This window comes from Anarhichas minor, unplaced genomic scaffold (assembly GCF_050575085.1).
Source record: "Anarhichas minor isolate MPS153535 unplaced genomic scaffold, ASM5057508v1 ptg000043l, whole genome shotgun sequence".
NCBI lineage: Eukaryota > Metazoa > Chordata > Actinopteri > Perciformes > Anarhichadidae > Anarhichas > Anarhichas minor.
Genome location: NW_027466489.1, coordinates 7,527,923 through 7,600,011, shown reverse-complemented (window position 1 = coordinate 7,600,011; position 72,089 = coordinate 7,527,923). Strand labels below are relative to the sequence as shown.

At 41.9% G+C, this 72,089-nt stretch overlaps 3 protein-coding genes across 7 annotated transcripts; all 3 read right to left on the bottom strand.

Moving 5' to 3' along the window:
* Positions 1–39,212: 39,212 nt before the first annotated feature.
* Positions 39,213–58,577, bottom strand: LOC142970266 (ras-related protein Rap-1A-like). Of its 5 annotated transcripts, none has more exons than XM_076110380.1 (8): positions 58,464–58,577; positions 52,076–52,164; positions 51,312–51,380; positions 50,956–51,012; positions 50,248–50,388; positions 45,956–46,099; positions 45,474–45,610; positions 39,213–40,287 (listed from the first exon to the last, which is right to left on the bottom strand). In XM_076110380.1, exons 2-7 carry the CDS (start codon positions 52,130–52,132, stop codon positions 45,521–45,523), a joined length of 558 nt encoding a protein of 185 aa, XP_075966495.1. In that variant the 5' UTR covers positions 52,133–52,164; positions 58,464–58,577; the 3' UTR covers positions 39,213–40,287; positions 45,474–45,520. The 5 variants fall into 5 exon arrangements, with proteins under 5 accessions (XP_075966495.1, XP_075966499.1, XP_075966496.1 ...); XM_076110384.1 differs by having other exon boundaries at positions 52,076–52,169; positions 58,464–58,483; XM_076110381.1 differs by lacking the exon at positions 58,464–58,577 and adding an exon at positions 55,799–55,995 and having other exon boundaries at positions 52,076–52,169.
* A 1,794-nt stretch (positions 58,578–60,371) lies between these two features.
* Positions 60,372–65,005, bottom strand: timm17a (translocase of inner mitochondrial membrane 17 homolog A (yeast)). Its single transcript, XM_076111026.1, has 6 exons — positions 64,867–65,005; positions 63,581–63,680; positions 63,216–63,279; positions 62,928–63,056; positions 62,357–62,467; positions 60,372–61,232 (listed from the first exon to the last, which is right to left on the bottom strand). Exons 1-6 carry the CDS (start codon positions 64,890–64,892, stop codon positions 61,156–61,158), a joined length of 507 nt encoding a protein of 168 aa, XP_075967141.1. The 5' UTR covers positions 64,893–65,005; the 3' UTR covers positions 60,372–61,155.
* A 1,802-nt stretch (positions 65,006–66,807) lies between these two features.
* On the bottom strand, positions 66,808–71,653 carry lmod1b (leiomodin 1b (smooth muscle)). Its single transcript, XM_076111018.1, has 3 exons — positions 70,932–71,653; positions 68,184–69,929; positions 66,808–68,105 (listed from the first exon to the last, which is right to left on the bottom strand). Exons 1-3 carry the CDS (start codon positions 71,217–71,219, stop codon positions 68,079–68,081), a joined length of 2,061 nt encoding a protein of 686 aa, XP_075967133.1. The 5' UTR covers positions 71,220–71,653; the 3' UTR covers positions 66,808–68,078.
* Between the last annotated feature and the right edge of the window lie 436 nt (positions 71,654–72,089).

Sequence of the window (72,089 nt, the reverse complement as noted above, 5' to 3'; positions counted from 1 at the left end):
TTTGTGGTGTGAAATAAAACTAACTCTACATTTTGTTTTGTTACAGGGAGCCAGGAGCTGAGGGGGGATCACATTTATCACATTTACTCAATGTGATTTGGACAATTTTGGAGAAAATAATCCTGCAGGGGAAGGTGACTGCCTTGCAAGCAAAACAAGGGACAATTTATAGAAAAAATATAAAGTATGTGTTACTGCAAGTTAATAAACACGTTTGACATTTGTTTTGCTGCTGTTTTTGTTAACTGTCCTCTGCCTTAGGATTGCAAGTATCCAGGCTCTTTTCTCTACTAGAAAGATTGAGAAATAAATAAATAAATATATATGTATATATATTTATTTAATCTCTCTCTCTCTCTCAATTTCGTTTCCAATACAGATTTGTTGTATGAGAATAAGCAGAGACGGGTTGTGTAATGTTTACAACTCATAGCTGTACTGAATGGTAATAGAGCACTGAAAGATAAAATAAAAATAACTAGTATAAATCAAATAAAAATATCTATTATATATAAGAGAAAATAATTAATATTTCTCTCTCTGTCTTGGTCAATCACACGCACGCACTCACACACGCACACGCACGCCTCTCTGAATGCCATGGAAACGGACCCGACCGAGGTTACTTAAGGCCTGAGAACTTTCGGATCGCTCACTCTGCACTTGGACCTGAGCGGAACACTTCTTGAGCGGAACAACTCTTGAGCTGAACACCTCTTGGACATCCATACCGTGGAGAGCTGACTCTTTGAGTTTTTAACTTCTTGAGAAAAGCTACTTGATACGAAACTTGTTGGAGAAACTACTAGATCGCTACTATCGTGGACAACAGAAGAGCCTGAAGATCTTCGGCTGAAGGAGGCGGAGCACCTGCGGGGAGTGTGCTGTGAGAGATGGCCCATACCTGTGCTGGTAAGACAACTTGTACATTTAATTTAGCATTTTTCTTTTGATTCATCCCCTTCAAAGCATTTAAAGCATTCTCAGTTTAGAAATCAGTGAAAGGTGAACAGTTGACACTATATTATCAGGCCTGTCGGAAACAGACACTTGTGTAAACTGAATATTCGAGTGACAGATAGTGTAGATGTTTAAACACATGCAGTTATTTAGGTTTGAAGACATCAAATCTTCCTATTTTAACATTAAAATGTATATTTCTGAAAATACGACTTGTGTGTACATTTGTGTACCATGGTAACCATATGGAACGATTAGAGGCCAAGTCAGGACGTGGCCTACGCCATCAAACCAGGGCACGATGCGACCCTGAGTGGGTTTGACTGTTGAAACTTGAGTTATTGAACAAACATCTGATCCTTTTACGTCATCATAGTACATAAACTATTTCTTTAACATTTAACATTGAGATGCGCTTTGCTCGTTGTTGTGGTATTTGGTTTTCGAGGGACAAGAGAGCGATCCGTTAAGTAACTGTACGGGGCTGCATGTGCGCGTGCTGCATCTCCTCCACGCGCTGTGATATGCAACTCATAAACCAGAAGAATAATGAATTATAAACTAATGTTGGATGTTGGATTAATGTAGACACGTTTCACTGTGCGTCGCTAGTTCAACAAATACGTTCACGCTGTTTATTGCAAGCCATTGACCGTTTCGTCCACACAAATGCAAAATAAACGTCTTTGTCCAGAGCTCACGAGTACTCAACAGTCGGTTAATTGACCCGCTGACTGACTGATTAGCAGCTGGAATCTGAATCCAGATCAGAAACGTGTGAAAAGCCCGTGGCCAGCTGCTCCTCTCACCCTACTCTGTTGTTTCGGACATATAATAATAACAGTAATAAGGATAATATCTATAACGACAATAATATTTATTGCTTTTATCATTATTAATATAGTTGTGTTATGTGTTCAAACTAACAGAGGCAGAGCTGCACTATGTTTGCTATAAATGTTTAAAGGTGAACCCTCTTGCGTGTTGGGGACTTTATGTGAGTTGTGTAGTGCTGTCCTAATTACTTTATGGCTCTGCTGTCGTCTTTTCTAATTTGAACTTTGATTATTGCTTCATGTAATCCAGAAATATTTCATGTTATGAGAAATCCTGACAGTTTAAATGTTTCCCTCTCAGCTGGTGTCGACTACGTCGTCGAACGTCCTGCACAAGACGGCCTCCCTGAAGTCATCAGGATCCTCGACGACGACCAAGGTAACCTCCCGATCCTTATCTCTTGCGTTGTCGGTGGATTTCAGGTGGAGCCAGGCGTGGTGGGTGTAGGTCAGGTGGAGCCAGGCGTGGTGGGTGGAGGTCAGGTGGAGCCAGGCGTGGTGGGTGGAGGTCAGGTGGAGCCAGGCGTGGTGGGTGGAGGTCAGGTGGAGCCAGGCGTGGTGGGTGGAGGTCAGGTGGAGCCAGGCGTGGTGGGTGTAGGTCGGGCGGAGCGCATCATTGTGGGTGCAGGTCAGGTGGAGCTCGTCGTGGTTGGAGGTTGGATGGAGCTCGTCCATGTGCGTGAGTTGCTTCAGTTGCTCTTCGAGGACGACGAGGAAGAGGAGGAAGAGGACGAGGACGACGAGGACGAGTCCGACACGGAGAACGAAGATTCCGGGTACGACTCCATGGATGACGTGCCGGAAGATGATCCGCCCCCAGTCCCCCAGAGGGCAGAAGAGTCCACCAACAGGAGCAGGGAAGAGGACCTCACGGAGCAGGAGAGTGTGAAGAGGCAGAGGAACGGTGAGGACGACCACGAGGACGCGACGCCCTCCACTTCAGGCCTCGGATCCTCCATGAAGAGGAGCAGGGAAGAGGACCTCACGGAGCAGGAGAGTGTGAAGAGGCAGAGGAACGGTGAGGACGACCACGAGGACGCGACGCCCTCCACTTCAGGCCTCGGATCCTCCATGAAGAGGAGCAGGGAAGAGGACTGCAGGGAGTCGGCGCCCTCCACTTCAGGCCTCGGTCCCTCCACAAAGAAGAGCCGGGCAGATGACTACAGACAGTCTCCACCCTCCACTTCAGGCCTCAGCTTCCGCCCATGCAGAGAATACTGGCAGTCGGATGAAGACAGCGACTCGGATTGAGACCGACAGCATGTTTGCTGCAGGATTGTAAAACCTTTGCGTCTGGCAGGACTGATAAAGCACCAGACAGCCTTCCCTCGCGTCTGGCAGGGTTGGCGATAGGCAGCATCCTGCAGCAGAGCTTTTAAATATCTCTTCTTTGTTGATTTTCCGTTTGAAAAATGGTTGATGCTCGACGCAGAAACCAAAGGTAAGTTAGTAGTGAAGATTCTGTCACGGGAGTTGAAGATCAGGACCCAATAGCAAGACCACAGGAGACAGAATCTGGTAAAACTGATTTTATTTCACCAACATAAAGGACAGGAATGTGTGGAGCCCGTGGATCGACACCGGAGAGGAGAGCAGGTGAAACACGGGTCAGACAGGGATCCTGACAGGTTGTTCACTTTACTCATGACTCGGATTGAGACCGACAGCATGTTTGCTGCAGGATTGTAAAACCGTTGCATCTGGCAGGACTGATAAAGCACCAGACAGCCTTCCCTTGCGTCTGGCAGGGTTGGCGATAGGCAGCATCCTGCAGCAGAGCTTTTAAATATCTCTTCTTTGTTGATTTTCCGTTTGAAAAATGGTTGATGCTCGACGCAGAAACCAAAGGTAAGTTAACAGTGAATGGTTGTTATTCTGTTGTGTATTTTTCTTTATAAAGTCTAGATGTCGTTACCAGACAAAGGTAACTCAACACAAGTTGCCTCAAAGTCTCACTTAACAGTTATTCAAAGATTGTGTCACGGGAGTTGAAGATCAAGACCTAATAGCAAGACTACAGGAGACAGAATCTGGTATAACAGATTTTATTTTACCAACATAAAGGACAGGAATGTGTGGAGCCCGTGGTCCGACACAGGGTGCAAGCCGGATCGACAGTGTGATGTCCCGTGGATCGACACCGGAGAGGAGAGCAGGTGAAACACGGGTCAGACAGGGATCCTGACAGGTTGTTCACTTTACTCACGACTCGGATTGAGACCGACAGCATGTTTGCTGCAGGATTGTAACCAACATAAAGGACAGGAATGTGTGGAGAGGAGATCAGGGGAAACACAGGTCCTGACAGATAGTTCATTTTACTCACTATCCGTTTTTCATAGGTGTAGGTGACTGTATCAGACATAATCATCATTTCCCTTTATGCCTCTTGGCATGTAGGGCAGCAACAAAAGTCTTCCACTCCTGTCTGTCCTGGGTGAGTCGCTGGATAGTGGCCCATGAGTGGTTTAGGCTCTGCATCTCCCTCTCCACAGTTCTTCTCCATGTGTTTCTTGGTCGGCCTCTTTTTCTTTTCCCTTCTGGTGTCCAATGTAAGGCTGTTCTTGTAATATCAGCAGGATCTTTTCTCAACACATGTCCTATCCATCCCCATCTTCTGCTCATTAGGATGGTCTCCATGCATTCTTGTTGGCATTTGTCATACAGTTCTTCATTTGAAATGGTGTTTGGCCAGAAAATGTGCAGTATTTGTCTTAAACTCTTGGTGTGGAAGGTTGATAGTCTGTTGAGGTCTTGTGTCATTCTCCAGCATTCAGAACCGTACAATAGGGTGGATAAAACACAGCTCTGATACAATTTAAGTATGGTCTTGATGGTGTACTGCTGTGACCTCCATATGTTGGCTTGTATCAGACAGAGGTATGGTAAAAATTACTAACGTTATGAAAAGTTTTCCAAGTCTCTTTTACTCAGGTATCGATGGCTGTAACATCCTGGATCTCCTAGACAACAGAGAAGATGTGTTCACTCTGGACCAGATGAGAAGGATGGACGACCACAGGACCAGATAAGGATGGATGACCACAGGACCAGATGAGAAGGATGGATGACCACAGGACCAGATGAGAAGGATGGAGGACTACAGGACCAGATGGAGAGCGGCGGTCTCCTTTCTTTCAGTGGGCTGAGTAAGTAATCCCTCACTAAGACTACAGAAGTATCAGTAATAAGATTCCATCATTGAACAATGTAAAGGTCGTATAGTTGAGTTAAAAGTATTCATCTCTTGTGTTTGTGTCTCACAGGGCAGGACTCCTCTGTGCTTTTTTCTCACTCCTGGGGCAACTGAGAGTGGACGTCTTCCAAACCATCATCCCAGGAAGACCCAGACCCACCACAGACCACTGAACCACTCTCAGCACCCCAGTGAGTCCGAGACCCAGTGAGTACGGTTACGTCCTCCCTGCCCCACCCCCCTCCGACACCGCCCGCTCCACCCACCAGCCGAGAGGACGAGGAGCGTCCCGTCCCCACCGGCACAGAGGACGTAGTTTGTCTCCGTCTGCTTCTTCTGTGCTGGTGGGTTTGGGAAGCTCCTCACAGACACAGGAAGCCGTCAGCAGCTCTTTGCATCTGCTCAGAAGTCAAGCAGGAGACTGATGCATTTGTCACATAGAACACAGTATGTTCATGTAAACTGTATGTACTGTATGTATACTGTTTATTTACAGAGTAGCACAATAAAAATCAATGTATGACAAACTTTCTAAATATGTCTTTATATTAGAAACAATATATTTCTGATATAATTCAAAAATCTGACAATGTACGACAATTAATATACAATAAATATTGTGCAAGTGATAATTTAATATCTTTTTGATTTTCATTTGACTCAAAGGTATTACTGTTAGTACTGCTAAGTATTGATAATCACAATATTACATGTTGATATAAATAAAATAGGGAAAGCTTTAGATTACAGCCCCAACGTGCAGCATTATTCTTCCCAATTTAATTATAACTAAATCATAAATAATTGAAATCTTTACTGATTGTTAACTAGTACAGAACTGATGACACATGTAGGTGCAAGGGAACAAGATGTGACGTTAATGAATAAAGGGGAAACAATGTGGGAACTTAATTAATTCATATCATTATTATAATTTATATATATGTATATGTATATATATATATGTATATGTATATGTATATATATATATATGTATGTGTGTATATGTATATATATATATATATGTATATATATATATATATATATATATATATATATATATATATATATATATATATATATATATATATATATATATATATATATATATATATATATATATATATATATATGTATATATATACATATATATATATATATATATATATATATGTATATGTATATATATACATATATATATATATATATATATATATATATATATATATATATATGTATATGTATATATATACATATATATATATATATATATATATATGTATATGTATATATGTATATATATATATATATATATATATATATGTATATGTATATATGTATATATATATGTATATATGTATATGTATATATGTATATATATATATATATATATATACATCTATATATATGTATATATAGATGTATATATATATGTATATATAGATGTATATATATATGTATATATATATGTATATATAGGAGGGACCAACACCTGGCTCATTCAGCAGCGTATGCCCCGCCCACTACATCCATCATTTTCTTAGAGCAAAGGATTTTGTTTTGAGAGAAAAGCTTTTTGATTTGCAGCCAAAAATTCTAGTTTCATAAGCAAAACTAACATAATTTATTCTCAGTTTATATATTTTTACTTACAAACTTGATTTTTGATTGCAGTGCGAGAAATTTGCTCTAAAAACATTTTTTGTTTGTTTGCATAATAAAGACACAAATATACCTTCATACTGGACGGTCATACTGGCTTTACTAGAGAACTACAGCTTTGCAACGGTTGTGACACGTTTATGAGACCAGAAGCATATTCAACAGTCCTCTCTAACAACACAACTGTACTTGTTGCTCACTTGCCTTGTGTTCCAATCACAGTTTTGGGGCAGTGATAGTGAAATATGAAAACATAGTTATTGACGTTGTAGTCCATTACTGCACACTGTACTTTTAACAATACATTGGTGAATAATGTTGCTATTCTTATTAATGAGAGACTACAGTAATTGCAAATCAACAACAGCTAATTGCTTTTTTTCTTTAAGCACGTAGTTTCAATTTTGGTTAATTTAAGGCTCTCTATTTATGTTACATGTCAACTGTCTACTTTTTATGGATAGCTAGCTTTGTTATAGGATAAAGCAGGTAAAACATTAAAAACATTGGCCACTGACCTAGACCTTGTGCCACAACCTAAAAAAAGTTGATCTCATGTCCTTGGAGTACAAAAATGTCTGCGTCAAAACTGGGAGAACTGGCATAAAATGATATATTGATACTAGAAAATGCATTTCCTGCTGAAAATGCGTTGGAATGCTGAAAGCTGAAATGAATCTCAAAAACATTGCTGAAAATAGCTATCCAATTTCAAAAAAATTGCAAAAAGCTTAATAATTCAAAAAGTTGAAAGATTACAAATATGAAGTCATATGTAGCTGAAAGTATGAGAAGAAGGCTTTGAAAGTTGAAGTTTAACAGGATTTGAAGATTTTCTCCATAGAGATCCCATTCAAAAGAAAATTGCAAATAGCTTAATATTTCAAAGAATTTAATGATTACAAATATGAAAATTCATATCACCCCTCTCCTGAAAGAGCTGAATATTTTGATATTCGAACGGTTTCTGTGGCTTAAAAAAATGTCAACAGTAGTGATATTTGTAGTAGAACTAGACGTTGTAGTTGTAGCAGAAGTATTATTAGTAGTAGAAGTATTACTGGCATTAGAATAAGTACTAGTAGCAGCAGTAGTAGTAATTGTCGCAGTATTAGTAAGAGCATTCATTATTTCAACAAAAAAGCCTAATTTTGAGCGTAACGTTTAAATACAGTTAATCCAAAGGGCTTTTATTTTTGAAAGGGTGGAGCTGGGTGGGGGAGAGAGGAGGAGACAGAATCAGAAAGTATGAAACACACATACAGAGGTTATTAAATGACAGGCTTCATCACAAGCATTCCAGTTAGAATTCACTCTGTGGGGCTTTTATTTTGAAATGGGGTGTGGGGGGGGGTGGACTTATAATGTTAGATAAACACAAGAAGGTTATTAAATGTCAGGCTTCATCATAAGCATTTCAGTTAGAATTCATTCTGTGGGGCTTTTATTTTAAAATGGAGTGGGGGGAGGGGAGTCCTGTAAAAAGCTGTAAGACCTGAATGACTGTATGAGAGATACACAGAGAGAGAGAGAGAGAGAGAGAGAGAGAGAGAGAGAGAGGAGCACGTGTGTGTCTGTGAGTCTGTGTGTTTATCAACATCACTAATGAGCTTAATCAGAAACACCTGTGTCCTTGCAGCCTTTTCATGGAGATTAAACAGGGAAACACCTCTCAAACAAATCCTCAAAACTCCCATAACCGTAGCTCCTATTGCTCCGATATTAATAAATGAGAGGAAGGATGAGTTGAAGAACAGATCCTGTAAAAATGGTGTCTGTAGTGTAACAAATGTGGCTGAACTGGCGATTTAGAAATGGGGTACCGTGTTCTGTGGAAGATGTTTTTGAAGCAAAATTTAACATTGGTCTCTATGGAGCAGAAAGTTGGTTTTCCTCTCAATTACAGGCTTCTGTGTCAAATGTGTAAATCTGTGGGATTCCACAGTCATTTGTCTACGACAAGGACAAGATTAGCTACTTCTACATCCAGAAATAATGCATGAAGAGTGAAGATTGTGGACACAGTGGCAAAAGACAAATGTTTTTTTCACAAGAATCTCAAGCTGCTCTTCACTCTAGCGGTGACATCACGCACTCTAAGCTGCGCAATACACACCCATTATAAAGTCAGAAAAGGAGTGAAAAAATCATAAAAGTTAAAATGGGACAGTTCAAAAAGTATAAAAGATATCAAAAAGCTGAATAATGCGACAATAGATCAGGATTTTCTCAACATTTTAAAGTTTAAATGGTGTCTGTAGCTGAAAGTATGAGGAAGTAGAAGGATTTGAAAGTTGAAGAGGATTTGAACATTTTCTCCATAGAAACCCATTCAAAAAAAAAAATGCAAAAAGCTTAATAATTCATAAAGTTTAAAGGTTAGAATTATGAAAAGTCATAGCACCCCTCTGCTGAAAGAGCTGAACATTTTGATAGTTGAACGGTTTCTGTAGCTTAAAATATGAAGGAGCAGAAGAGTTTCAAAAAGCGTACGGAAGAAATATAAAAATATAAAGAAGTATAAAGAAACAGGATAACAATAGTTGGAATGCTTAACAGCATTCCAACAAATATCAGACTCTAGTCACCAGCTCTTGCTTTCAGCCGTAGCTCTCAGTCTTGATTTTTTTTTCTACAGTAAAGTGCGGCTGCATGACTAACAGGTTCACTGAGGCCAGAGCCAGCAAGTCACTCACTGCCTGTGCCTCAACGGTGCTCTAAATTGATTCTAAATCTGTACAACAACTCCATCAGGGTCTTCAATAAATAAACAAGAGCAATATGAACTCTGCAGCCTTGCAGTTTATCACCGGCTCTTCGTGACACTCAATCCCTCGGATGTTTTTTATGAGATACACATCAAACTACATCAATCAGTTCATCTTTCTGTCCCCGAGCACTTCGTCCAAGAAAAGCAAGCAATACCTACTGCAGAGTAAAACATATCTGCTCTACAATGTAGAATTAACTCCATAGCATGATATTCTGTGACTCTCTTAGAGCTGAAGCAATTAATCCATTAATTGACTAGTCAATGAATAGAAAACTCAACAACTATGTTTATAATAACTTAATCGTTTAAGTATTTTTCTATATTCTGCTAATCTGCTTTATTTAATTGTAAACAAAATATCTCTCTTGACTCACGACTAGTTTGCATACTACTTTATTTTATTGTACGGTTGTTAATTGGACAGAACAGGCTTTTCTTTCTGTGTGTCAAGTGTCTGAGACAAACTCAAAAAACGCAAATAAATGAATATTGAGGCCAAAAACAAAGATGCGCTCAAAACAATGCTTTCCCTGTTACACTTTGCAGGGTTTGTAGAAACTGGTGTTACTGTAACATCACTGTTTTTAACTGAGACTCATGAATTAATTAATCAATTGACTAGTTCCAACTAAACAACCAAATAGAGGATATTTTCATTACAGACTGTATAATTCACAATTACTCAAAACAACAATAACCATGTTGATGTATAGTGGAAGTAATAGCAGCCCAAATGCGAGAGTGAAAAGCCAGAACTATAACGTCATATTAGGAAACTTACATTACGTGTAAGTGTAACATTTGCTCTTCATCTGCTGCCAAATGTGTTCAGATCACTATTCTCAGCTTTAACACCATCTCACAGGAACACTTTATAACTTTACATAACACTCCACGATCAGGTCAGTGAGCATTCAAGATTAAAAAAAGAGCTAAGAATAATCTGTGTGTGGGGGGGTGGTGGGGGGGTTAATAACAGCTGCAACTGTAGTCCTTTCTCTTCTGGCTCAGTTTCCCCCGGGATCCCAGCAGTGGACGCTGACTGCTGTCTGACCACCACCACCCCCTCCTCCCTCCTCCTCCTCCTCCTCCTCCTACTCTCTGGTCCCAGCTAGTCAGCTGTCGCTCTCTCGCAGCCTCATAACACTCCCACCCCAAATCTGGGGCACGCAATGCCTGAGTGCAGCACAGTTACAAGTCACTGTGCAGAGCCCAGATTCAAACGAGGACTGAACACAAAGACCTGGTCATGTTAACGATTCAGAAGTCAACTGTGACTTATTGCCTGAACAAATTGATGGAACGTGTGATGATCATATAAAAAGGGGATCATCTTTAGTTGGGGGCGGTGAATACGGAATGCATTGTATGCATTTATGTCGGTGCATGTATGCTGTTGTGTCCCCTTTGGATCCCACTGTAGGCTAATTTCCTGCTAAGCGCTCATCTTTCAATAAGCCGTCAGCTGTGTAGCCACACAGCTCTATAGCTTGGCCCTCAGGAATGCACTCACGTTTCACTTTTTATAATCGTCAGCAACTAAAAGTCCAGAATCGTCCCCCAGCGCGGCTTTCTGCAAGGAGTTCCCACAGGAAACATGAGACCTCTTCACACACACACACATTCACACTCACACATGCTAAAGCCAGCAAAGGTATAGGTCATTTGTAGTAGCACGTAAACACCCTCACTTTTGGAAATGAGAGACTACGTTTTAAAGCCACAAAGCAGAGACAGATTTGGCAGAGAGATAAATGCAAGAGTTAAATCCAGGGTGAATTATTTGGGATTTAACATCTGGCCTCTTTGTGGTAAAATGCGCATCATACAAGATAAATCTCATACTCTCTTGTTCGACTAATGCATGCAAAGTGGAACTTCGCAGACATGAAACCATGTTGCATTAAACATCATTAACCCGGGCTGGTAATGAGGTGAAAGGGGGACGGCTTTACACCAGAAATGCATTAATGACGCCTCAAAGAAGGTTCATCGCATGAACATATGCTCCTTTTTGCATGTGCAGTTTAACATGTTCAATGTGTACACCGGTAATATAAATGCGGAAGAATGTAAGATATGAGGGAGTATATGAACAAGATGTAAAGAGCTGTGAAGCTATGACTGATGTATTTAGGTGCTCCGACAGGTGAACCTAATACACAGGAATGTTTCCACGCTTTGATCTCCTTCCTGTCTGCCAGTCTTCTGTGAATGTGAGGAATTCAATTCAAATGTATTTGTTCAAATGCAGTCTGACGTTGATCTAACTCTACCACAGACTGGCAGAAGTGCTGTTGTTTCAGGGCTGTCGGCTGTCTGACTCCTGCTGTGTCCCGACCATGTAATCTTCTTGGGGGGTGAAGTCAGAAACGTTGATGTTTGCAGTTGGGGTTCATTCCAGAGCTGAAACAGTTGCAAAATGAATTGTTTAGTGGATAAACAGTAAAATAATTGGTAAAATGTTGATGATCTAATCATAATGACATAACGACAACCACTGATTACATGTCAAATGTGAGGATTTCTTGCTTTTCTCTGTTTCATTGTTTGTTCCGACAAAACAGGCAATCCAAAGACATCACTTTATATGGGAAATTTTGACATGCACTTTTCACATTTTCTATTTTGAACTATTACTAAATTGTATTAATCAAAAAAAAAAATGACTGAGAGAATAATCAAAATTAAAAGAATGATTAGTTTCAGCCGTAACGTAATGCTGGTTAAAGGTGAAGTAGTGTCCCCATTAAAGCTAATTTCAGGTGGTAGGTTAATAGTAAAAATACAGAGTCAGCTTCTACAGTCTAATTTGTTCCACTTTAATAATCACCAGAAAGACCCGGACAACTCCAACATGAGCCGTTATATATTACAGCCCGGGCTGCCCCCTCTTAGTCGACTAGTCTGTCATTTTTTTCCTGAGTCGACTACGATGTCTTTGTCGTTTTTTATGCTTTTTTCATGCTGAATGACTTATTTCCAAGAAATTTATGAGCCCACCTCTGTGATTTATTGTGGAGAGTTTTTCAGATCTGTTAATTTAATCAACTAATTGATTAGTTTACAAAAACATATAGTGTAGGTTGACTAAGGATTTCTCTGGCCAAGGACAGCCCCGACTACAGTATATCTAGTCTGACTTACCAGATGTAGACTGTAGGTAGAAGCAGGCCATTGGCCGTACATTTCAGCCGCCATTCTCCTCCCCTCCCACTATCTATTTTGCAATGGTACAATCGCTGCATCCTGTGCTTAGCGCCACCCAAGACATTTGTGATTGGTTTAAATAAATACAAACAATCCAGAGCATTCAGACCCTTTTTTGAACTATCACTCTGCCAGGCTAAACTGTTACAATCATTCATCTGTCCATCCATCCATCCATTATTATTGGAACGTGCAAACTCCACACAGAAGGGAACGTGCAAACTCCACACAGAAGGGAACGTGCAAACTCCACACAGAAGGGAACGTGCAAACTCCACACAGAAGGGAACGTGCAAACTCCACACAGAAGAGAACGTGCAAACTCCACACAGAAGAGAACGTGCAAACTCCACACAGAAGAGAACGTGCAAACTCCACACAGAAGAGAACGTGCAAACTCCACACAGAAGAGAACGTGCAAACTCCACACAGAAGGGAACGTGCAAACTCCACACAGAAGAGAACGTGCAAACTCCACACAGAAGAGAACGTGCAAACTCCACACAGAAGAGAACGTGCAAACTCCACACAGAAGAGAACGTGCAAACTCCACACAGAAGAGAACGTGCAAACTCCACACAGAAGAGAACGTGCAAACTCCACACAGAAGGGAACGTGCAAACTCCACACAGAAGGGAACGTGCAAACTCCACACAGAAGAGAACGTGCAAACTCCACACAGAAGAGAACGTGCAAACTCCACACAGAAGGGAACGTGCAAACTCCACACAGAAGAGAACGTGCAAACTCCACACAGAAGGGAACGTGCAAACTCCACACAGAAGAGAACGTGCAAACTCCACACAGAAGGGAACGTGCAAACTCCACACAGAAGGGAACGTGCAAACTCCACACAGAAGAGAACGTGCAAACTCCACACAGAAGAGAACGTGCAAACTCCACACAGAAGGGAACGTGCAAACTCCACACAGAAGGGCTCGAGTCGGCCGACGGGTCATGATCAATGATGGATCTTGGAGTAAAAAAAAATCGAACCAATAATTATAAACATCTTTTCAGAGATACAATTCTAGAACTAAAATGATTAATAGATTAACTACAACTTCTCAAATGTAAGGATTTGATTTGTAAATTGAATATATTTAGGTCTTTGTCTGTTGACTGGACTAAACGACTAATCTATTAGGCTTGTAAGATAAAAACAGCTACCATCTAAAATTCATATTAGCTGCAGTGACAACGCAGGAAAAGATGGCGACTAATTTGTTTCTGTTCATTCCATTTCTGTCAGCACAAGCAGCATGACGCCTGCTGCCTCCCACACCGATAACATCACAACACATCGTTAAGTGACGGTTCCATTCGCTGTCTGCTTCTCTGCGATCATTTAGGAGATCATCTCATCGCAGCAGCTTCAGATCAGAGTGCCTGCAGAGCCGCAGCATGGGGCTTTGTTTCCCCTCTCCATCAGCGTCAGATCGTTCATCATCATTAAACAGGAGCTGGTTTCCTGCTACCCAATGGCAGCCGCCCCAGTCAGAGGGGAAGACTCTGCCGCCACCGACATGACCAACACTCCAATTAGAGGTAACCCCTGATAATGGCTCAGCAACCGCCGTTTAAACTTCGCCACCCTCTCAACAAGAAAAGCATAAATTTTCATGAAGCTCCACTAATCCCCTCCAATTCTCTTAAACATTTCAAACGGTAAATAATTGAGCCTTGTACTCAGCCGGTCTTATCTCTGTGGGGTGTTGCTCTCATGAAGTGCCTGTTTGCACTCACACTGCCTTAAAAACCAATGGACAGACTACACACACACCCGCCATCCTCCACCCCTTGCTATATTAATTTCTTCCTCTTCCTTCATTCCTACACACACACACACACACACACACACACACGCTTGTCACCCCAGGGGGCCTGCCTCTTCCCCACTTTCATTAAATCATAAACTGCGGGCCAATGGGGGCCCTTCGTCATCATTAATCCAGATTAAACACAAATCTCCAGTTCTGTCACACACACAGATAGTTATTTAACGCTGCATAGTGTTACTCAACATAAGTCATCATTAACTGACATTTTGTTCATCCGATATTGGGACATCTTTTTTTTAAATATGGTTTTCAGAATTTGTTCTTTTCAACCATTTTCTCATAAACGTATTTACTTATTTATTAATTGTTTATGTAGCAGAGGACAATACACAATACATATATTGTACCAAAAAGCTAATTTACATCTGAAGGCCCTGGGCAGCAGAGGCCAAAAGTGCTGCGCAGGTGACAGAGATTAAAGACAGGTTGAATCAAAACGTTACACTTACTAAAAAGCAGACTTATAAAAACACCAATCGAAAAACTGATCCATCTGACATTTGACCAAACCCAGCTAACCGGTCTGTCCCTGCCGTCTCCCCACATTTTCCTCCACGCATGGCTCAATGCCAAGAGACTTTCTTTTTTTTTTAAATGAGAAATGTATACTGTGGGAGGGATGGCTGTAGTTGACTGCTAAACTTAATGTATTTCCAGGCTGAAGCAGAGTGCTGCAAGGTCTTTTGGAGTTTACTTTTCACAGGAAACTCGTATGTGATAACGGACAGATAGATCGATGGGCCTCATGACCGTGTGTGGCCCAACAAAACTGTTCAGTCACATAATTGCAAGAAATATACTATCTATGGATAAATCTAAACCCAGAACTCTACGCGATATACAGCAGCAGGGTGCAGCAGACAATTATTAACTTGAAAAGGTCATGGTAGGATTTATTGTCCTTACACAGTACTCCAAGGGTCAGCACTTTTTCAGCATAATTCAATGAGGGCACTAACATAGCTTTACAGGTGCAATGGAGATTACATCAGCCCTATGTGTTTTTTTCTTCTTAGAGTCTTTCATTTTGTAGTATCTTATTTCTCATAAGAATTTAAAGTGGTGGTGACTCTTAGTATTGTGTGCGACAAGACCATGAATGTCTGATGTGGCAAGTATTGCAGAAAAATAAGAATGCAAATAAACAATGTGCTTATGTGATATTTTACTTCCACGACCGATAAACAATATCACCTTCTACTGCACACCAGGGCCCCGTTCCTCGTACGTGGCTAACTGAGTTAGCCGGATAATTTTCAGGATAAGATTACATAAACCAGGCTTTTCGGTTCCACGAAGCAAGTTTGGCAAAATCAGCAACACATCCATAAGCTTGAACCTGCTCCAGCGCAGGCTAACTGAAGTTAGCTGGATAAGCTTGCCACTCCTCCGGAAAAAAATGGCAGCTCCCTTCCTCAGAGATCCCATTGATGAAGGAGCGATATTAGTTAGATTAGCGTTTTATAGGGAGAGAGTTCTTCGACATCGCCAAGATCCGTTATTACATCATGATGACTTCCTATACGAGCGCTATCGATTCTGCCGACAAGGAATCATTTATTTACAAGACCTTCTGGAGCCATACATTGAACACCACACGCCGCAGCCAAGCGTCGACTGTCTCAAAGACTGGATGCATAGCCTTGCGCTGTTTTGCGAGTGGTACATTTTTGTACAGTGTCGGCGATGCGGAGAACATCGGGAAAGCTGCTGCATGCCGTGCTGTTCGTAAAGTTTATTTGCCGCTGAAGAAAGTTATGGATGTGTTCATTACATTCCCTGGCCATGTCCGAGTAAATTGGCAAAGAGGGCTTTTATGGAATTGCAGGTAATTGAATTATTCAATATTTCACCATTTAATGAAAATGCATTCCTATCACTATTCATTACGGAGCTTATCATTATGCAGTTTCCCAATGTCATTGGCACAGTGGACTGCACGCAGATCCCCATCAAACCGCCCTCTGGCCCAAACGAGGCAGATTTTGTCAATCGAAAAGGCTTTCACAGCATTAATGTGCAGGTACTTATGACGTCTTTTTCCTCAAATTACATTGCTATAAAAACAATCATGTCTTTGACAATAGGGGTCATGGACCTTGCAATTGCCTGCTGTAGGCTACCCATGTACTGTACAATACCCATGACTTGACCGCAATTCATCTTAGATGATCTGTGACTCCACCTGCCTCATAACAAATGTTGAGGCCAAGTGGCCGGGCTCCGTCCACGACTCCAGAATAGTCCGAGAGTCTACACTGTGCCACAGCTTCGAGCAAGGTATAGCAAATCTCATGTCATTCAGATATTGCTTATTTTATGTAGTGATCTAACATTGTACATATCATATACTAGGTCACTACGATGGACTCCTAATTGGAGACAGGGGTTATGCCTGCAAGCCCTACCTCATGACCCCCTATGCAGAGCCAGCACCAGGCCCTCAAGCCTGTTTCAACGGGGCTCTTGCTCGAACGAGAGCCCGGCTTGAAATGACCTTTGGCCAACTGAAGGCCAGATTCACATGTCTGCGGGGGCTGCGGGTGGCACCAGACAGGGCATGTGACATCACTGTGGCATGTGCAGTGCTCCACAATGTGGCTACAATCAGGAAGGAGAGGATCCCAGTTGTCATGGACCATCCTGAGGATGACCTAGAGCCAGTCCACTTGGATGAGCAGACCGGACCGGCTGCAAGGGACAGAATTGCCCACCATCATTTTAGTTAGGTGTTGATTACTTTGGGTAATGTTGGACTCAAACCATGTTTTTCTCTTTATGTTTGCATGTTTCATTTATATGGTTGTCTATGTCCCATGCTCCCAAATCACAAAGTCAATGTCCTGTATATGACAGTATACTTGGCAATAAAAATAATTCTGATTCTGAATAGAGGAACATGTTCAAGAATAATTTAAGAGATCCATGTTGTAGAAGAAAGCCTTTATTTGTCAGCCTGTAAATGAAGGTGCACAAGAAATAAGAATTTCAGTTCAGTTACAATTCATGCCAAAGCTCACAAATACTTTAGGCAAAGCTTTGCTTTACATGGTTACACTTACATCCAGCTGCCGATCGAGCAAAGCAATCTCCTTGTGGAGCTTCCTCATTTTTAGCTGGCGGTATGCAATCTCTGTACGCAAGTACCGCTTGTACAGCGTCTTCACGGTCACCCTGAACAAAAGACAAGAAAACCAGTCGTAACTTTGTTCAGTGTGGTGGTCAGATGCCAACTAAACTCAGACCTCCCCTCACAATGTGAGGGTATTAAATGAGAACTCACCTCCCCATCCCCAGTTCCAGCAGAGTGAGAGGGGCCAGGCTCCCGCGGATCAGGCCATGGTCCAGCAGGATTTGCCTAAAGGAATGCATTGATGTAGTCAAAATACCACTCACAAGGAGTGAGTTGGATAGGAGTAATAGTTTCCACAACTTGCTTTTACCACATCACCGGAGAACGCCGACACAGTCTCCTCTTCATCTGGACTGGCCTCCTGTTAGTGAATTAGGAATTATTAGAAACTTTGGAAAATTGTCTTTGGTTTTAAAAGACACACACAATGAACATGTATAGAATCATTACACAATGATGCAGCAATATCAACTTACATCAGTGGGCTCCTCTCCGACCAACACTATGGGTGGCGGCTGCAGCAATGTGACCGAAGGCCCAGCCACTGCAAAATGTGACGATGGTTAACCAAATGACTAATTATGAAGGAAACTCATAGAATGAAGTGGACCTACCTTTGAGATAAGACCTCCTCCCAGTACTGCCCACCGCTCCAGAGGAGCTGCCCCCAGCTATACCCTCCATTATGGGCCGACCCCTATAATTAATAAATAAATAAAATAACGTTTTTGTGCTTCGTTTCTACTTGCTCCCATGTCCTCTTCATGGCTGGGTTGCAACTACATGGGGGTTGAAAGCACTCATAATTATATGTACACCATAGCATATCATTATTGTAGAAAATGATTAAGGTGGACTCATGATAAGAATGGAGAGAATCACACACAATTTATTTTCACTGCTTCAATTGATTGAATTTCTGATTATGAATAATACATACATATACTGATCCACCCATACACAGAGTCACACACACATATTCAAATTCCTAGTTCTTTATGGTAATCTACACACACACGTATATACACATATACAGTACCTGATACATAAGCGCATACAGTAGCCTACATATATCCTCATAAGTATCTATTAATTCATATCAATTAGATACTCTTTGGGCTTGTTTTTATCTACTTATTCTGAAAGAGTTGATAATTATTTTCGCCATAAGGTCTCATTGGATGATGCATTCCATTAAGCCTACTGCCAGCAGGCACATTTAAAGAAATATAATCTGATTGATTGGGGTGATGAGGCACTTAAAATGAGCCGACACATTTCCCAACACTTACGCATTTAACTTGTCTGTGATATTTTGCCGTGCTTCTTGTCTAGCCCTCGCAGCGGTGGCGGTGTTAGATTTTGCCATGATTATAGTCTTGAAATCCTCATACGAGTTCATGATCATCTCCTGCTCGTCAGCGGAGAAAAAAGAGGCTCTTTCTTTGCGTTGATTTTCCATGTCCTACTGTTAGAAAATCATGGTTTCGGTGATTGACGTTTCCCCCTTTTGAAGTAGGACGGGCACGCGCAATTATCCTGATTACTGAAGTCTGGTTCGAATTAACGAGATTGTTTGAGCGCGGATCAGCCTTTGAGAAACCGAGATAGCCTGATTTCAATCATCGGGTTAATTTAAGATGGCTAATAGGACATTTGATCGACTTAGTTGAACCACGTACGAGGAACGGGGCCCAGGTTTACCATGTGACTGTATAGAAAAACCTCCCAAAACAACTCAAAAGCAGTCCAGCACATAATAAACATGACTTCATAATTCACCCAATGGAAAACCAACAGCATGGAAGCATCATAGCTTACTGTCCCATTAAAAAAAAATTGAAAATACTGAAGCAAACTGCACATGCTGTTAAACAAGCAACAGAAGACCAGCAATTAGCTGCCAAACGAAACCAACACATCATTTTTCAGCCTCATACATCAGCTGAGATAACATCAACAACACACATCAACATCGCATCATGCACGTGAGCACAAGCAGCTTGTTTTTACCTTTGAGATGTGAAATAGTGATCACAGGTGGCAGGACAGGGAAACTTTACTTCTGGATTGAAATGGCAACAGTTGGTGCACAAACAAGCAGCTGAATGTCAGCAGCAAACACAGTTATTCTTGCACAACGTTATCCTGCAGCCACATTATCTCAAACATTTATGTTAGCTCCATCAGCAGCAGGGTAGCAGAGCAAAACAAAAGGGGCGGGGCACTGCTGCTTTGAGAGCAGAGGATGCGTTTGATTTATGTATCAGCAAGAAGAGTGTGTCATGCGCGAGAGTTCAAGTTGTCTGCAGTAGTTGCATTTGAACATAATTTATATCCAACAGAGAGAGTGTTGAACTAGGAAAACATCATTCTGCATGCTACTTTGCTTTTTCCTCCCATCCTCTCCTCTCTCACCCTTCATGTGGCCTCAAGGGGAAGGATTCACTAATCATGGCCCCAATTCTGTCTGGCATCACAACCGCATCCTGTTAACCCAGGACTGTGTGGCCCACAAAATCCAAAGTCTTTCTCATCATGCATGCTGGAACGTTGGTTCTGCATCACTGACTCTCCTCTGAGAGAGGGTCGAGGAAAAGATGAAGACGGGGGCAAGAGGACGGATGTATCGACTCCTTGGAGATCCAAAGGTGTCTGTGTGAACGCAGCGCTTATTATATACAAATACAACTACAGAGAACAGAAGCCAAGACACCCTGTTAGAGCAAAATCAACCTTTTAGGTTCTAGGACAGAGACGGTTAGATATTTGTTCACTGTAAAACTCACCTTCATTGTGACTCAACAGAAATTCTAACCCTTTGAAATCAGGTTCATTCATTCACTCTGCCCTCTAGGGCCAAATGTGGGGTTAATTATTCATAAAGGCGAAGTTTTAAAGTTCAAACTCTTACCTGGCTAAATAATAAATGGGTGGCTCAATTGTATAAAGGACCCTCAGACAAAATATTCTACTCTTTTTTGGGTTCTTTTTTTTCATTATTCACCTCTCCTTGCTCTTAAGCCCTTCAGCTGACCCACCGACAATATACACCCCCCCCCCCCCCCCCCACTCCATTTCATGAATCATCCATCTTTTACTTTCTCTTCCCCTACTCTTCTAATTCATCCTCTTTTTCTTTATCTCCACCCCCTTCAATTTCCTCCTGTAGTCCTCCTTTCTGTTTCTCCCCCACTATCTCCTCTCTCCTTCGTCTCGGTGACAGACCATTGTGCTTGGAAAACACAGCCGCCTCGAGTCAAAACAACACACACAAAATGTCTCGGCTGCAGTCTGATGAACCCTGACAGTCGCAGCTGAAATGTCACGGGTAGAGTCGGCTGCTAACTCTCTGCACATCTATTCCTCCACATCGACGAGTGAGCATTGCCGTGTCAAGTTCTGGGTCTATTACATCCAAGTATTTTCATGCAAATAGCGATGTACCAAATTAGAACCTCTCAGTGGAAGCTGCAAAGTTTGATAAAAAATGTCTTTGCTTAATGCTGAAGCAGACATCTTTGTCTGCAAATGGCGATGAATAGACATTAATGGAATAAAAATAGAAAGTTCTTCATGTTGTCTGTCAGGGGAGCTGCTGTAAGTAAGCCATAAGTTCATGAATACGCTGATAATGGAAAACATTTTCGGCTCGGAGGCTTTGTATGGTTTGTATGGTGCCGTTACATCATGTCACAGGTTTGAATCCAACTAAAACCTGTTTTTTATGTCGATTTCCATCTTGATGTTTCCTACAAAGCCTTCAGCACCATCTTTAAAAAGGATGGAGAACAAGGGAGAACACAGTAATGTTGATTTTACAGTGAAAAAAAATGCATTTTATGATGACACAATGGTACAATAGAAAACAGTCAATACCAGGGACAGAACAAGGATTTTAGAATGTTTTTTGTATCCTATGGCCTCTGTAAATTCTGAATTCAGATTGGCTGAAAGGTGTGGATTAACTTTTAGTAACCAGAAAGTATAGCCTGACACCTATGACGTCTGTGTTTATTTGTTTATGTGTCTGTTCCAGCATCAAACCGTAACACTGAGGTTTAGCTGAAGAGCTTGTAGCTATAGAGTTCTGTGTGCAATCAGTGAAAAACACACAAATCTTATTTCAAACGTGTTAAATATTTGCTTGAGTTTACACAACTTAAATAGAGAACTTTTCGAAATAGCTACAAGTGACGCTGAGGCTGGAGACACAAAAATAAAACATAAATAAATGTGGAGAAGTCTCAGGGGAGGGAAAAGGCTCAGTGACATAGAGTTAACAAGCTTAATCACATGGAAATCTATTGAGTCTTAGAATAGTGCACCCATAGCACTCTAACTCAGCGTGAGAGTGTGATTGTTAAAGAATGGCTTCATTGCACTGTTCATCCTCATCGCACTCAGAGGAAACAGGCACTCTAACTGTGTGCAGGTGGCCTGGGTTTGAAACACGTATTGCTAACACAACCCTTGTGTTGCATCAGGTCAGAAAGGGAGAAATAGTTTGTAATAATGAACTTTAGACTCTGTCTTTCTCCAAATTACACTTTTTCACTACAGCCTGCTGCAGCTTTTAGCGAGGAGTGTAAGGTGAAAGGGGAGTGGGAGGGAAAGGAGGGAAGCATCTCTGCAATTTATTTTGGTCTTGAGGAGGGAGAGGAGAGTGATGGGATGAGATGAGACATCCAGCACAGCCCCTGAGGAGGAACAGCAGCACTGGGGAAGCCTGATGAGAAGTGGAGGGCAGAGTGTGTGAGTGTGAGTGTGAGTGTGAGTGTGTGTGTGTGTGTGTGTGTGTGTGTGTGTGTGTGTGTGTGTGTGTGTGTGTTTGTGTGAGTGTCACTATATAAAACCTCACCCTGCTGTAAATTACATGCACACTAATTAAATTAACGAGACTAAATCAAGCTTTTAACATTTGAGTGCACACATTATTTTTTACATACACTTATGCATGTGTGCAAAATGTAGGACATCTGTTTATGCATGCATGTGTGTGTGAGTGTGAGTGTGTGTGTGTGTGTGTGTGTGTGTGTGTGTGTGTGTGTGTGTGTGTGTGTGTGTGCGTGTGCAGAGTGTAGGGTAATGAATGACCCTCAGTTTACCTCAACTTCTCTCAGCTCTGTGATTAACTACCCCAGATATATTCCAAATTAAAGATGTGGTTTTCCACTTTAACCCTCATGGAGAAGCTCGGCACGCACTGCACAGCACAGAGCGGGTGCAGCTGTTGCGGCCTGGCGATTAGAGGGCACTTTGGTTTGGTCCGAAACAAACATCGTGTGGTGATACTGAGAGTAAAGTAAAAGAAGGATACAGCTGGTGAAGACCCCCAACAGGCCCATGTACAGTCATAAAACTGTGCTCCTGCAACTCTAACACACTGTTAAACATTTTAATACATATGCGTGGATGCAAAAGCTTGTCATATAATTAAGAACCTATCAGTTACAGCAACTAATATCTTCAACTTCATACAATTGAAATGAGGTTTTGTTTTTCCTGATTGTTTGTTATCATTTGGATGAATCTATGGTGACTTTTTTAGGTTTTGTTTTGGACATGTGATTCATGCCATTTGATAAGTTTAGGAGTTTAGGGGCATAACTATCATTCTGCATTCATGTCCTTATGGTAAAGTCTAATATTTTTTAGATTTCCAAGTTGGCTGGTCATGCATTTCTGTGTCATTCTGTGAAAAGCTTCATCATAATTTGCTTAAAGTATTAATGTATCTTAAATATACTTAAATACAAGTGACTAAATTGTTTCCCATATTGTTAATTGTTTAAATCAAATCAAGTTTATTTATATGGACTAAAATTCCCAATTTTGTCTCAGTGGGCTTTGCAGTCTATGAAACACACTGTACTCAGACCCTTGATTCAGATTAGGAAAAGCTCCACATAAAAGCACAAGGAAACTTTGCACTTTTGCAGCCCCAAGTTGCAGCAGCATGTAACTATGAAGCTTTGAATGTTTGATGGACTTAATTACCCAGAAATCATGTAACATGGCATCAGTAAAGAGCACAATCCTTCAGGCAATACTTGCAGCGAAAATATTACGCTACTTAGCTTCAACACATTGCTTCAAGAAGATTCAATGCTGATAACTTTATAACCACGCACCACGCTAAGTCTCACTGCAGACAAATGGGCGAGTTTGTTATTGATCAACTTCAATATCGCAGCCCCAAAATGCAGATTTAGTCATATGTGCAGCCTTATTTTGTCTATTGTGTATGTATGTATGCAGAGACCATTTATGTCACGTTAATGTCCACCATGTCTTTTCTTCAGCTTCCTCTATTCTGCTCTTTGTCCTTCCCTTTACCCCCAAAGTTCAGCACAGCAGCGGCTATCAAACATTTATCGGCTGACTTTTACTATTTCCTCAGAGCAACAAAATACTTTTCCCTCGGCACATAAATATGTAAGGAGACTCTGTCAATGCTTGAGAGATATGAAGGCAGACTAGGGCACGGCTACACTGCTGGCTGAAAGCCGCTGTTGTGTAGCCTTACATCACATCATCTGCTGGTGCACACTACTGGAACACTAACCCATTAGGCTACAATCTCTGCTGGCTTTTTATTCTGTGTCACAGCTTCCTTTTCTGTGTCATCACAGCTGGAATGCATGCGGTGGTCCCCAGATGGGTGAATCTCTCGACTTGGATCCAGACATTTGGCATTTCTGTCGCTGTAGAAGGAATCCAACACTCTGCCACAGTGACAGGATTTTCAAAACCGATCTTTGTGAAGTAGCAATGACCCAATGAACACTAGATGTCTTTTTCTTTCACATCTGTGCTGTGGCTCCCATACAGCTGACAAGGTTTTTGACAAGGTTTTGTGTAATAGAATCTGACAAGACATACTTTAGTTTAAGATAAAGACATCACAACAATTACATCACTTTTAAACCTAATGTAGCCTCATTTTAACCTAAATGCCTAAAACCATTTAGATCTCTTGCACAGTAGTAGAGTAAGCATTTAGTCAGACGAGTCTGCAGCATGCTAGCAGCTCAGCGAGGCAGTGTAGCAGGTTTTGAGAGAAATGCTAAGCTAAGTATGCTAAAATACTTAAAATGACAAAATATGCGGATGTTTAGCAGGTTTAATGTGTAACATGTTCACTATCCTAGTTTAGCATGTGAGTATGCTAACGTTTGCTAATTAGCACTGAACACAAAGTACAGCTGAGGCTGATAAGAATGTCATTATAGTTATGCAGTATATGGCCATAAAGTATTGGACAAATCAAAGTTCCACTGAAAAGGGTTTAGGTTCACCAAAGTTATTCCACTTGATCTAGGGGAACGTGAATTTCACTTAAAAACCTCACATTTCAATCTCAGGGCGGCGCTACTGGAAGAGTCAGGGGATCACCAAAGTCATGAGGATTCATCATGTGTGAATCATGAACCTCTGTACTAAATTGTGCACCAATTGTTGTTCTAAAGAAATATTGATTTCAAACTTGAGTCCTTTGCTGACATCCAGACAGTGATGTAACTGCAGTACCAAAGAGTCATGCGATCAATATTCAATACAATGGCGCTTTTCAAACCAACCAACTAATTAGTGAATCCATCATCTACAAGCTCGAGAGAGTCAAATGAGCTTCATTGAGCCGCAGAGGCATACGAACTGCAAAGACACAGAAATCACATTAAACCACCGGACAGATTAAGGTCAGTTACACACATTCGCCAATGAGAGCTGCCCAGCGACATCATAGTGCTTTACTGTTGTGTGACTTGCTCAAAGGCACAACAGTAGTATCCCCGATGGGAGAGCATTACTCATTCATACACTCTCCCAGTTTTTGCCAGTTGGTATATACATCTGCGTCACAAGCCCACTTTTCTAACCTGTAGGCTTATGTTGCCCTATTTGCACAAGAAAATGAGTCGGGACATTTGTGTTCTTGCTTGTAGCTGAATAAATAGCTGAAATTAAATAAGGGGAATGTAAAGGGATGTGTGTGTGTGTGTGTGTGTGTGTGTGTGTGTGTGTGTGTGTGTGTGTGTGTGTGTGTGTTTATACCTTTGGCGATCCCTTCACTTTTCATCTAGCCCCATCATCAAGTCAGAGTTTTAATCTTTCCAGTACTTCGTTTTTTTGACCAAATACCTTGGGTGTATAAAAGGAGCCGGATAAAGAGCTGGAGGCGACGCCCCATTCATTCCTAAGTGGCTGAGTGGTGCATGAAGCATAAATAGTTCGAATTCCGATTATAATTTTCAGATGAAATAGCAACATCAGGCGACCATGAAACACATTTATTATTTGATTAAAAACACCTCACAGGCATTTCTGTTTCTCAGAAGCTCGGGGGAATCTTAAAAAGGTCAAACACTCCAAGTCAAAATCCCTCGCAGGTGACCTTTTCCCTAAACATCACTTTGAGCAGGATTTTGTTTGCATCCTTATGTGAGCTAAATATAAATATTCAAGCCTCACCTGGCTTGAGATTCCCCGAGCTGCTTCTGTGTGAAGCGGGAGCGAGCACTTTATGCCCGTGGCTGTACGTCCTCATAAATGGACAAGTAGGCGACATGACCATGTGTATATGTATGTGTGTTCACTGCAAACCCATGTATGTATGTGTGTATGTATATGTGTGTGTGTGTGTGTGTGTGTGTGTGTGTGTGTGTGTGTGTGTGTGTGTGTGTGTGTGTGTGTGTGTGTGTGTTGGTGGAGGCAGCCAGTCCCTAGGGGGCTCGTGGTGTTGCAGACTGTCCTGCTGCTTTTATTACCCAGTTGCACCTCAGGGCCACATGAAAAACATAGTTCAGCTTGTTTTCAACAGACAGAGCGCCGCTGTGTCGCTGATGTCGGACTCTCGTGGGTCTCAATGCCTCAAATCATCTGCCCCCAGAGTCAAGTAATCACTTTTACATTGCTTTCTTTAGACATCAGACACAGGTGCTTTCTGTGCAGGCCCCTTCCTTTGTCAACCTCACTGGTGGAAAGCACATAAGATCACTTTAGTCGTAAGTATGATGAATTGATAAATATTGAACTACCCAACAATATGTAAAGTAGGCCGAATTCAAATTTGTAAAGCTGTATTATTATTATCATTACTGTGATTATTGTTATTAATATTAGTAGTAGTAGTAGTAGTTTGCAGTAGTAGTAATGGTAATAGTAGTAGTAATAGTAATAGTATTGATTAATCAGTTTGTCTATCAACAGAAAATAAATAGTTCCATCTCTACCAGCGACAACATTTAAATGCTGCTTATGTTAAGTATTATGTATGAAGTGCAGTATGAAAAGGACCATTCTGCAGAATTACTTTATCTTTAAGTGCGCTGATTAAATTGATGTATTTGTACTTTGTACAATCTTTAAATAGAATGGAGTATATTTTTACATTGTAGTATTTTTGTTTCAACCAAATCTTACTCTCTGCTGTCCTGATATTATCAAACATCTCCCACCTGAGTGCTAAAAGTCCTCCTGATCTATTACCGTTGATGCTTGTGTTTATCCTGCTTTCTGCCTTGCTGTGTTTTTTTTTTTTTAAATAACCACGTCATCATTGATGAAGCTGTCTGATACCATTTATGTATCATGTATTGGATCGGGTGGCAGTTGGGGTGTTTTCATTGCTCATTATGTCTCCAGCAACACTGGAGGAGAGAAAGGCGATTACGGCACAAGGGGGCAGGGAGGACATGTGACGGAGTGTAAAAATAAAAACCCCGTGGCTGCTCCCTTCCCCCCTCAACGCTCCTTCAGCCTCTCTGTCTGAATTAAATGGGCCCTGTCTTCCTCCTCACAGCTGTAGCTGAGCTGTAACATTGTAAAATGAATGACAGTCACATTGTTCTTCACCCTGAGAGCTCCCCGTTGTGCAGACAACTCTTGCAAAAATGTTGTGTCCTTTTTTTCCGTTTTTCGGTCCAAAAAACAATCACTTAGCAAGAGCACACATGCTAATTATAACAGCACGCTGACAGATGCAATTGTTGCTATTAACATTTGTTGTTTTGAAAAGCAGGCTCAGGGTGTGTTAAACATGACAAGTCCTCTGACTGGATACACAAGGACCTATTTTGGTGCCTGTCTGTGGAACGACTTCCATTATGTTGCAAGAAAAACCACACACACAAAGCAGCCCCAAAAAATGCTGACATGCACTCAAGCACACTAATAGACACATACGTCAACTAAAACATTAATTAGGCCAACAAAAAAGTCCCAAAACTCCACTCGCATGCAGATGCACAAGCACAGATTCACATTCATTAAACACGCGCGCTGAAATATTCCCTTTGGTGAAGTCAAAGCAGAGCAGCGGCTGTTTGGTGTTTATTTACAAAGCAGGAACTCGGGCCATAAACCTAAAGCCCAGAGGCCCAGAGAGAATGACGAGGGGTCTGTGTACGTCTTAGTTTTTCATCCCAACCTCTTTCATGTTCGCTTGTATTCGTCTTTAACGAGGCAAATACCAAAAGAAGGTGGTAATTCGGGCAAGGACTCAGTGTTTTTTTTAAAGGAGGAACTGGATGCGATGTTGCTCTCTTTCAAGTGATGAGTTTGTGGTTGGTGATGGTCCCGGCGGCGTTTCACTGTGCTCTGATGATTTTACCAGATGACATAGTTTTAAACATTAGTGCATCTTCTGCAGACACACACGTGCACGCACTGAAAGGCGGAGAAGCATTCGTATGCTTATGAGGGCCACTAAAGCCAAAAAAAAGGAGAAATAAATCAAGTTTCTTCTTTCATGCCCATTGAAGCTAATTTGCATTTGTGAACATGAAAAAAAGGCTCATGAAACCAGAGAACACAAACACCAATCAAGGCTTTCCCCCAGAAGAGCCAGAGCTTCTTCATGCTTAAACATTCAAATGAGTTTACAACTCAGCTGTCTGAACCAGCAAATGTCCAGTTCCCCTTAAAATCTCCCTCAGTATTTACTCTAGCATGTACTGTCTGTGGACGAGCAGCAGGGTTTGTCTTTCGCTTTTACATTATTAAGTGAGTCCTCAGCTGAAGGAGAAATGTGCTCACAGTTTCACAGATTGAAATGCAATTTCTACTCATGCATTTTTTAAAACCATAAGCATTTTGAAAATGAATGGTTCTAAAATAATATAAATTCAGTAACTTTGTTATGATTATTTCTTTTAGCCGTGAACACAGACTAAAATATCTTTACTACTACTGGATGGATCACCATGACATTTTGTTCAGACATTTGTGTTCCTCAGAGGATGAACCCTACGGACTTTGGTGACTCATAACTTTACCTCTGGCACAAACAAGGGAAATGTTTGACCACAATTGGATGGATTCCCAAAAAAATCCATGTTGAAGATGAATGGTATGTCATTGTTGGTGTTCCCTCAACAATCTTCAAACACCACAATCAGATCAAAATATAAATGATCATATCCGGCAGGAGGGTCACGCAGTCACGTGTGGATGTGAGCGACTGAGTGAGTGAGTGAGTGTGCACCTCTGTGTCTGTCCACGGCTGATCTTGCATTCTGCTGCAGTAAACTACACAATATTTAAGGACCTCAAGGACTTCTCGGAGTCAAAATTGGGATACTAATGTGAATGCATTAGTACTTGTATTTAGAGTATTCACCCCAGATATGTGTACCCCAGGGTCGAGAATGAATCTCCATGCTAAGAGTCTTAAAGCTTTTCAAAATCGACACAAAAACACGACCATCCTAAAAAGAGACCAATGAAACAGGACAGAGCAAAAATACCACATGCAACTGCTTCTGTATTTGTAGGCTTCAGGTGTGTGTGTGTGTGTGTGTGTGTGTGTGTGTGTGTGTGTGTGTGTGTGTGTGTATGTAAGCCACTCAATGTCTGTCTGCCTGCCAGAGTGAGTAACTGCATTAGAGTACCTTCAGCCCACACAGAGACCGTATCTCATTATAAAGATAAAGTTGTGATAAAGGTAGACAGATTGACAGGAAGCCCTGGAGGCTCAAATCAGCCTATCGACCTTCAAGCCACCGAGGAGGAGCAGCAAGCCACACACATCTATCTGTCTATCTATCTATCTATCTATCTATCTATCTACATTTCTATCTATCTATCTATCTATCTATCTATCTATCTATCTATCTATCTATCTATCTATCTATCTATCTACATTTATATCTATCTATCTATCTATCTATCTATCTATCTATACAGTTGTTAAACGTAACACACACACGTCACACTTATCAGTATGCATGAGTGCACACTGCAAGCATTTACGCTACACACAGAGACATGCAGACACACACACACACACACACACACATTGCACAGCAGGGATCTCTCAAGTTATTACACACTCAGAGAGGGGGGCCTGATGTTGGCAGGTCGGTTCCAGTGGAAGCAGATTTGCTGCACCTTGATGCAATGTGTCCATACACTCAAACAACATGCTGGGCTCTTATATCAAGGCTGGGCCTCTATTAGTAACTGAGAGCCACAGCAGCACAGCGGGACACAATTACTGCATCAACAGTGTTACGCAATCCAGTGCAACAGCCCTCCAACTATGACTTCAACTGTGAGGCTTATCATGGTGAATATTTGTTGTGTCAGAGAGGATCCTACTCTGTTGATCTCTATGATAGTGACCGGTGGTCTTGTTGTATTGGAGAATATTTAATTCCATAGCTATTCCTTTGACTTTGTCCACCCTTTATGTGTGCCCTGAATGAAAGCAAACAAAGATGTCGTTTATTTGATATTTAGATATTATTTGATATCTAAATTGTTTAAATATAAGCAATTCTTAACCCACAAAACTCAAAAGTATTATAACCTGGCTCTTTTTACTGTGAGTTGAAACAGCTCTGAAGAGTAATCCAGCATAGAGTTGTGTTGTGATCAGGTGGCTTTACTGAGGATTTTATATACCTTAATGTATTTTCTATTTAATGACAGTGGCTTTAAACCTGCTCAGCTATTCACATAGGAAGCAAATGCACACCAGAATCGTCATTTTGGACACGATTCCGAAGCAGCACTTAAACTGTGTAGGTTGCTTTGCACATGCAATATTGTGTATCCTTGTAATCTGACTCTGCAGGTTCATCTATCAAAACCATTCCCACTCCACAGCTCCTAAGTGACTATCCAGCAGCATTGTATCCAGTCTTTGTTCCACTGCAGGAAATTAAGGCCACTCAGGCCACTTAACGCAGACAGCAGCTGTGGACACTCGGTTCTTGAGAGTCTCCTTTGAAAGAACTATCAACCCGCACCATTTCAACACACAGCCTTTGAGAGGAAGGGTGCTGTGTTCAATTATCTATTGTTGTGAGGAAACGGCTCTTCATCTGGGTGATATTTAGCTGTGGGTCCTTTGGTGTGTAATCATGCTCCAATAAGCAGCTCCGACTGCAGTTCAGTCATCTCTGGTTGGTTAGTCGAGAACCACATGGGGACAAGGAGATGATATCCTCCAATCCTTATTGTGTGTGTGTGTGTGTGTGTGTGTGTGTGTGTGTGTGTGTGTGTGTGTGTGTGTGTGGATGATGTGGTGATGAAGATTGAGCTCTGTGATGCGAAGCCAGTTGGCCGAAACCTTCCTCTTCCTGGCCACGAGATTCCAATGACGGATTTCATATAAAAGGAATTTCCTCGGTCTGATTTTGACAAAAAGGGAAGCCAAAAAAAGATGCCTTTGTTTGTGTTTTTTTTTCTAATGTCACTTGTTATTAAAGTCACTTGTTTTCTACTCTGCCACATTCATTTTGTTGTTCTCTGCATCTCACTGCATCTTACATTTAATTTTTTAGAATTATGGTGAAAAACGTAATTTTACAGAAACAATAGGGGATGGTAGTGGATTATTGTAAAATGTCCAACTTTACTCAAAATTGACTATTCATTAAGATTCTCCCCCTTACTGCTGCTCCACCTTGTAGCAAAATGAGGAGTAAGTAATGTGTCTGGCACACGTGACGCTATATCTCAGATATCAAGTCTGGTTGCGGTTACTGCTATCGTTACCTAACCCTTCAAAATAACGTCATAATGTAGCCGACATGCTCAACGTTTGCAAATTATGTAAAACATACACATTCCTTTCACGTTTCGTCTTGTGTTATGGAGTTTTGGAAAGGTAACAAAAAGACACCACCCTCCAAACTAACTGTAAGGGCCGAGCGACCTGGTCGCAAACCTCATTTGCTGGTGTTTTTGTTCTTATTTCACCAAAGGCATAGTGCAACTAAATGGCAAACCCCAGGTGAGGAAGTGGATGTGCAAGCAATTATACCTCAAAATGAGTTTCTGGGGGCTGATTTATCTCCACTGTGCATTGAGAGAAGATTATGAAACCCAGTCAGCGCACAATAAATCCTCTATTACACAAGCAATGAATTTCATCAAGGAGTAGAGCAGGAAAAAAGGAGGTCCAACCATCCATCCGTAGAGTCATAGAGTCTACCTTGTGTTGAGCTGCTGCTGCATACAGAGCAGCCCAGGGAAGCCTCCACAATCCCTGCCAAGATATTCATTACAGCCACAAACCTCCATGTCAGCAGAACAGGAGAGCAGAATTCAATGAGGGAGTAGCTCTCTCCAGTGGCTCTGATTTTATGCTCCAAGCCACACTTCCCCGGTCCCCCCCCCCCCCCCCACCCCCTTGATTTTCCATTGTTCCAACCGTTTTTCCCCCTCGATGTCGGCCCACAAACGTGACTGCATGCGGAAAGTGGCCATCGCACTCATGAGGGTGAACCTCTCCTCCGTGAGCTGCAAAGAGCAGAAGGACAGGATTTTATCACCTGACAAGAGCTCCATTTGCCAGAGTGAACATGCCCTTAATGTGGTTTCATCCATGAGGAAAAATGCTCCCGTTTCTCCATAATATAAAGCCGTGTAATGATACGAGTTCCCCTCTGCTCCTTTGTTAGGGTTTTAAATCAATGGCAGAGTGCTCTGCAGCCCTGACTGCAGTTCAAGGTGGATAATGGCTCAGAGATTCAACCCACAGTCCAATCAATTTTCCCGCAACATACATTGTTTTGTTCATTTTTTTATTCTGTTTTGTTCAAATACCATGAAGGTTTAATGGCTGAGTTTTCCCATACATGACTATATGACGAACAGGAGGGAAGCAAGTAAAGAATTGTACCGACTCCATGTTGACTCCATGTTCAGACTCTGTGTCTGCAAATGGCCAGATGTCAGCAGCTGCCTCATGAATAATGTGTTTCTGTCTTTGAGGATCACCTCAGGGTCAAAGCTCATTTATTGTAGTGTCTGGCTGGTTATACACGTGTGCTGTGAGACAGAATACATATAATGCAGGGAAAACCAGAAAGAAAAGATTAATTCAATAGAGTTATGTCCTGGTGCTACACCGCGACATAATCTAATAACATAACTGCAAATCTGCTTTCCTTGATACGATTTAATACGGCATCTGATGGCGACAAGATCCAATTTTAATTTGCAGGAAACGCAACACGATAGATTACAGAAAGTAGAAGACATTCATTATACAGATAAATAGATTAGATCATAAAAAAGATCCGAGCCCAATTAATCCCATTGACTAATTATTAAGATACATACGCAACAAAGACGGGGAAAAAAGAAAAGAAAAACACTTCTGATTAAATCCCTGAATAAATGTGGTGACAGAGGAAACATTAAGTCTCCTCCACCACCATGAATAACTATGCAGGTCAATGACCTGCTACTACATCACTGGGTAGAGGTCCAAGGTCAGATTAGCAAAGAGGGGGAGCAGCAGAGAGTGAGGGCCTTGGAGAGAATTGATATTGAAACATCACTAACACCACTGCCCCCATCGCCTCCTCTCTAATGACCATCATGCACACACACACACGTACACACCGGTTGCGGTGTGTAACATGTGGGAGCTGGTGACGAGGAGGGAGAATGAGGTAATGATGAAAAAAAGCCCATGAGAACAAGAGAGGAGAGCCCTCATCTAATGAGCTATTGACATTTTCAGGCATTTTAGCAGCTGAAAATGCATCAGTCTCTCATGAATGATTTGCATTTAAAACGAAAAAAGATGCTCAAAAAACATTAGCATGCACATACGGCGGAAAAAAAGGTTTTACCTGGAAAAAGAAGTAAATTCAATGATGGGTGAATCAATAATGAAATCATGAATCATGGAGGAGGAGCGGCTCAGTCAGATGATGTCAGGATGTGCAAGATATGATTTGAATCCCAAATCTTTTGAAAACACGTAAGAAGCATCAGTTATGACAGCACAGCGTTGAGAATTCTGATGAGGGTCATGTCTATGTAAAAGCATGCTCTACACTACACATACTGTATGATCAACATTAGTGCTGAAGTGCTCTAATTTAATAAAGAAGAAAGAGATTCGCAGACAACAGAGCAAGAGTTGCATTGTCCTATAATTATTACTGCAATGTATGTTGTTTGTGTGAAGTTAAGCCTGATTATAAACATGATTAATTAGTCTATGAATTGATTGTCCTTCTTTTTTAAGCACTTGGAGAGTTTTTGCTGCATATTTTCATGAGTCTGATGAATAGTCTGATGTTACTATCAGATTGTTGTTAATATATGTCTTTGTGGTTGTTGGCTATGCCAGCATTGTAACTTTATAGTTAGCAATGCCGGTCTGCTGCTCTGTTGTTGTCAAACTTCTATTTTTGCGGTCAAGGATGAACTCAGGCTTCTCAAAATATTTGCCATAACTTGTTACAGTCAGGTGGAAGAAATCAGCAGTGATAAAAACTTTATAATATGAGTGAGTTATTGAGATAAAGCCAAAGGCTTCATGTAAAACGCAGCAGGTATAGAGCTTAGATTGTATTAGATTACATTTCTGTTGATGGAAAACACTGAGTCCTCTTTCATGATGGATTTCAGTCTGTATGTTTGTTGACTGTAAAAACAACAAGTCTTGACAGAAATGTATTACTGCCTAGGAGGCTACATAATCAAAAGTTGATAAACGTCTCAACGTCTCAACATAAATACACTTTTTTGCATGTTGCTTTTACCTTTAAGCAATAGCTGTATGTTTGTCTGATGATAGTAATAAAAACACTTCTTCAAGGTGAGGTGATGGGGGACATTTATCATTTACTATCAGAGGCTGTGATGCATTAGCACAATCTCAACACAGACAGGAGTAATTGACTGCAACTCAAGCCGACAGACACAGGAAGGTCCTCGAAGAGCGGCTGCCACTTTGGTTTTTAAATTCATTAGCATTGATTTTTCAATGTTCTCTTATCATCACAAAGTGTACATGCCATGAACCAGGAAGCCTTACTGGATAAATCTTCCTTTTCAGGTGAAATACTTTGTGATGTCTTATTTATCTAACAGACTGCTTGAAGTGTGCAGCATTTCAAAGGGTAGAAGTGTAGCGTCATTGAGCAAATGAACACAGTAGAGAGTAAAACAATAATACAAATAATTATGCTAACTTTTATTCAATTAGGGATCAATGTCTCTTTTTCAAGTCGGACCTAAAAACAAAACAGCATTCATAATCACCAAATCATATCTGGAAAGCAGACTGAAAATGGGCAACGTTACGTGCGACGAGGTTCACAACCATCAGCCACAACAATGTAACTTCTCCCTGTAAGATACGCTTGGAATCAAGTGATTGCAACATCACCGAGAACTAAATACTGCAGTCTGCTGAAGATTATTTAATGATCAACTGTATCAAATCTTTTTGAGGTATCAATAAAGTGGGAAGTACAAAAATGGCGACAATGATATCAATAACTGACACTGCAGCTGTTAAAATACATTACTATATAAAAGTACAGAAAGTCAAACTGTTGCTGTTGCAAAATTTTTTATTTTTTATTAATATAATAAAATATTAAGACTGAACTGGACTGACTCCACCTCTACGTACGCTGGCTGTCAGAATTAAAGACTCACACTGCTGTCTAAACAGTCAAGCCACAAACCTGTGCACCTATATATGTGAGTGTAAACAAAGACACAGACTGACTGTGTAAATACAGGTGGAATCTGCTGTGAACAAATTGCCTCTTATTCCTCATGCAAACATACCAGAGGGGGAAAAGCATCATCCAAGAACTGAAGCCCTGCATTTTAATCGCAAAACTGTGCGCAATGACAGGCAGACTGTCCATAGAAAACTTATACATTCAACAATGGGAAGGAAAAAAACAAAAATATGAAAAGCATTTTAAATTGGAGCAGACAGGGTAGTCTGTGTACCATGTATGCATATCTAAAGATATATATGTGATATACAGTATATTTTATTGAGAAAATATAGTCCAGAAGTAGTACAATCTTGCACAGAAATACCCGATCAAATCCTTAATAATTTGAGTCAACAATGAAAAATACGAAGAAAAAAATGTGTAATCACAGAAAGCAATGTTATAGCCATGTTAACAACATGAATGAGAAAATGAGTAGAGAAACACTATAAATGATTGAGAAAAAGGCACAAAAGAAAGGAAATTCAAGAAATATATTGCACAGCCTTTTACATGTGAAACATATATACAACATAGTGAAGGAAGGGGGAACCTGGCATTAAAATATATGGAATATTAGATAATTACCTAAACATCAATACAGCCTCAGTGGGCATGATCAAAGTAAATAAATTACAGACAGGAAATGGCAGATGATGAATCCTCGGAGGGCAAACGTAACCCTGCACTCCAAACTGTCAATAGTCCCCTGACAGTGAAGCTCATGTTCACTCCCTCTCCAGAAAATGCATTAGACACAGATGATATCCTGAGCTCAGGCCTTCAATCTATCCCACACAACCACTAATCTGCTAATTGATCTGGCGAGTGGAAGGAGAGAGGGTGTGTGTGTGCGTGTGTGTGTGTGTGTGTGTGTGTGTGTGTGTGTGTGTGTGTGTGTAGGTGTGTGTGTGGGGGGATATGGGGATGACATTACAGATGAAATATATAATCTTTTCTAATAGGTTCAGGGGCCTTGAATGGATGAATGATGGCTGTTGTTTGAAGGCCCCTCCTTTAGAATTCAAATTTATTGTTGCAATCTCTGAGAGTGTTTTATGCTGCCAGTGCACGATCAAGACCTCAAACTGTGTTGAAGATGTAATTCAGTGGCTTAAAGACGGCAATTTTTGACAAAAAGTGCCACCCGTAAGACTTTATATTTTCCACTGAAGAAAGGTTGACGTGTGCAGAAGACACTGCGCACTTCAAAGTGTGACATCTCTTGCATGAGTTATCATCTCTCAGCACAGCTGATGCTGATGGGGATGTCATTCGTTTTTGACCAGATGATGGCGCTAGATGAAAAGTCAGAGGTTCACCAAAGTTTCCACAAGTCATCCGGGGACAGAAGACCGACTGCTGTTGAGACATTTCACACAAAAACAAAAGAAAAGAAGAGGATCGCCAAAGTCAATAAGAGTCATCCTCTGGGGAACATGAACGTCTTGGCATGGCCATCCGTCCAATAGTTGTTGAGAATTTTTTACATGTGATTGTTGAACATCTTATTCCAAAATCAGCGCATTAATATACTGCCATAATAACCTCCACTCTTCCAGGAAGGCTTTACACAAGATGTTGGGATCTGGCTGCAGGTCAGCCCCAAGACCGTGAGGTTGGGCACTGATGTTGGCCAATACGCATACCCGTTCTTCCCAACGGTGTTTGATGGGGTGGGGGATCAAACCAGGAGATCCACTGTTTATAAAACCTGCTAAACAAAAGTCAAATTACTCCAAATGGCACAGAGGCAGTGTTGGAGTATCAAGTTTCGGCTGTACTTTAAAACCGTCACCAAGAGCAGTTAGAGGTGTCAGGAAACGACAGCTGATACACACCAGCTGCGATGGTTTAAATTAAATGTGAAACAGAACGCTTGAAACGGCAACGATGCCTCTGTCCCATTGGGAGTTACTCTGTTACTTCTACAGCAGAACACTTTCCTTATGAACCTCCCTGTGTTCATCGGGGTATCGTCATGTTTGAACAGGTACAGAAGCTGTTGCTACAAAGTGTGAAGCACACTAAAATGTTATCGTTTGCTGTAGCATTAAAATATCCCAATTTTGAACCAAGGATATGTAAAATATTAAGCGTATTAAACCATGTTTTGAACAAGCTCCAGTGGCTGCATACTAGCGAGGATCATAGGAGAGCGCTTTGATTTGAGTCGAGCCCACCTGGTACCAAAGAGCCTTCCTGCTTGTCCTCGGGGACATGGAGAAGCTGAAGAAACCTCAGAAGCCAGGGGAGTCTGGAGGATGACAGCGGGCATTATTTCACAGAGAGGATAATGAATGCAAAAGTGTTTTGGTATTACTTCGCTTCTCAGCCACTAAAGGGATTAAGGGCCCGATCAAGGCTGCAGTGTAGGTGATAAGAGTAAAAAAACAAGAAGTGAGTCATACCTTCTAATCCCTTCTGCACCGTTCTCACCAGCAGACATTTAGCATCCTCCTCTGCTCGACACGTGCCCCTCTGAGACATAAGGAGCTTAGGTGATGCAGCATTTTTCTCTCTCTCCCCGTTTAAAAAGTGCTCCTGCTCACGGCCTGTCAGGTTATTTTGACTCCTGGCATATAAATATAACATACAGAAGAGTTGATGCGACCATATATACAGTATTATGGTATGTGTGAGATGAAGTGCCTTTATTTGTCAGGCATTTCACTTCCTAAATGTGCAAATTCTTGATTTTTTTTTTTAAATCCATCAACCGTTTCTCAATTGATTTTTTTCAGAAAAAATATATCACAATACAACTATTGAAACAATTACAGCAAAATCGGCTTAAGAAGTCAACTTTTCCTTTGTAAAAGGAATAATGTGTCCTTTCAAAAGTAAGTCTTGTTTAAAGTCCAACTGTAATCACGTTTGCGTCTCCTGGTTTGAAAACAGGAGCCTAAGTTTGTAAGTGATTATGTACAAGAGTTAAAGTAAGTTTAAGCTGTTATCAAACTCAAAATCACAAAGTGATTTATCTTTCTTCAAGTTGATATTCAAGACACCTAAGCTGTTATTTCACTAAACAAATCACAGAATATATTCAATGTAGCCTTCAACCGTTCATCTATTCACATTTTTGTAAATCCCCTCAGCGTTCCTTTGCACTTTGCAAAATAGTGAAAGAAGATTACAGACGATCCCGTCTTTCAGGTGAGGAAGTAGAATTAAAGCAGGCTGTGGCGGCTCAGCGTACCACAAACACTGAGGGGAACTTTCCAAAACCAACAGGTTTTTTGGAAAGAAGAACTATCGACAACGAAGCACTACTTTCATTGTGATTTATTGTCCCATTATTCCACATTATATAACCGGCTGTTGGGGTGAAAGTTGTGAATCAGTTCCCTCTGAATGTGTGAAACACTTCTGTTCATACACTGACACCCAGTGGTCATTAGACGTAAACTGTCCCCTCTATGGCATCTGTTGATTAATGACAAGACTGGTTTCACGGTGTAGAAACAATACTTAACAGCTCACTTAAATGTCCCCACAATTACTATGTTGGTCCCATATGAAGTTTCCAACCCTTTAATAAAAAATAAAAAAAAATAAAAAACATCTTTTAATTTCACTCTTCTCAAATAAGTCAAATCTGCTTTGGATAAAAGTTTAATTCACAAAAATACATTGACCAATATAATGAAAATGTACTAAAATGTACTTTAATAATCCATAAAAGCTGGAACATCATTGACAGAAAAACACCAGAAGCATTATTAGAGTTGGTTTAGTATAATATATTTCAGCTTCAAGAGACATAGAAATCAATCCTTATTTTTCCCCATATTTCTTCTATAAAAGACTCATTTTTCTGAAGCATTAATATGCAAAAAAATGGCATTAGAATATATTATGGGAGCTATGAAATCCCAGTGACTGAGTATAAAATTAAGTCACATCAGAGAGAGATATTCGCAGAAGAGAATTCCATGAACAGGGCGAACAAAGAAAAAAATATATATAATAAAAATAACTCATATTATAGACCTTGATCTATCATCACTGACATGACTGGCATGGAGAATAGGTGTATGGCTATAAAATAATTCTCACTGTTCCACTTGAAAACATCTACACTTAATAACTGATGCATTTTATCATGCTTGTTTTTGAAGAATATTTATAATCATACAACTAAAAATAGGTCAACTTCCATGTCTTTCAAATACAATATTGATAATGAAAAAGGTGAAAAATACTGAATCCAAGTTCCAACTTTGTTTTCCTTCTTTTTAACACCGTTATATTCTTTTTGTTAATCTGTCAAAAAAAAGAAAGAGAGTAAGGGGGCTGTCTCTGGCCATGTAGGCGGCTCATGGACACTTTTTCTTTTAAACGTTCAGAGGCTTTTATCATCATCATCATCATCATCTTAAGTTTGTGGTGTTTGTTGGTGCAGAAAATAGAGACTGTCCGTTCAGGGTTCACACTGAAACTGAGACACAGAGGAAGGTCCTCGGAGGCGAGAGACCAGAGTCATCTCTCTCTCTTACTGTCTTTACTCTCCCCATCTCTCTCTCTGGTGTAGATCATCCTCGTCTTTGATAGGAGTAGTTCAGTCAGCTGCTTCACCGTTTTTATGGCTGATGGAGGGAGGGGGGGGTGGGTGGGCGGGGCTGTTGGAACGCTGGCACGTTCCAAGCAGGGCAACAGTTCTTCATTACAGCATTTCTGTAAGACAGCACAGTGGTAAGTCCTCATTTCATAGCCTGGTTAGGATTTACAAAAACACCATGGACCAGCTGTGAGAGCCCTCTAGTGGCCGGTCAATGACATTACATCTGGAGGAGGCGTAGCAGTGTAACGTAGGAGGAGAAAACAGAAATCAGGGTCACTATTCACATACATTTTGATGTTAAGGAAGAAAGACATTATTTCTTATCCTGATCATTTTATCCAATATCACAAATCTGTCTCAGGGGGCTTCACAATCTGCACACAACACACATCCACGTCTGTCCAAAATGTCATCGCACATCAATTCTTAGGAGACGACGGCATCATAGGGTTTGTGAGGTCACAGTGACCTTTGACCACCAAACTCTAAATCAGTTCATCCTTGAATCCACGTTTGAGGCAAATTTGAAGAAATTCATTCCAGGTGTTCCTGAGACATCATGAGAACGGACCGGACAGACGGACAACCAGAAAACACAAGGACTGCGTCCGCGGCTGTCGTCGGCACATTCATTCGTTTGTAAACTTTTATGGAAATGCTTTATTTTTGGGTTGACCCAATGTCCTTTTTTTTTTTTTTTAACAACAAAGCCTGAGGGAACACAGACCAGTCCTGGAAGTATACGTCTGTTGACTGGTTTTTCCCAGCAGACACATTTGTTATTGACAATATTAAAAGACGTCTGCATTCCAATCAAATGTTCCAGGGCCGTGACATTGTGCACGCTACTGCAGCTCACTGGCACGCCCATCTGGGGCCCTTGAATGGTACGCAGCCAGAACTAACACCGTTGGTTTCACCTGTGCTTTTCCTGCTTTGAGAAAGAGCTCACTGTGTAGTCCGTTAGAGAGGTACATGCTTAACTCACAGCTGGAGTAACATCCAACTTTGAGATTTCAAAGTTTAAAAAGACAATTAGCAAGTCTATAAACTCTAATTGCAAAGGCTCACATTGAGGTGATAAAACAACATGTGGGCACATCTGACTCAACACTGTGCAGAGAACACGGAGGGACAGAAGGCCACCTGTTGCTACATGTGCTAGCATGAGTCTCACATACACGGTTACACTTCGATCATTAAGGACAAACTGCTTCTTTTTAACTGCCTCTATCCAGCATAATACAAGTTTTAAAAAGTCTACAAAACTGCAAATACCGACTATATCGATTAACTAAGAATCAATACACCATCGTATCAGGTTTCAGCTACGAGTCAATTTCTGTCCCAGTGAAGACGGTGACGGATAAATCAGAGACCGGCGGCTCATGAGGTCAGCAAACTGGAAAACGCCCATGTTGTACAAAGTGAAACGTCCCATTAACGCTTTCTCTCGGTGCTGTCCGAGGCTGGCACTGTACCCCCCCCCCCCTACAGTGTATGAGCTTGTGTGTTGTGAGCAGTGGAACAGTGGCGCTGTAATCCCATTAGCATTGGTTCACTGGGCAGACACCGCCCCAGGGCCGGCTGACAGAGGCCCCCAGTCTCACACACCGGACCACTAACTGACCAACACAGATGGATTCAGACGAGGAACGCAGTGGGTGGGTTAGCGACCCTGATGTCTGGGCTGGGCACAATGGTGCCGTCTGTTTTACTAATCCCACGTTATCCGCCATATCAAAGTTGTATTCGCACAAAGATCACACGGTCTAGTGTAGAATCCTTTACCCGTCTGTTGTGATATTAAGTGCACTGTATGTTACAGGGACGCGGACGCTAGAATTTTATGGGAAGAATGAAGCGATCACACCAGAGGGAATAATCGCTCTCAATACAGGAAGTTCAGCAGAAGGGCTTCGTGTTTTGATGCTGTCAGCGGAGAATATAGTAATTATTGGATACTGAAATCCTGAAAGGAATTAATTGTTCACTCAGATATAAAAAAAAAAAAAAAGGGGGGGGGGGGGGGGGGGGGTCAGCTACAGGACAGCAGCCCTAAACATGGTGAAGTGTCGTCATCTAGGACGATTCAGTCTGGTCGACACCCACAGAAGATACGGCTTGTAGCGAAGACCTCCAGCTCCCTTCTCATCTTGCTACCCTGTAGAACATTAGGCTCACTGATCAGAAGCAGTGGGCGTACAAAACAGAAGGACGCATGAGGCGCAGAGGCTCCTGTACAATCAACAAACACGGGCCAACTACGTGTTGAGGATGCATGGCACGGCACAGCTCTACTCAGCTCTGTGTTTTTGGTTTCCTGTTAGAAAAGGTTGCGGAGAGTACCTGGTTCTCTTTTCTTTTTGGTGCCACCTCGGTCGAGGTTCCAAGCGAGCTGATCCCGTAGAATAGTCACTAGTGCAACACGGGACATCTTACAAGAACATCTTTTATTTACTGGACACAGATTTTTTTTTAAATGTCAACCAGCAAAACTGCGCCGTACAATTGACAGGAGAGAAAGGACGTTCCTCTGTTTAGTTGCCGATGAGGATCCAGCGAGTGTCCCGATGAAGAAGTCACTGAGCTGAGGTACCATCTGCCGTAACATTCCACTGACAATCAGACAATCACACCCCTTTGCAGGCAAAGCTTAAACTTTTCCGTCCAGCTCTGTTTTTTTTCATTCCTCACACAACAACTTCCTTCACTTTTACTACGTACATCCAGGTGCCGCTCTATGAATGCCTTCGAGGAGGCTCTTCACCCTGACCTTGAGTGACCTTGAGAGTGGCCATGGGGAACAGCTCTTTCCAAGCAAAGTGACCCCTTTTGGCTCACACCGTCAACGTTTGGAAATACTGAGGCCCAGCTTTGTAATCTCCATGTGAGGCTGGATACACGTCATGAGATCTCACAAGATTTGCTCAACTGACTGAACCTAAAGTCATCTTTCAAAGGAAACTTTCCACATCAGAGTGGAAACATTCTTACCGGGACTTTGTAAGTGGGCGAGCGGTGGGGTTAACCGGGTTAAATCTTATCAGGAGCTCATAGTGACCTCCGACCTACAGTGGGTTTTTGGTTAATGTGAACAGCACTAAAAACGTCTCCCGCTTGGATTATGCCTCACCGCTCATACCGGGTGACTGTGCATTTGCCATTTCTGTGTTAATCATTATTATAAATTAATATGAGTTATGGTAATTTAGGCATTATCGGTACCAATGTGATGAGCTTCCTTGATTTGATCGGGTATTTAAGTTACAAAATAGTTACCGTGTCACCTCCGCCAAGGAGGTTGTGTTTTCAGATGAGTTTGCTTGTTTGTCCGCAGGATCAAAGAAAAACTGCCGGCCTGATTTTCATGTCTTTTGAAAGGTGGAAGAGTGAAGCATGGGCGAGGTAGGAACCTATTACATTTTGGGTCCGATCCGAAACACTAAGCGAATACGCACATTGTTTTTAATTTATTTATAACAGTTTCTCAGCTGAATTCTCCAAAAACATTAGGATACATAACAGGATTCAAATATAGCGCAAAAGTTTCTGTATCATGACAGAAGATCTTGTTTAAATTGACAACCTGTAGCTGAATTAAAATGCATATTTAGGACAATTGTAGAAAAATGTCCGTACAATTACAGCAGAGTGAAAAGAAATGCAACTACCAATGCTTACAAATAGGGCTGCATTGATCGGAGCTCCTTTGTACTGTCAAGCTGCAATCCATCACCTAGTACGGATGAAGATGAATTAGTGCATCACACACAGTAAATTCAGTCAAGGCCAGTCTAAAACTGACCTGTTTAGAAGGCTTGACGGGAATCAGCAGCCTCGTTTACGGAGAGAGTCTTTTTTCAGACTTCCTCATTACAACAAACGGGCCAAGATGTAAAAAACACTGAAAGAAGAAGAAGAAGAAGAAGCGATTCTAATTTTCCTGGGAAACAACCTGATGACAGATCCGGATTTCCTCAGACTTTACCAGCTGTTGCAGTCTGCTGAGGTCCACGTTTAAAGCCAGCCATCACACATCACACTCATTCAACAGCAACGAAGAAGTAAAAAATTGCAAATGAAAGCACTTCACACTTTTGAAGGCTGACTCACGGGATGTTGGCGTGCCCCGAAACGTTAACTGGGTCTGTAACTAATCAGCATCAAAGAAATGACATCTGCAGTCATTTTTAGAAAAAGGGACCAGACATGTCCCACACATGGGACATCTGATCCATCACATGGAATAGTTCCTCTATGAACAATAACTACGTGTTCATCCCAGAATAGACTAAGATCACACTGTTCAACACCAGTAAGGTGCCCTGAAATAACTGCAACACTTAAACACTTTTAACATCTACTGGGTCCAGTTAGATGAAACCAGGTGGAGTGTTAATGAGGTCAGTTCATTAGGAATAAAGTAAATATTTCCCACTTACACCATCTGTTGCTCCGTCTCTTTTTCCTTATGTGCTGAAGTCCTTCTTAAGCCGCTTTACCACCAAGAGGTTCCTGGCAATTTTAGTCGACAGAACTATCTGGTTCCTTCAGCCGAGTGTTGTCCGAGTTACCTTAACGGTCTAAAGACCAGTGAAGATTAGGCATATTGGTCCGCTGACGTATGAAAGAAGCAACACGCCACAGGGCGAGGGCTGCTGGTGGTCGCAGGGGGAAACACTCGGCCTCATCTTTTGAGTTTTAGGGTTATTTATCTGGGTTTTAAACGACGGCCGTGAAAAGGTTTTTGGTTGTTTTTGTCTTTTGCTCACAACACCGCCGCGCTGTCCGTCTCTTCTACCACTTGCCCGCTTGGCTCGCTCGAGCAATCTGTCTTTTTTTATAATTAGTTGGGAATCGGACAGCAAAGTCCAACTTTCCTATAATGTTATCAAACAAAGAAATACGGTTTTTGGGGGGTAAAATGTGCATTTAGACCCTGGTTCCTGCAGTCAAAACTCAGTGAGTTCCTCAAAAGGTTCCCAGTACCAGGTGAAAGTTTGAGCCTGAGACGGGACGGTAACCACCGATGACACAATGCAACACCAGGCTACACAGACTCATTTCACTTCACTGCAGGCAAACACACCCACAATAGACTGTGATGAATGATTAACTACCACTGATGTGAGCAGCATCATCTGAGATGATGTAGAAAGATCAACGTTATTATGCAACACTAATTAACCCGACAGCCTGCCTATGCATCATGACCTCATGAATAGTTGAGCTGCTTTTAGACACACACACACACACACACACACACACACACACACACACACACACACACACACACCTGGCTCAGAGCTGCTGCAGGGGCTGGAGGAGGGGGTGTGGGGGTCTTTAAAGCAGCACACAGTTGGATTTCTTTTTCGCCTTCTTCTTTTCCACTGGCGTTTTCCTATTTATCTGTCTGACCAGGTCGTAGAAGATCTAGGAATGACGTGACAAAGAGAAAAGTGTCGGTGAGTAAATACAGTGATAAAATCTCTATCATACAAGGAACATCTTTACACACTGTGGGACCTTTAAGCATTCACTATTATGCATTGATGCAGACGTTTACACACATTGAGTTTAAGGGGTGTAGCACTGAGTAGCAGGTATAATCATACTGTTAACACAAAAATAAAACTCAGATGAGGTCCCTTTTACAACTAGGTCAGCTTTTCCCTGAGAGATGAATGTAATATTGCGGCTGGTATTTTGAAGACTAGTTGTTTAAAACAGGAGGGCCACCAGTGGGGTGTGTGTGTGTGTGTGTGTGTGTACACTCACATCGAGGACGTTGATCTTTGACTTAGCAGAGGACTCTAAAAAGGCACAGTTGTTCCACTGTCTGGCCAGGTTCTGGCCCTGCTCCTTCCCCACCACACGCTCATCCTCCAAGTCGCACTTGTTCCCCACCAGGATCATCGGCACCTGAGGACAAACAGCAAGGATCCCTTTGAGGCAAGCTTGTGATTTTAAGTCATAAAAACTAAATAAACTTCATACATGCAACCAAAACACATCATTCTCTCTTCTAAAGTGTTTAAGATTGTGCTCAAATTAATACATCAATATATAAATAAAAACTACAGATTTGAAGCTATGGGGAAAAAAAAGGTTTAATTAAACACAGATGTGTTACTTTATTTTGAGTGGTACGCCCAAAGGTTCACAAGTAAGCCCATAAAAATAAATAGAGTAGAAAGGAGAGAAGAGGGAGCAAGTACAGAGCAATCTTTGGTAAAAGAGGAGAATTAAAAATGAGACAATAGAAAAGTCGAGGGGTTTGAGCAGAAAGGGAACTAGGTGATGGAACAAGGGGACAGTGAGAGTTATTGCAAGCTACCATTTACAACGTGTTGACACTAATCTAAATTAGACTTTTTAGAAAACAACTGAACTCATGAAAAACGTTTTTTTTTCTTCCTTTTAACAAAACGATTCTAAATTTGCTAACGCATAAGGATGCATGTTTGGATTCAAAGAGTGCATTCAAGTTGTGCATAAAACAAATGAGAAGAATGCCAAGAATACGACATAAAGCCTGGATGGAGAGAGGCGGTGTATCAAAGACAACGTGCAGTAAGTGATGGAAACAGATTTAAATAAAGCAACAAAGCTTTGAGCGGCATCTTGTTGCCACTCGTCTTCGTATGCCTCTACGTACGATCATCAGTGTGTGTGATGAATGAACGTCTTCCCTTGAAAGAACAAATCTAACCTTATAGGCACAGCTCTTCTCGAGCACACTGGTGACATTAAAGTCAGTGAGGGTCCACATGTGGACACATGTTTGTTAACAGCTAAGCAGTCCATTAATTTAAATCTAAAACCTGGATTAAAGAGGCACAAAGACAATCAAGGAAATCAATCCATCCCCGTGGGACGGCAGAAGGAAAATCAATTGGGTTGCACAACACTGACAAAAGAGATTAAAGAATCAATATGAACTCACAATTAATGCAGTTTCTGTTAGTTTTGTTTCTTTATAAAAAGGAAAGCATTAACTGAGAACACAACCACCGACATGAAGTGGATCTGGGTTTGGAATTTCCCAGAAATACCCAACACTTCTTCTTTTGTGCCTCAAATCAGCCGTTTTAACCAAGGTCAAAAAATAAACAAAACTCTCTGAGGAAGAGAGAATAATCTGGGCAAAACTTCAGCGCCGACTGTCACAGGCGGGCGGTCAGGGTGTCGGGATGCGTCTCATCCTGCCTGCTGTTTCCTGACCGTCTATCTAGGGAGCACGCTGGCCCCGGAGGAAGTCACGGCAGCCCCGCCCTGCCGGGATAACATCGCTTTCCTTCCTGAATGTTTTCCAACATTTCAGCTGGATTCCACGATAGTGCGAGACTGTATGCATGCGCCTTTGTGTAGATTGCGTTCATTCAGCGCTTGAACTTTACTATAGCTATATGACAACGGAGTAAGGCTCCAGGCTCAAGTTTGAGGAAGAGTTCAGCATTTTGTCTCGGTGTTCTTGGGTTCCCAGGATATTTGTGTTTGTGGCGCAGCCTAACAAGCAGGAGACATAATCAACTAGTGGAAAATGTTGCAGGCAGCACAACAGGCGCCAATAATATATCAGCTGGGGGAAATCTATTTGTGGTGGGGACGGCAACAAATAAATCCATGCATGGGAAATCCTGCCTTCGCTCCCTTCTCCTGGTTCACAAACTGCACCCAAATGGGTCTTGTGGATCTGGAAAAACTGGATATTTCTAAGCAACATGGTTGTACCCCAACATGTGCTAGCTTGCTCAAACCTGAGACCTTCTCCCAAGTCTACTGTTCAGAGGTTGTTTGACAGCAGTATGGCCAAATGTAATACTTTTAAAAGGCATAGTATGACTGTTCCAGGCTCCGTTTTTCATTTCTCCCTCTCTCCCTCGCTCTCTCTGGGCTGTGGGGCAGACGACAGGAAACTGCAATGTTTAGATTAACCTCGTGGAGGTTGCTGCTTGATGTTTGATATCCAAACAAGCCCTCGCACTGGACTGCTGAACGACATTTCTCCCAGGGGTCCTGGGAGAACCAGTGGTATGCCCTCCTAACACAAACTGTGAGCTGAGCTGGGATGAAAAGGATGGAGAGAGAGAGGGGATGGTAGGATGGAGGTATGCAGGGAAGCCAAAAATGTTCAGTGTCAGCAGCACACAAGGCAGCATTAGCCTACTTGGAGGAAGAATCCACGCAGCCCACAGAGAATCCGTTCAGACGCCGTTAACATGCTACAGACAGGTCCTGTCCCGCCCACGATGGCATGATCGGATTGTGGGGAACCCAGAACGGGGGAGCATGGAGCAGCTTAAATTAATGGAGCCAGTCGATGCAAATGGAGGAGTGAGTCACAAGCACGGAGTCAGGCTTTAGCACCATCGGAGTCACACAAGCAGAGACGGCCCAGAAAAGTCATAAGACCTCTCTTACGTAAGAACTGTGGAAGGAAGTAAGAGGAGTGAGCTTTTAATTTACTCATTCACTTTATTCTCCTCTCTTAATGACTTCTTTAAGGAGATGGAATTTGGCCCGACTGCGATCAATGTACGGTCATTTTAAAAGGCTTGTTAATTGAGCTTGGCAATATCAAGTGCGTCTGTACATTTTGCCAGCTTTGCAGTAAATGGTGCGTGCAAGAGCCGAGAACGAGAACAGCTGCAGCAGCAGCTAGAAGGTCTGCGTTAGCAATAGCACGAAAGCTTTCTCCTAATAAGAAAACGGTCCTCTTGGATGGAAAAAAGAAGAAGAAAGAAAACACGTTAAGCGTTTCCTTTGGTCGTGTGTTCCTGCAAGGGGCGAGGAGAGATAAACAGATGTCACGGCCATCATAGGTGAAGGGATGAATCACCAGCGGACTGATAGCCGACAGAGTGGCTGTACCACTCGGATAAACACAAACTGGGGAAATATTCAGAGGGACCACAGAGAAAGAAAAGGACGTCAACTGTTTTCTTGCAAGTTGAGGAGCCGCTGATCCTGCAATCCATCTGTTCGCCTGAGGCTAACCTCAGTTCCCTAACCACGAAGCCTCTAATGATGTTCCACAGCCTCACAATCCGGTGTGTTTTCTGATGGGCTCAGGCTTTCCTTTCATCGCCGACAGTCCAATCACCCGCAGAGTGCCAGACCACAGTGAGACCATAGCGAAGAGGGGGGGGGGACAAAGAGCAACGAGAGTATACTGGACTAGATACAGAGGAAAGGGAGCAGGAAAGATGCACAGAAAAGAGTGTAAAACTTCAGCGCCAGGCTGCAGAGATAGTTGAGAGGGAGAGAGCGAGGGAAGGAAAGAGGGAGAGAGAGAGATTGAGGGTTATGGTAACATTCATTCCCTCCAGAGATCACCAAAAAAGGGCATCTGAGATCACCAAAAAAGGGCATCTGAGATCCTGCTGACGCACTATCTGTCCCACCAGAGAGGGGATGCAGGACTCACTCACTCTACAGCCTCACAATTCAAAAGAGATTCAGTAAAGTAGAACTGCGCTTCCAACTAACAGCACAATAATGACATGACGCATGCTCTCTTTATTTCCTCTGCTACAGATCTTGGAGCAGAAAACTACATCATATGGGTGTAAAGAAAGAAAGATTAAGGGTTGAACATCCACTTGTGAGACAAAGACATTCCCCTCCCTTTACCAGACTCTTAGCTTAGTGGGGACTTTGGCTCTGTGTCCATGTTAAACACAGATGAAGTGATCGAACCACAGAGGGACCTCCGTGATGCTAATCTTTATGCTAGGCTACGTACAAAACATCAGTAAGGGCTTTCTCATTGTTTTCACTACACAGAAAATGACACCGTGACACCCTGCGCTTTATGTCGAGGCAATACAAATTTGCAAACACCGGCATGAGATGATTACAGTGTTAAAATGGTAACCATAGCAACAGTGCAATCAGATGGCGAACAATGTAGGCGGCTGAGAACACAGAAGTGTGGAGCCGGGAACATTTCTGCACTGTTTTCCACTCTGTGTTTCTACCACAATAAAAAATTAAAATAAAAAGAGAAAAGGTTTTCTGAAGATGTGGACGAGTTGATGTAAGCGGTGCACACACTGTGTACTTACATCCTCTGTGTCCTTTACTCGTAGGATCTGTTCTCTCAGGTCCTGCAGGTCGTTGAAGGTGGACTGTGCTGTGATGGAGTATACCAGGGCGAAGCCTTGGCCGTTCTTCATGTACAAGTCCCTCATCGCTGTGAACTGCTCCTACACAGCGGGGAACAGGAAGAGGAAAGACGGGTCATGAGCTCCGTCACATGTTCTCTGGCATTTTGTAAAAACTCTTGAATGGTTATTGTAGAAGTCCAACACGTAACAGGAAATCACAATGTTCTGAGATTCAGTACATATAGTGACAGATGTTCTGCAGTGGAAGTGCTGCATCTCTGTCGAGTCTTTCCACAGCACAGTCACACCATTGTGCATCGTAGGTGAACTATCATCGCCCTCAGAGTTTCCACAGGAAACAAGCATGAACATGCATGTTGCACCATCAACATACATAAAATTACCACACACACACACACACACACACTGGACAAAAAGAAAGAGCTATTCCTACATGAACAGCCATAGCTGTGAGGCTAAATGTCAACATGCTGCTGTTTAGTAAGTTTAAATGTTAAGGATTCTGTTACTGATCCCTTAACAGAAGGAGGAATGTCAAATGGACAGTTTTCCTCCTAAAATGTGTTTGATACAGTGACTCTGGGATCCTTAATCACAGTAAAACAGAGTATCAACAGAGAATTCAGGGGTATAGTGTTCACTTACTGTGCCTGCTGTGTCGAGAATTTCAAGCATACATTGCTGCCCATCTACCTCCACTTGCTGCAAGAGAAAAAAGGAAACAGATTATATGATTTATTTTAATTGAGACATAATATTCCAAATCTAAAATACTACATAGAGCAAAATCCAACACAGATGAGATAGAAGCAAGAGATGATAATACATAAAGACAAAAGCAAAGAATTAAAAACAAAAGGAGGGACAGAAAAATAGAGACGAAGGGAGTCCGATGAGAAAAAACAATATCATGATGTGAACCTGCAAAGCAGCTGCTAACAATCAGCTCATTCCTATCCACCACTCAACCTCCCCCTCCCCCCCCCCCAAGGGACACTCACCTTTCTGTACGAGTCTTCTATTGTCGGGTCATATTTTTCCACAAAGATTCCCTGTACAAACTGAACTGTCTGCAAGAGAAGACACAGAGCGAGCAAACGTCAGATCAATGTGACCTGCCGGCAACAGGAACAAAACATCATCCAGAGCGGCAAAAGTGTCATGTGTCCTCGCTGTGTTTATCACAACGGCTCGACAGGGCAACTGAAGAAGAGGATGTTCATGGTGGTGCCAGTCAGACCAGCCAGGATGCAAGAAAAAAAAAAAGTCTGATTCATCTTATAGACATGAGACACATAAATTTAAATAAAAGAGGTCTACGTTAGGAGTGTGCTTCATGAAGCACTGTGCTTCATGGTAGGTTGACATTAGGGGTAGAGCGAGTTCACCTGATAATGTCTTATGCTCAAAGCATGTCAGCCTGCCAGTCTGAGGGATTAACTCCGACACCTGGTTGAGGTTAGCTAAGCAGAGTACGCAACATTTCACAGACATTTACGGTCTCCTCACAATCTTGAAACGACAAGAAGATGCATAAAAGTTCAGGATTTTGCGTTTGTTCATCATCAAAATGGAGAAAATATGTATATCTAGAACCAACGGCATGCCTAGAATTGGCATATCTGTCAGTCCTTGACAAATGGATGAGAACTACAGACACAGAGAGAGTGTGTGTGTGTGTGTGTATAGATGCATGTGTGTGTGTGTGTGTGTGTGTGTGTGTGTGTGTGTGGGAGGGAGGGGGGATTCAGAAGTGAATACTCACCAGAGCGGACTTGCCCACACCTCCAGAGCCTAACACCACTAGCTTGTATTCACGCATGGCGGGTTTGCTTCACCGGACAGCCCAACAGTCTGCACTGGACAAATGGAGAAAGGCAAAATGGGAGAGACAAAATGAGTGAGGTGCAAAAGTAGATTAACAAAAACAAAGCAAAACAAAAAACAAGATCCAACTTTTGAAGCAAAACAAAGTAGTTTTCCCAGCCTGGTCTGTGAGTTTTTCCACACTAAGAAGGAAGGATTCTAGTCATTCCTGGAGGTTATGGACAAGAAGCAGCACAACAATGGAGGGAACACCCATAAGTGGAGCTGCTTCAGGGTGGAGGAGGTGAGGAGTATGTGACCCCTCTCTAACACAAACCAGCTGTGGTGTGTGTGAGTGGAGGGGGAACTGAAGGGGAGATGATGAGGATACATGGATCTGGCAGATATTCCTCTTACTGACACAATCATCTGGCCTTCACACAACAAAACACACCCTGCTGTCAGATGTTTTAGTCACTCACTCCTTTTTGGTATTGTAAAACAGAAAACTATTGTCAGTTTTCGACTAATGACGAAAAATAGCTGAGGGGAGGGGAATATTCGACTGGGATGCAGAGGCTTCGAATCGTTGGCACACATTGTGGCGTAAAGTCAGTTGGGTTAGCCAACTGGGTCACCGTGTGTAGGGCTTCAGAGAGACGACTGCACTGAGGGCTGTGGCTGGGTGAACTGGGGGGGGATTTCGGATTCTTTGCAAACTTTCAGGACTTGAAGAAAATAAGTGCCAAAACTCTCCGTTTCCAGCATCTCAAACGTAAACATCGTCAGGGTTCCTTCCTTCTACGACTGTTAACTGAATACTGAAAACTGAATACTGAACTTACTGCCAGTCGGACAAATCGAGACGTCTGAAGAGGTCACAATTTTCTGACTTTTTATTGACCAAATGACTACTCGAGAAAATAACTATTGGACTAATCTATAATGAAAATAATAATTTGTTGAAACCCTACTTCAATACATGTGAAAAATTGAACTCCCCATTTTCAGCACCTGTTCCTGCACTGAAAATGAAGATTAGAGTGTAATACTACATCACAGTGCAGACTCGGGTAAGGTGACGCCATCATTATGGGAGCTACAGTAAATGGCAATCACCATCCTTGTGCCTAACTGTACCACATTTAGGCTGCCAAGTTCTGATTTCTTCGACTGCACTTTAAAGCAATCGATCCCCAAACCAGAGTATAGAACTTTTCGGTCATGGGTTGAAAAGTGCAGCATGTTGGCATCAAGGCTGTGCAAAAAAAATAAAATAAAAAATAATCAGTAAGTGGCTTCAAGTTGAAATCAGGTCTCAAGGGAGAACATATAGCCTCTCTTGATAAACCAACCCTTTTTGCAAACCATTAAATAGCTAATAGGAAGCCATTCTGGGAAGCAGCTGATCGCCTCCTACACTGTTCTTTTTAGAGCACACTCCTTCTAAATACTCAGAGGGGTGGACAAAGGAACCAAGGACCTCCAACTTCAAACACAAGCAGTGGCCATGTGGGACATAAAACCTGGACTGTGAATAATTCATACTCGGTAATCCTCTACACACAAAGAGAAGTTCTCCTTGCACGATCAGGGAGGAGCCATTGGAAGGGAAAAGAGCAGGGCTGCACGAGTGCTGTTGCAAACAGTCCCTGCTGCACTAATGTAAACACGCAACTGGAGAGTCAAGTGCATGCACAGTGTCGCATACAATGTCATACAGACAATGTCACTCTTCAGACTAGGCCTCACATGTCAGCTATGGTTCCTGTGTGGACACTGGACTGACCCCAGCAGGAACCCGCTCTGTGACGGTAACTGAGATTATTATGGGACTTCTGCAGATGTTTTAGAGGACGTCTACTCTGTCAAATGTTAACTGCTTACAAATCCTCGTAGGATGAGAAAAACTGAGGTGTGTGTAAGGCATATTATTTGAATATTTTAGAACAGAAATACCTGAATGTATTTTTAAAGGACTGGAAAAGTTTCAACTGACTGACCTACATTTTACAAGAAACTAGTGAGCAATTGAATAGTTGCTCCTGGTGTTAGAGGAGGCCGACACTATTCATTTCGGGAGGCTGGGTGCCTCCATAGAAAACGCTACACATCAAAAAGTGCAGTTTTGCTTCCTGCTACACGGGTATGTTGTTCACTTTACTAAGGATGAAAATAAAGGATGCATGCATTTATGAAAAAGAAATTAAAGTAAAGAAAAAATTGGAATAAAAGTCGAGCAAAATCTGATTAGAAAGATATCATTTGCAGGATCTATTTTTTCCAAAAATGGTATCATTACCTTTTCATTCAACTTTTACATTTATAACAAATACTGTATAAGCCACATGCCATTTTCAAAACATAAAGAAAATACAAAAGCATTGTGTGGTCAATGTTTTATAAGTTTAATATTAAATTGGTAACCAACTACCCAACCAAAAAGGACTTTTTTACTTTAATCAATTGTGGGTGCTTACCAAAGCAAAAATGGCAACATGAAAAAATGGTTGGAAACAGTCACTTTCACAACATGGAGTGGTGGACTTTCTACTCCAGATTCTCACACGTTCTACAGTAATACTCATTTAGGAAATGAACATTTGTCCTCCTGACTGGAGACATTACTAACTGGTATGGGGCAGTACTACGTGGAGCTCTACGGCAGGTGATTAAAACCGCCCAGAACATCATTGGTACCCATCTACCGAGCATCAGTGATATTGGTGACAAGGAGGTGCCTGCGAAGAGCCCAAAGGACATAAAAAGACAATACCCACCCCGCCCAAAGCCCGTTCACCCTGCTGCCGCCTGGCAAGCGTTACAGACATATCAGCTAACACAATAACCAAACTATAACATATGCAAGTCTGGTGGTATGTGTCTTTATGTAGCAAAATGGGACTACGAACTCCATTTTGTTGCACAACCCTGTTGAACCATGACAATAAATGAACCTTGTACTATCTTTTACACAACTGCCATCCCCTGTATGTCGATTAGCAGGTAATGTGCTGGAAAGCTGACTGTGAAGCTCAACTTTTGCATACGAATAAAGACAATTAAGTTTTGAAGTAAAAATGCTTCATTGAGCGTTAAACCACTTGAAAGGACTTGCATGTTTTACTGAGCTTCGAGTAGGAGTGAAGGACGACAATTCTCAGCGAGCTTGTGCTGATTCATGTTGTGGAGAATGACAAAGTGGTTGCTCCTGAAGCTTGCCAAGACACAAATGCCACTCTCCCCAACTCAAATGATATTACTAATCAACGCTAAAACAAATCCCGCTTCTGATTCAATGCCTGAACACCCGTCTAATTTTAACTCCGTTCTTTTTCAGCTTCCCACTCCTAACTAGTATTTTTTTTACAAAAAGGCTGAAATAATGCTCTTACTTCGACAACTTTTCTACAAACTTTCATACCAGGACAACTACACACAACGCTGCACTCTCTCAAACGCCTGTCGACACAAACACAAGGCCATTTAAGGACATCTGCCTTTAAAAATCAAACCTCTCTCGCTTTCCATTGCCCTCAGTTACACACCGTCATTCCCCACAAAACAAACACGCTGCTGCTGCTGTTCCTCTGCTCTCGTAGTAACCCCAGCAAATAAGGAGCGAGGGGAAGCCACATGCCACAGAAAACATGCTCCGCCATGACATCACTGCATCACTCACCCTCTACAGCCAAAAGTATGCATCCATCTAGGGCTGGAACTTGGACGAGGTGCCGCTGCTAGCAAGAATACGCAGCGAACGTGTCTGGATAAAACTACGTCTCAAACTTGGGGAGACTGAAATTAGAGAGCAGAAGGCTTCACAGCTAAACTACAAAATCCAGGATGCAAAACTTCCTGGTGTAGTGGGGCGAATCCGACAGCGATGAGGCTGTCAAAGTGCCTGACTCAGCAGGGCGGTATGATTGACAACTGCCCTCTGTATCGTCCACCCAGTGCGGATGGTGACCATGCACACATCCGTTGGTTAAGCTAGCAGCATGATACCGACATGCGTCATTTTTCTTGTTCTTTTGCTTGTTGATCCACATGACAATTACAGAAGCTACGCCGGGAAACAAATATATAACCCCTTGAGGTTTAAGGGTTGAAAAAAAACCAGGGTGAGATAATAGTTGCTCTGGCGGAGTGTTGTGTTTTCTATATTGATGAGCTCCGGGTTACTCATTACTACCTCCACCACAACCACAGTTCACATCACTCGTTCACACCGAGCTTAGCATAAGAAACCCACTAACTTTAGGGGAATAACCCAGAAACTACTGACAGCAGATAAACTGTCATGGAAAGGTCCCTTCATTTTACAGCTAACCTTTTTACTGTTACCCTAATAGTGTCTTGAAAATGTCTTGGAAATAACTGTTATATAGTGCTAATTATAGGGGTAGAAAAAGGGTCCGTTAAGCAAGTTGTGTTGAGTTTAAAAACAGATGTTGAAATCCAGAGGAATTTCCCTAAAAGTACAGCTCCACTTCAACGCAAGTTGAAATTTATACATTTTAATTCAAATGTGTTATTGAATTTATCTCATTAGAAATGTTAAGCCTTCATATGCTAAACTGCATGATTGCCCGTCGTCAAAATTGCACATTTTTGCAAAAGAAATAGCAAAAACAATAGCTATCTTAGCAGGTAATTGGAAGTAATGAGTATACCAAGTAAACCCTGCCTCTAATTACTACCAAATTATATAGTTCCTTCGAGGAAACTTCCTAGTAAATTAGGAATTTACAAGCCTGTAAAATAAAACGTTACCCCTGAGCTTAAACAAATAAAGGCTTTTCGCAGAATGTTTCTTATTAGAGCTAACCTTCACGTGGGAAAGACAAACTCGAACAGATAACCAAGACCTATGAGTAACGAGGATGCTCCTAATCTCACTGAAGAAGACCTTGTCAAACTTCCTGCACAATCTTCTCTGAAACTCCCGTTATCTCGTTACATAGTACTCGCATCTCTTTTGAGGTCCACTACAACCCTGAATGCCATCTATGAGTCAGAACAAAACTGCAGCCAGGCACACAAAACTGCACTGTGACTTAATTATGACAAAGATCTGTAACTGACAAACACCATCAGCAGAATACATCTGTGTTGCTGGGGCCCTGATCTGTAACCACATCCTCTTTCCAGAGTGCAAGAAAGGCTTCGTGCTGATAGGCTGGAAAAGGAGTAGCTACCTACTAAAATAGCCTCTTCCAGTCTCTGTTCCTGTTCAAGACTGCAGACAGAAGGCTTGCTAACAGAGGGGGAGGAAGTGGGTTTTACAGCCTGTATCTCTTCATCAAACCTGGGCTGTGGGGAGATTAGGGAATCTTCAGGGTGAGGCTCATTTCAGTTAACCACGGGGTGAAAAAGAGAAATGTCTACTTCACTTGGAAACTGTGATATTCTGTTGTAAATAAAGCAGAGGTGCAGAGTGTTTATAGTTTGAGGATGGGAGTACACACCTTCCCCGTTTCACACCAGCAGAAATATCCTGCAACAGGCTGACACAAAGCTTGGCCCCAGACAAGAGAAAGTAATTTGAGCTCTCGGGTTATCTCACTGTGAATCTACCTAATTTGCTTACGCAGTAAGCATGTGCTTATCACGCCCAGGTCATGCCAAGTCCCTGCAATCTGTGGCAGTGCCTACACCACAGAGCAGTAACCAACACTCCGTCGATGCGTGATTATTACACCCTTAGCTTCCATAACATCAATCAAATTACGTTCAAATCATAAACCAGTTTACAGATTAATACGAAAATAACATCGTCTATAATCCAGGGAACCGAGACCAGCATCTGTTCCCAAACAATCTAGTTTCATACCAGCAACTGCACTAAATCCCGTAACCAAAGCTTGTTAGCAAAATGCCGCTAACTAGCTAGCTCTGACTGCGGCCGCCGACACTTCAACACCGCTAACGTTAGCTACAGCTCGTTAGCTAGCGAGCTAGCTAGGCGACACATTCCTCTCCTCGGCGTACATTCAAAACACAGCTAGGTTGTCACAAACACGCCGCAATCAAGCGCATTCACCGCTCACACGTCCACCGGGCGTGGCAGGTTTAAAAATCAACCCACACCACGGTGTATTTTCTCGGGAAAGACTCGATTGCTAGCGTTACCTGCCCTTCCGCCCGGCCTTGACTAAAATGGGAGTGCACACTCCGTTATGTACTTGCGGACAATTCTTCTCATTTACCCGACACGTATAACACGAGCCGTACAACCTGCTGTGTCTGCTTACTATCCCGCGTGTGTCGACGCGTCGTGCTCCCACGCAAATGACTTACTTGACCGCGTTTAGCGTGTAGTAAAGTTTGGCGTTTCCACTCACCGTTTCTCGCTCGCTGTCTTTCGCCGCTCCGCAAGTGTCAGTCTGCCTCCGGCCTCTCTGTGCGCAGCAGACGTCACTCCCGACTATTTCTCATTTTTCTTAAAAGGGCATGACACATGGGCCACGCGTCCCGCATCATTTGCATGATAACGGGGCTGCACAGTAACGATGACTGTCAGTAGAAACACACATAAACTGCTTTTATTCACTCTTACTAATATATTGCAAACACATTTCTTGCAGGTGTTTTATTTAAACATTTTACATTCTTGAAGGATTAGTTACTTCACTCCTTGTAAAATGCAATAAATACTAAACGATGAAGTATTTTTGTTTGTAAAGTCACTCATCATTATTGCATTGCCCATGATGTTTAAGATGACAAACTCCATGAGTTCAGCTGTTATACGCATTTCTGTCCCAAGTCAAAATCTAGTCTCAAGTATTGTCAGAGTCCTTGAGGATAAGTCACAAGTCACAAGCAACTTTCTAGTCAATTTTAGCCTAAAATTGACTAGAAAGACCTAAAATTTTTAGGTTTCACACATACACCTTTTCAACATTTTCCTCTAACACCCGTTCGTTTGTTAATCAATCAAATAGTAGATTGACAGAAAATTAAATGAATCAAATAACTGTTTAAGCCAAGTCCAAAAATTATTATGTTCCAACTTCAAATGTGACTTTGTGTTGTTACATTCAAATTATTGGGGGGGGGGGGGGGGGGGGGGGGCGTTATTGGTTGGGCACATTTGGTTTTAAATATGTCAAATAGGCAAAGGCAAGTCCAAGACTCAAGTCATGTCAGAGCAAGTGTGAAGTCCTTGAGCAAGTCCTTGAGCAAGTCACAAGTCATCAGCATCTTGTCAATTTCAGGTTTCACAGACACCATTTGACCATTTCCAAAATATTTGGCCTAATTAGCGATGAAAATATGTCTATTAATCAAATCTCGTTTCATGGAAAATGACTGGACTTGATAATCAACAAATTGTTTAAGCGCTTTGTTTAGGTGAAAAGGCCAAAATTCTTCAGTTCTTAAAACATTTTTCATCTTCTGGTCCTCGAAGTCTTCTCGGACACAATACTGAATATTTAGGAGAGTTGGTTTGACAAAACAAGCCAACAAAATATCAAGATGATATTCTCAATTGGAAAACTGTGATGTGCAATTTTCCTAAATTTTCTCACATTTTATTGATCAAACAATTACTTGATTATTCAACCAAATAGCAAGATTAATCGCTAAAATCTTTTAAATCCCAGACGTGTCATGTACAAGGTTCTGCATTTATTCTAAATTTTTCTGGATGTATTTGTTCTGGTTAAAACTTGACTTAAATGATTTGGAGTCATATCTTGTTTCTTTTTGATATATATATATATATATATATATATGACTTATGCTCGGCTTAAGTCTCAAGTGTACAGCTCTTTCTTGGATCACTGACCTCGCATATCAAACTGGTGACGTTAAAGTTACATCAACAGTCCATTCCCCATCGCCTTATGCATCCAGTGTCCTTCACCCGTCACCACACAGCGGGGGCTTCAAACAGGTAACAGGTGTGTGTGTGCGTGCGTGTGTGACACAAACATGCAAGAATGTGAGAGGAAAGTGCTCCCTTATGTGGCTTTTGTAAACACATCCTAAAACAGCCAGTTGCACAAACTTGGCCAAGCAAAGAAAGAGCAGTACCGGCCTGAATATGTTTGCAAGGACTACCCTCTAGTGGGGAACGAGCGCTCCTGCCCAGGCAGCATGCATCATGGGTGATTGCAGCTAAAGTACTGTACACTTAAAAAGTTTGACGTGAACTCATTGTACTTCATTATCTACGCTTTTCATAAGACAGACAAGAACTGATATATGCATAACTGTATTCATAAGATTACAACAAACACGGGTAACAACTTATTTCTTTATTGTACCACACTGATCTATCATACAATACGCATTAATCCCTTGCTTGAGTATCTCCATTCATTGGTACTGCCTCGGCCACCCTCTGTCATTAGTAGCCTTTCACAAACCTTTGTGTTGGATGTAAAAGCACTGTAATATAAAATACAACACTCTGATAAAACTCTGCATCTAAAATAAATTAATTCATTTAAAACAAAACCATTATCCCAGGAATAGCATTGTGACTAGTTTGTTTAAAATCAAAGTAAATATATTCCAGCCAAATGTAAGTGGCCAGCCCAAGCAGCTGACATATTTAAGGCAAATGAGACTATGAGGGAATACAAGCAGAAAGCCTTTACCGTATATACACAGAAGTATAGCATACTTATAATTTATAATGTTCCACGTGTGACGTGTTTTTGCTCAATTCAACACTGTCCGAAGCTCTTCAGTCTGGACCTGCCACTCGTCGGGCTACATGCAGTACATAATGTATATGAAGGAAACAGAAAAACACATCTCGTCCCCAGTCTCACCACGTGTTTATATTTAACCAGTGTTGGGTGAAACAGATGCACATGACAAGGCGGACAATGGCACGAGGCTGATCTGTACATGGCTCTTGAAAGAAGGAAAATGAAGATGTACTCTGTCCTTCACGGTCCATAAAGTTGGGTGCAGTTGCTATTCTCTCATGTGTGGTGTTTTACATCTCCGTTTCTTCTTTGTAACTTCAGCAAGGAATTCAAAAAGGCCTAGTGGATAAGAAGTGAGGGAGTCCTCTCACTGGTATTGTCTGTAGTCTCCAAAGGACGAGCTGGGCATGGGGGCCGGGGCCGGCTCCTCAGCAAACTGGGGCCCTGAGAGACAGAAAAGGTAAACAGTTAACCAAGAGGGCAAATATCCTTAAATATAACTACAACAACATCTGAGCTGGGCCCAAATTCCACACGACATACTTATTCCAGGCAGATTTTAGTATGTTGTGTAGCACAGCAGCTCATTATTATGTATTATCAATTAATCTAAAAATTGCTTTCACAGTTAATGGAGTAATCAATTACTGCATAACACCAATCAGAAAATAGGTGTAGTAGGTGGTGGTGGTGGTGTAAATAAAAGATCAGACAACAAAAAAAATATTTTTAATCTTCAGAAGAGCACTCAGTAAACACAGACTTTTGTATACCAACTGCAAAAGCAATATCCTATTCTAATAAGTATACAATAAATACTTCATATTATTTATATGTAGTACAGAGGTTGGACACATTATTAGAATCAAACCTTTTTCACAGCAGACATTGTGAGGAAAAGCGCAGCTGCAACTAATAACACTAACGAGGGCTCCGCTGTGTGTCACAAATAGAAACCATTGTTATTGTGATTGATTACACCTGTGCTCTTCCTGCTGTAACCTGTCCAAATGTGTTGCGTAACAAAAAGGACCGTCATCGTTGTCAGGTGGAAAACTTTTGTGTTTTTCCTGATAACAAGATGTTCTGTGAATTTGGAATTGTGATAAAACGTTTTAAAACACTAATTAAACTGAAAATATAAGACGATCCAGCTTAAAACCAGGCTTTTACTCAGTCTTTAGAAAAACATTACACCTGGTATTATATTACAAGTTATAGCTTGCATTGGGATTAGATGCTGTTTTTGTGTAAAGCATGCTAGCAGGTGGAGAGGTGACTAACGTATCTACACAGTATAGTCAACAACAAACAACTTGTCAGGTGAAGGGCAAACAGAAGTACTTTGTCTCTGCTACAGCAGAGGTCATGTTTCACAACCACAGACTGACTGACTGACTTCTGATCTCATGTAAGGGAGGGAGAGATATATATATATATATATATATATATATATATATATATATATATATAAAAAATCATCAAACTGTGTTCTCTGTCTGTGCGATATCCTTTACGTCATAAATTATTCAATGACACAAACGTTCAATTCCACAAGTATTACTCACCAGTTGGGAACTGTGAAGAGGCAAATCTAGTAAGCAAGATCCCAGCGCCCTCTATCAACGCCAGCAGGATCCCTCCCATAGCTGCAGACCCTACCATGGCTACCGGTCCATCTGCAGAGGAACAGGAAACGGTAATCTATCAAACCAATGTGTAATCCTCGAGCTCCCAAGAAATAGAGTCAGCATTTCACCTCTACTTCTGGGTCCAATAATGATGAATTAACAGTTATAAAAAAAAAAAAAAGCCAACTAATAACTAACATCAGGGCAAGACTCTGGGACAAACTAACACCGATCTTATAATCTCCACGTGTAGTGCCAGCCTATAGTTAACGTTAACGTTAGCCGTCTTTGTGTTTGACGGATGTGGCCAATGGTGGCTGGTTGGACATTTTTGTAACATATCGCCAAACCCTAAAGCAAACACATATCCACTCTTTCCTTAACGGTAGCCAAACATTGAATACTCTTACAGATGTTTCTTTGCACACTCTAACATCACTGTTTGCCTTTTGCATGCATGTGCTATCTGTTCAACTTATGGCTGCCAGCTTCTTCTAAGCTTACTCACTTCTTGCAGCGAGGATAGCTCCCGTCATGGCCCCACTCGTGATTGAGTTCCAGGGATCCTCCTTCCCTCGTACTTTTACTAAACCACAGTCAATCATGGAGAAGAGGCCTCCCCATACTGCGAAGCTTCCTGCAACCCAAAAAAGATTCACTCCAGTTCAATAAGAAACAAGTTAGGCGAACAACTGTAGACTTAAACAGAACATCAACATGACATATTAAATTGACAACAGCCCTTGTTCTTTTCACTTTCAGGCAGATACTATTTAAATTCAGCAGTCATCCTCACCTCCAAGTTGTGGGGCTCTGGTCTTGATCGCAGTCATGCTACCTTTCATTCTGTGGTTCATACCCTACAACAGAGAGCAACACAAAACACACATCAATGGAAATTCATTGACAATTCAAGATACCTGCATTTTCGATGAAAGACAAAAATGCAGAATATGACAATTGAAGACCCGGAAAATGCAAGTTGCAATGTTGTGTTTTTTATCTGTTAAAATCATGTAAATGTTATCATACAGTAACACTGCTAAACCAAACTATCTCTAACGCTGCATGTAGTATGATCTGTATAAGGAAGTCATAATTGTTGTATTTGATTGAGACAACACGGCAAAGAAAAGTGTTAAGTTGCATGAGTGAACTTACTGAGGGTGAATTTCTGAAGCCTTTGACTGCCTGAAATATTCCTCCTCCAATAGCTCCCATGGTGAAGGCTCCCCCACAATCGTCCACGATCCTCCAGGGGCTGAAAGCGTAAGACAGCCATTAGCAAAGGTCATCGTCATGCACAGTACAAAGTTGCATTTATATGGGTCATTATCATGATGTCATAGATCTCTGATTGCAGGTTCAATCTTGATATGCCTCATGAGTATGGATTGGAAGTTGAGGGTAATGGGAGAGGAACAAGCACTTGCTAAATATTGATAATATGGAAATAAAATAAAGCTTATCTTAAAAGTTTACTTAGTGTTTCATTTGGACAATGACATTTTTAAAAACACAATTATATCACATTACATAAACACTGCATGTCAAAAAAAAGCATCTCATTATAAATCCATTAAATAAAATATATTCTGTAAATCTCTATCACGACTTAAATATCTGTCTTCACTGTTTACTTAGATTAAGGGCATCTCTACTTAAGCAGAACTGGTGAAAGTGAATAGAAACTAGTTTATTTTCATTTATTTTAAAGCTACTAAATGCTAAATAAAAGCAGTGCAAAACAATCATTTCTAGAAAATGTCTTTATTACCTGGTTATTACACCATGTACCACCTGGTCTGGAGATAATTAAACGTAATACAGGTCCTGGACCTGTTTGGTACCAGACCGTGGGTATAAACCTGTCACTACTGCTTAACACTGGCAACATACAGACATCCACCTCGATACAATCAAGCTCAGTTCCTGCGTTTCAAGATAAATTGGACAAGTCTCCGAGCACCCTTCAGCAGCTGTTGCACAATCCCAGGCTGCCCCCGGCAGATAATGATAGCACACAGGTAGCTAACTATGCTAGCTTAGCAACATGCTAAAGCGACTTTCTTAACTGAAACGCTGCACTGATGAAATTGTCACAGCGGGGCTTGCTGCTCACTGTAGATCATATAACACTTTGTACACGCAGTGACCGGAGTCCGTTAACTAAATGTAATGACACGTGAGCGAGCAAACCGACAAGGTCACTAACAACGTGATAGAGCAACGACGGTCTGATGCTAGCACACACCGCCAATGCATCTCTATGTAAAGTTAGCATTTGTGCTAACGACAGGTAGCCAGCCGGATTAGAGACGTTTCGTGTTATACCACATGTTGTAACATAGAAATAAGTACAAACACTAGAAGTGGTAGTTACCTCACATAGAGGACTCGGTAAAGCAGACGGTAAAAATGCCATTTTATCTGGTTTTAAGACTCACCATGGTTCTCTGGCATACTCCTCCATCTTGTTCTTTTGCTGTTCCCTCTGGCGTGACGCTTATCGGCAAGCTGACGTAACTACACAACGTGATGCCTTAAAGGAGCGTTTCATGTGTTTTAAGCGCCGCTTATACGCTAGAGGGAGATGTAACATTGTGGGAACATCTTATTATCTGGTAAGGAAAGTCAACATTTTAGATTGTTGCTTTGTTATCCTGACTTTTATTTAGCATTAGAAAATTAAAATTCTGTGTGACCCTGTGGCCTACTCACCAGCAGTTGTTTATTTATTAACGTCAGTGGTTGACCCTGGGAGTCCAATACCAAAGTAACCAAACGCCCAGTATTGGGGAGAAGGAGGTACGCTTTGCAGCCATACAGCTAAACAAGTCATTATAAAGTGTATCCTTTTATTATAGATGTATTAAGTAAGCAAGCACGATTACAATCAGAATTTGAAAGCTTTAGGATTGGAGGCAATGGAGGGGGGGATAAAGTATAGACAGATATGACAGTACACAGTATTTAAAGTTATAGAAATCTAAAGAAAACAGGTTTTCAGGATTAGATTTTCAAAGTGTTCATTCATTTGGCCCCTCAAGGCCCTCAAAGACTTAGCAGAGACTTAGAGATTTAGCAATAATAGTACCAGTAGCAAGAAATAAAGCACATCTTCCTTAGTCTGTGATAAACGGGTGGCCCATGGAGAAGTATGCCAGGTATCTGTGGTACTGCAGAGGAGATGACTCGTTATACATATTGTCAACAGAAGCAACAGCATCACACATATTATTGTAGTTTAGTTTCTGAGAGATCATTTTTTTGTCAATAATTTTGGCATGGCGGACGGGTCTAAATACTACAATACCCATGAGCCTTGGCCACCATTGGCATGGAGAAGAGGCCTGTCGAATGCAAGGTCGTAAATCCAAAACACTTTGTCGTTACTTTTGAGAACAAAATATGGCGCCATAGTTGCATCCTGTTTTATTACCTGATTTTGGTTCTTATGTCAACATTTTTGTTATGAGACTTTTATTATATTAGCTGATACTGTGCTTACATGGTGCAGATTAATTTGTTTGCTTTATTCCAGGAAAGGGGGGTCAATAGGGGACCACCAGCTCATTTTTGCCCTGGGGCCTCCTAGTGGGTTATTTATTCAGCCATACTACAGTGATGAAGGACCCTTAAAAACAGTCAACCTTAAAGACTAAACTACAGTTAACCTGATATAAACACACAGAAATAAAAGAGAGTGTTCACTGAGCTACTTTCTGCATACAAATGATCACCAGGTTCTTCTTAGATCGCCTTTGCTGGAGCTGAACATCGGTAATCTCAACATTTTCATTCCTTCCCCACTTTTTCCTCCGTCTAAGCTCAGTGCTGTTGGTCAGAGGAGCAGCTACAGCCGAGAGACAGACCGCTGGCCTGCAGCCCATTATTAGGAACGAGAAAGGAATGAATTGCAGAGCAAGCTTTCATTGAGAAATGCCCAAATATAGGCATTTCATGGATGCAGAGGCTGAGGCAGGGATATGGAGACATAAACTGGGCTGCTGTTCTCAGGTTGATGGCTGCCTCGCCAGCTGGAGGGTGGACACTACACAGCTCCTGCTGTTTGTCTGCAGCTTTAAACGTGTAGTGTGAAGTGAAATGTGAAGAAATGTTCTTGTTTTCTGGTTGCAGAAGCACAGGCATGTAAATGGGTGTATAATGATGGAGAGGTTCTTCAAATTAACTCAAGTAACTCAGTAGTCAGGATCCACATGCAGCATTATAAGAGTCCTTTAAATGATTTATGCTGCAGGTTAGTTGTTGACTATGATACATATCTGGCTCTGTATATACTGTGCATATCTTTCTACAACGGCTCGACCTAAAGTGACAGTGAAAATAGAAATACTTGAGTATATTATTAAGAGTGAATGATTTTATAGAGCCTATAAACCAACTGTAATGAATGACAGCCCATTAGGTATACAGTATATTTTGTATATATATTAATACATTCATACTTTGATTTCTAATACTGGAATATATTATACATGTCAGTTGCATTTAACTTTACACATACTGTTCATAATCTCCGTAATGGTATCAGCCCGGCGTAACGTTACACTTGTGACTTTTCATTGCAAACCAAACAAATACCGGAATCTTTTATTGAAGACATACAGGCTCTGTAAGAAAGGCATGTGTAATCAGATATGACAGAGAATCTTTCATTACACAGTGCACATGTGAGTGCCCCTCTGATTTATGATTATCAATAAATTCCTTTGAAAATGACATTCACTTAAAAGTACATAAAGGCATAAATCAACAGGAGGGTTGATATAAGCCAGTAATGCTTTTACATATCCCCCTAAGGTTAAGACGTTAAGCATTCAAACCCCCACGCTACAATGATTCTGTACAAATTATAACATCAGATACTGAAGGACAGCCATTTGCACTTCCTGATAAAAATGCATGATGTAATTATTTCCATGCTAAAGCTCTTTCGTCATGCACCAGGATTCCACTGGGCTGCGTTCCAATCCATTAAATCCTGCCTGAGATGTCGTGAGATTTGGCAATGAGACACACAATCAAAGACCACCGTGACCTTTTTCTTTTTTCTTACCCAGATTTTCTTAAATCAGGCCGCCATGTTTGTTAATTCCCTGATATTTACGCCATTTCAGAATTCCCAGTTTGAACAGATGTACAACTTACAAATATGAGGTGGAATCTCTCTCCACAAATAAATAAATGGTCAAATTAAAGTCCACTATATCGCCGATAAACTTTTTGTATATTAGAATTTTATAAAGAGTTATTTGAATCTCTTATCAATAAGCTCATCGCAAACTCCCAGCTTCATATTATCTAGTGCAAATAACCAGCAAAGCGTCAATATGTATGGAAGACAACAACAACCACAACACTCATGGCACTCTTTGCAGTCGGTTAATAGAGAGCCCTGCATCACTCCTTCTCCACAGAGTCCTTTTGGTCCAGTGTTTGAGAGGAGAACTCATTGTGAGGGCTGGTCATCCAATCGATCGGGCATCTCATGTTTCACTTTCTCCATCCGTCCCGCAGCACAGTTCTTCCACTGCATCCGGGGAATGTAGAGATTATCTTCATAAAAAAACCTGTGGTGAAATGTCTGTTCTCCCTCTCTCTTCTTTTTTTCCACTTCATATTCCAACAGGAAATATTACTGCAACCACTTTGGCACCGGCACCTGTGGGAAAAATAAAATGTAAGTATGTGAGGATATATTGCGGCGGCGCAAACCTATCCATAAACCCATCTTACATACCTTCTTGAGTTGTTGCTTATCGCGTCCTCTGATCGAGGCGAGCAGGTGGTCCCTTGAGTTCTTACCCCCGCCCGGGCTTCTTCCATCCAGTTTCCTCTGTGACACCGGGGTCAGAGAGTTCCTCAGGGCGTCTACATCCAGCATGGGAGGTGGAGGAGGGGGAGGTCCACACCCGGGAGGAGGCGGAGGTGGTGGTGGTGGAGCCGGACCTCCAGCTCTTCTTTTAGGAGTCAGCTTTGGCGATGGCACAGGTGACGGTATGGGAGAAGGTTTGGGCGAAGCTCTGGGCGAGTTTCTCAGAGATCCCCCACCACCCGCCTTGGGTACCTCCAGTGTCCCCTTCTTCTCCCCGTTGGCCTGGGCCTGCTTCTGCTCCTGCAGGCGCTTCTGCCTCTGCCGGTCCATGTTGCGACTCAGTATGTTTGTCGTGGTCATTCTGGGTCCAGCTAACTCAAAGTGGTAGCCCAGTTTGACCAAGGTGGTGTTCTCCTTCAGGATCTTGGTCATCTCCATCTCGGTCTTCCCGCCGCAGATGTGACGCTGGTTTTGAAAGCGAAGCTCGGTCAGCGTGGAGTTGTGTGGCAGCGCCTGGATCAGAGACAGGATGCCCTTGCCGGTGAGATGGTTGGAGTCCACGTTGATGCTGGTGATGGTGTTGTTGCTGCGTAGCGTGCCTGCGATGGCATAAGCCACGTGGTCGTCCGCGCGGCAGTTGGCCAAAGCAAACTTCTTCACGTGGGTGTTCTTGTGCAAAGCCTCTGCGAACTCCATGAGTGTTTTCGTCTTGATGACCTCTGAGTTGTTGACGTTGAGCTCAGTGAGGGAGGGGTCGTTGCTGCGAACCTGCTCCATCAGCTCATCGAACATGCTGGAGTCTTCCTCCTCCTCCTCTTCCTCCTTCGCCTTGCTGTTTGGGCTGTTTACGGCCACACAGTTGCCAAGTTTCTCAGTTCCTTTTCCATCACTCCCCTCTTTTTCCTTTTTCTCCTCTACTTTCTTCTCCGTGCTTGTCTTCTTCTCCTTCTCTTTCACGTGGTCACTGTGGTTAACCAGCTCCTCTCTATCTGTTCTTTTCTCTGCCTTGTCATGTTTCACCTGCACTTCACCCCTCTCTGATGGCTGTCGCTCAAGTTTGGCATCAGGCTTGTTTTTATCTTCAGCTTTTTTCTCCTCCTCTTTAGGCTTCTTCTCTTCTGCTTTACTTGGCGGGGTCGGGCTTTCTTGTGCTTTGCTCTGCTTTTCCAACATTTGAGAGACACGCCCTTGTGTCCTGAAACTCTCAGATTTCCTCTCTCTTTCCTTGCCCGTATCCTTCTCATGCTTTTCTCGTAGCTTCGAGATGATGTCTTTGGTTTTGCTCTCATCGCTTCTCCTGCAGTCTTCTTTCCTCTCTTTGCCGTCGTCCTTTTTTTCCTGTAACTTCGAGATCATGTCCTTTGTTTTGCTACCTGTGCTCTCTCTGTTTTCTCTTCTGTCTCTTATTTTGTTGTCCTCGTGTTTCTCTTTGGTCTCCTCTTTCACGTCAACCTCTCTGCTTTCTTGCTTCCAGTGTCTACTCGAAAGCCGACTTCGCTCCTCTCTCAAACTTTCAGTACCTTTGCTGTTTCTGTTGTCGACCTTAGTATCTTTTTCACTTGAGACACTAGTTTGTCTTTGTAGCCCTTCTGTCACGTCGTCGTCCCCCTCCTGGCTCAGGCCCATTTTCCTCAGATATTCCTGCTTCCGGCTCTCCTTCTTTGTCTCACCCTGCAGGAGGACGAATATGAGGAGTATGAGCAGTGTTATGTCCCAAAGTAAAGCGGTTAGGTAGATGCAACTATCAAAATCAAACAGTAGATCCAAAATGGAGTGTGACAAAGAATGTAGACCAAAATATATCACAGGTTGTCAAGACATCTGTGTCATAAGTCAAATAATCTATTGGCTATATAGTACAGAACTTGTTCTAACAGACATACGGTATATATTGCATGGCATGTATAGTATGATGTAACACCTAATACCCATACAAATACTGTATCACTTTACTGTCAAACAGCTCCTCGTCCATCTGCTCACTGTAAACACACACTCTCCCTGACACAATATGGGATGGAGCCATTTTTTTTTATAGCGCAGGGATACATTCGCTGCGAGTAGCTTGCAAAGTGTTTGATTTGTGAGTCTCCATCTGTTTTGCTGTCTGAGGCCGTGGCTCTGGCAGATGTATCCTTAAAAGGCAGTGAGCGTAGGAGCAATCAACCAAGGAATTCCATCAGGCCGGGATTAAGAAGCTCCGCAGGGCCTCCGCTCCAGCGACTGAAGTGCCTCTCCTTTAAACACACAAACTGCAAGAAACCTGGCGCTAAGCAGTGCTCTTTTATAGCACGTCATAGGAATAAAAGAAACACTTCGCTGTGTTTCTGACGCTGGTTCTCCTCTTGTGAGAAGATGATTAAGAATGTAGAACTACATGTAAGCAAGAATCAGAGAGGAACAGAAGCCAACTCTCAACTATTTATGAGCTGATGGACTGATGGGGTCCAGTTGGCGCTTTGCTTCAGGCAAAATGAAACATAGCACACGAGAGCTATCATTAGAGTTCCTCAGGGACAGTGGATGTTCCATAATGCTGTAATCCATCAATCATAAGGGTATACATTGTTGTTCGATTTGATAAACTCATGTAACTTAGCGGGTAGTTGTGATTAAAAACTGCTCAAACACAAACATCTTAAAAGAGTAATGGGTCTTTAAGCATTCACAAACCTCAAATGAGGGTTCCCTCTCACTGAGCCTCCCTTTACGGTCACTCTCGCGCCTGCTGTCCAGCTTAGCGTCCCGGACATTGTTGCTCATCGGTGGCTGCGCAGCTTGGCTCTCCCCTTGGACGATGATGTTCCCGTCCTCCGGCTTGATGTCCGGCACTTTCATCATGTCCTTCTCCAGCTCCTCCATCTCCTCGGGGGAGAGAGTGGACAGCAGGTTGTCCAGGTCCGGGTCTTCGCTGACCTGACGGCCCGTACAGGTCAGGCCTCTCACCTTTCTCCTGGACATGGTTGCGAAAAAAAAATCTGGGGTAAAGGCTGTAGAGAAATTTGGTTTGTTTGGAGGTGCTGTTGATGTGTAGTACAGTAAATCCCTTTATTTCAAATCTGATTATTGGGTAATCTCTCTCCGATGTTGAGAAGTATTCCCATCGGTCAGAGCTGGCGTCCTGCTCGCCAAAAAGCCACCAGAGGCATCAATCCGGGTGCAAAGAGGCTGGACTCTCGGTCTTGCAGTGAGGGGTACCAGTGATGAACTGCAAGAGCCTCGCATCATCAAAGCGGACTGTGAGGCTGGGACATTCTTTGAAATCCTGTTAAAGTGCATGTCCATATTTAGTTCAGGGTACACACTCCTTTAAAGGTAATGGGAAGGGCTGAAGTTTACAGAGATGCCGGCGCAGAGTTACACAGACTTCCTATTACACAGTTTGTTTATATTGAGACCAGTTCCAATTTATTTTGTTTAGTAATGAATCTGATTTTAACTAGTTAGAGTTTCACATTAGGTTTTTTGCCACGGTGAGAACATCAGTGTTTCTGTTCGGGACTTCTTCCAGAGAGTCTTGAATCAACGCATTCCTAACATTTTGGGAGAAACAGTTCGAGTTAAAAATACAGTTTTGTTTTCACAGGAGCTCAATATAACACCAGCAGGCCAATGAGTTAGGGACAAACAGATGAATTATGTGTTAGATTCACATGGTCTTTAAATATATGCAGTGAAATACAGGGTGTCCTGAGGCTGTACTAAAAGGCTGGTGCAGAGTATTACACCAATTATTATTACAACAAAGGCACCGAAATTCATAAATTTTCAAACAGAACAAATCCCAAGTGTGTTAAAAACACATTACTACTTGAAAGCATTCAAAACTTG

Excerpts from the sequence above, each read along its gene's own strand:
- timm17a (XM_076111026.1), bottom strand. The coding sequence starts at position 64,892 with ATGGAGGAGTATGCCAGAGAACCATG. Across the intron at positions 63,057-63,215 it reads CAGAGCCCCACAACTTGGAG|GAAGCTTCGCAGTATGGGGA; the intron begins GTGAGGATGACT and ends TTTGGGTTGCAG. Across the intron at positions 61,233-62,356 it reads CTCTTCACAGTTCCCAACTG|GGCCCCAGTTTGCTGAGGAG; the intron begins GTGAGTAATACT and ends TCTGTCTCTCAG.
- lmod1b (XM_076111018.1), bottom strand. The coding sequence starts at position 71,219 with ATGTCCAGGAGAAAGGTGAGAGGCCTGACCTGTACGGGCCGTCAGGTC. Across the intron at positions 69,930-70,931 it reads AGAGGGAACCCTCATTTGAG|GGTGAGACAAAGAAGGAGAG; the intron begins GTTTGTGAATGC and ends GTCCTCCTGCAG. Across the intron at positions 68,106-68,183 it reads ATAAGCAACAACTCAAGAAG|GTGCCGGTGCCAAAGTGGTT; the intron begins GTATGTAAGATG and ends TTTTTCCCACAG.
- LOC142970266 (XM_076110380.1), bottom strand. The coding sequence starts at position 52,132 with ATGCGTGAATACAAGCTAGTGGTGTTAGGCTCTGGAGGTGTGGGCAAG. Across the intron at positions 51,381-52,075 it reads GTGTGGGCAAGTCCGCTCTG|ACAGTTCAGTTTGTACAGGG; the intron begins GTGAGTATTCAC and ends CTTCTCTTGCAG. Across the intron at positions 45,611-45,955 it reads CAAAGATCAACGTCCTCGAT|ATCTTCTACGACCTGGTCAG; the intron begins GTGAGTGTACAC and ends CGTCATTCCTAG.